Source organism: Micropterus salmoides, unplaced genomic scaffold (genome assembly GCF_014851395.1).
Source record: "Micropterus salmoides isolate LMB-PRFRI ecotype aquatic unplaced genomic scaffold, ASM1485139v1 Ms_hic_scaffold_1, whole genome shotgun sequence".
Taxonomy (NCBI): domain Eukaryota; kingdom Metazoa; phylum Chordata; class Actinopteri; order Centrarchiformes; family Centrarchidae; genus Micropterus; species Micropterus salmoides.
The window spans coordinates 42,177,850-42,232,034 of NW_024040040.1; the positions used below are offsets into that span (position 1 = coordinate 42,177,850).

At 41.4% G+C, this 54,185-nt stretch overlaps 3 protein-coding genes across 4 annotated transcripts; 2 read left to right on the forward strand and 1 right to left on the reverse strand.

Annotated features, from left to right (window-relative positions):
* Nucleotides 1-12,192: 12,192 nt before the first annotated feature.
* On the forward strand, nt 12,193-22,953 carry csrnp1b (cysteine-serine-rich nuclear protein 1b). The gene is made up of 5 exons (XM_038728904.1): nt 12,193-12,414; nt 19,081-19,273; nt 21,174-21,433; nt 21,544-21,840; nt 21,967-22,953. The coding sequence occupies exons 2-5, from the start codon at nt 19,099-19,101 to the stop codon at nt 22,951-22,953; spliced, it is 1,719 nt and encodes a 572-aa protein (XP_038584832.1). The 5' UTR covers nt 12,193-12,414; nt 19,081-19,098.
* Nucleotides 22,954-26,082: 3,129 nt separating this feature from the next.
* On the reverse strand, nt 26,083-28,653 carry LOC119910347 (chymotrypsin-like elastase family member 2A). Its single transcript, XM_038728918.1, has 8 exons — nt 28,572-28,653; nt 28,361-28,455; nt 28,002-28,108; nt 27,741-27,869; nt 27,164-27,300; nt 26,924-27,069; nt 26,263-26,412; nt 26,083-26,166 (listed from the first exon to the last, which is right to left on the reverse strand). The coding sequence occupies exons 1-8, from the start codon at nt 28,603-28,605 to the stop codon at nt 26,149-26,151; spliced, it is 816 nt and encodes a 271-aa protein (XP_038584846.1). The 5' UTR covers nt 28,606-28,653; the 3' UTR covers nt 26,083-26,148.
* Nucleotides 28,654-32,512: 3,859 nt separating this feature from the next.
* Nucleotides 32,513-37,623, forward strand: LOC119910353 (Golgi reassembly-stacking protein 1-like). Of its 2 annotated transcripts, none has more exons than XM_038728930.1 (9): nt 32,513-32,719; nt 33,229-33,309; nt 34,598-34,801; nt 35,147-35,233; nt 35,337-35,467; nt 35,586-35,724; nt 35,796-35,913; nt 36,029-36,154; nt 36,586-37,623. In XM_038728930.1, exons 1-9 carry the CDS (start codon nt 32,654-32,656, stop codon nt 36,852-36,854), a joined length of 1,221 nt encoding a protein of 406 aa, XP_038584858.1. In that variant the 5' UTR covers nt 32,513-32,653; the 3' UTR covers nt 36,855-37,623. The 2 variants fall into 2 exon arrangements, with proteins under 2 accessions (XP_038584858.1, XP_038584865.1); XM_038728937.1 differs by having other exon boundaries at nt 32,514-32,719; nt 36,032-36,154.
* The last annotated feature ends 16,562 nt before the right edge of the window (nt 37,624-54,185 follow it).

Sequence of the window (54,185 nt, forward strand, 5' to 3'; positions counted from 1 at the left end):
TAATCATTATGAAACACATGCTGTCACTCCATGTCCCTGAGCCCCATCAGTTAGAAAGGGGCTTACGCTGGGTCAATCCCAGCGGGGGCTTTTGCCACCAGGGATGAGTGTAGGGTGAAACAAGCCTGAGGGCTCTGGATACATCTTGTGCTGGCATAGTGTGAGATCACGTTGGGACTGAGATGATTAAAGTAGCCACAGTGCCCATCAAATCTCAAACACACGGGCTCTGCTGCCTTAATCTTTCCACAAAGGCCCAGCTTTTCCATGAAGTCAAAAAACAAGCACTCAGACTCCTCCTAAAAACATAAAATGTGTTTACACAAGCTGAGGTCAGCTGCTCAGCCCTGATTGATTCGCTCTGTTGTGTGTTTTAAAACTCGTAACATTAGAGCCAAGACAGGAGAATTTACAGCATTGATGGACATTCAGCTCCAACGTGTCGGCCTTCATTTGTATGCCTGCCTCAGCACATGCAGGATTTCAAACAAAAACTGTCACGATAAACACATTGATTATGCAATAACACATAATTAGGATAGTGATTCACTCTGATGCACATGACAGTTGATGCCTGCGTTCAAAGGAAACACATTTGTGTATGGCTTTTTGTTTCCAGTATCATCTTTGCATATCTAGATTAGTCTGATTGAGATCAGAAATCTCTTTTACAAGCAACACGGCAGCAGCACATTTGGCATCCGGCAGAAACAAATAAAAACAATAAATGATGCATCATAAAAAGTAAGACAAAAAGGGAAGAAAGCTTTTCCACGTCTCTTCAGTTTCAGTTCATTTGCTTGCACAATCATATACAAAAACGCATTATACATGTGCTCTTTAGCTTTAGACTAATGGAGTCCTGTGTATGCATGTGACATGCAACTCCCTCTCCGTTTCACCCTGACGACCTTCCTCCTGGTACACAAATATTGCTCATTACATGGGGGTTTATGTGCTCGATATAGCCATTGACCCTCAGCCTTCCTCTGGCTCCTGCCTTTTCCTCTCTCTCCCACATCTCCTCCCTGCCAATGGCTAGTTACCGATGGGGCAGTAAATTATAGTGGCTGGGCTGAGATTAGGTATGAGAGGGGGATGTCTGAGAGGCAGAGTGGAGGAGGACAAACACACACACACACACACACACATACCCACACACAAATAATTGTCTCTTCGTATGCCAGACAAGTCCACATTTTACTACTCCTCCCCCTCCTCCACCTGCAGATTGAACTATCAATCAGTCCAATTTGCCATTTGCTTTTGTTTTACATTTTTATGTTTGAAGATGCACAGGTTTGAATACACATGCAGCAGGCGACACTTTTGACAATTGAGAAGGACAACAAGCATGTTGCAATATTAAGAAATGAATGTGCACACTTGTTTATGAGAGATTTGTTTTGTCATAAAAAAACAGGTTCAAACTTTGGAAAGACGTACTATATAATCTGCAAGTAGGTGCAATATTTACATAAATTTACCCTGAAAATCTACATGATTAATGATTGTTTCCCCTTGGATTTAGTGTCATTTAAAAAAAAAAAAAAGTAAATAATTTGCATTTTTCCTCGCATGCAATTTTTTTTTTTAAGTGCAAAAACCTCACCTAATGACCCAATTTCCAAATATTTTAAAACTGTATGTGTGAGTCATAGACTGTATATAGTGACTTGTTAAGTCGGTATGATGTTTTTTTGCAGTGCATATTGGGGGTAAGAGGAGCTTGTAGTCTTAATATAGGGGATGACCTCAGCAGTGTCCTTTCCTTGGCTCCCACTATAGACGGACTGTGCACACATGGACTCACGCTCAAGGCAGACGATGGAAATAGAATTGCTGCAGGGATTTCTCTACCAAATGACCTGGAAAACATTGCCTGCTTGACTTGTGGGATAATGTGTGTATCTCCTGCACGTCTTTACACTGATATCTAATTTCTCAAGACACCAAAGTCATCTTTAGCTATTTGCCTGCTTGTTTAATTAAATCAGATACTGCTTTTGGCACCATAAGGGAGTTTATGAAAGAAGCGTTCTTGACATCACAAGATCGGGGCACTTTGATGCCTTAAATATCAGGACTGTGCTGTGTTGCAGGAACAAATTCACTCCATGACTAAATGCTAAACCAATTCAAGACTGCTTTCTTGGTGTGACTCCAAACTATTTGGCATTCCTTTCTGAGTTCTCTCTGCTGAGCGCTGCCAAAACATTTTAGAAATAATTACGTGTAGTTCTGTGAAAACGCTTAGGAATCTCCATACACTCTCCTGCTTTTTTTTCCTCTCTCCCTCACATGCTCATATGAGATGCAAGTATTCATTGTGTTTGTGTGTTTGCATGTGCAAGTGTATGCAGTGGAGTCGGTGTGTGGGGTCTTTGTGTCCAGGAGTGAGAGACCTGCTCCAGTGATTAATGGGGTTCCTGTGTGAGGCACCGCAAGGCGCCGTACACAATCGTTGGGCCAGACCGCAGCCCGCCAGGCTTGTCCTTCACATGAGGAGAAGAGAAAGGCGGGAAGGAGGGAGGGGAAAATATTCCCTCTCTGTCCTTTACTCTCTCTTTCCTCCCCTCTGCCCATCCATCCTGCTTTTCCCTCCTAAAACCATCTACTTTTACAACTACTCCCACCCATTTCTCCCTCCTCTCTCTTTCCGTTGGCCCCTGTCCTCTGTTCAACTTAAAGTGTGGCCCGTCCACATGTACTCTCACACGTGCACACTGAAAAACTGTAAAAAACAAAACAAAAAAAAAAACAAAAAAAAACGGAAAAAGCACAAAAGCAGAAGTGCAGTGAGAGAAAAAGATAAAGTGAATTGTCAGCACAACAGTGGCTCGGCTTTGAAGAAACAGCTAGGGTGGAGGGTGAGGAGCCTGCTGTGAATCCCTCTCCCTCCCCCCACCTCCCCTTCCCTGCGGTTCGGGTATGTGGCCCCTCTTCTCAGTGTTAAACAAGCCTTTTAAATAGGCTTTAACCTGGGCCCACCCTCAATGGGGCCATTGTGGGAACGGATGTGTGGACAGTAGTGCTCGGTAAACACTGCTACTTGTCCCTTTCTCACATTCTGAGGCCATTTTGCATCGGCTAGCCCGGAGGTTGAATTTGTAGAAGGCGTGTGTGTGTTCATGTGTATGTGCGTGCGTGTGTATTGGGTGAAGTGTGTGTGTATGTGTGTGTGTGTGTGTGTATCTGTGTGTGTGTGTGTCAAACTAAGTGAGGTACAGACAGAGAAAAGCTGAAATGGACTGATAGAGAAAGAGAAAGAAAGAGAGCGGTGATAAAATAACAGTTTGTTAGAGGAGGGGAAGTGTGGTGGCGCAAGCAAATCAAGGATGTGTACCTGATGAAATTAAATTTTAAACTCTTATATAACACTGCACCAAGGCCAATAGACTTCTCAGTCTGTCAGTCAATGAATCTGAACGACTGTCCAGGGGTCTGTGACCACTTTTCTTGCCCTGACATCCACCCGGTCATCTGTTTTGTTAACGCTAAACGACTGTGGACTTATTTAGTTAACCCACGTCAGTCCAGGGCTGGATTTCATTATCTTCCCTCTCCCGGGGTCTCTAATTGGGCCTCACTGTTGTCGGCCTGGCACCTGCAGTTGGCCCACATGTCACTGTAGCCGTGGTAACAGCAGCATGCTGTGATGCTGATTCTCCGAGCCTCAGTGACTGCACGTCCCCCGGCCACCCCCACCTGCTCATCCCCTGCCGTTTACCCCATTACCAGTACTGTAATGTCCTCCATCCCCCCAAAGTGAAAAATGCCAGTCATTAGACTTTACAGGGTGATTTTGTTCGATGACAAGCAAATACTGCCGAGCCAAAAACTGAGATTTAGTTAACTAACTCTAGTACAAAACTGTTTTAATGAAGTGGGTGCACACATGACTCAGGTCATATGTTTACAGTACCAGAATCCATCATAATTACCTGTCATTTTCAATTTTTAATAATAATGAGACATATAGGCTAGCCTATTTGATATCATTTCATTTTCAAAAACAACTCAATCACAATAACATTTATTATACAGAAATTACAGATAATGCATTAGAAAGGGGGGTGGCACGGTGGTGTGGAGTTTGAATGTTCTCCCCGTGTCCGCGTGGGTTCTCTCCGGGTGCTCCGGCTTCCTCCCACCATCCAAAGACATGCAGGCTAGGTTGATTGGTTACCCTAAATTGTCCTTAGGTGTGAGTGTGAGCGTGAGTGGTTGTTCGTCTATGTGTAGCCCTGCAATGGACCTGTCCAGGGTGTACCGCGCCTTGCGCCCAATGTCAGCTGGAACTGGCTCTGATATTGATATTATCTGATACTGACTAATAAACATATTGTTGTTTGATCTGAACAAAAACTGACATGTAAAAACAACAAGCTGTGGTTTAACTGGGGTAATGTGCGGACTACTTTTTTCCGGGGAGATATGACTTTCTTAAGTCTCGCTCTGAAGTCTCAGTCATCTGTTTTAATTAAACAAACAAGATTTAACATGTCTTAGTCTTTATGCTAAGCTAAGCTAACTGGCTGTAGCTTCACATTCATTGTACAGACGTGAGAGTAGTATCAATCTTCTCATCGAACTCTCGACAAGGATGTGAATAAACATATTACCCAAAATGTAGAACTATTCCATGAAAGTATGATGAAGTAAGATGAAGAACAACTTAATGTAACTTCAGCTAGCTGTAATATGAAAGTCTTATTTTCTATCACAAGTAATCACAAGTAATCTTTAAAAGCTACTTTGGCCCTAATTTGTTTATAACATCAATGGCGTATGCACAAAACCAAAAATACAAAAAGAAAATAACAATTATAAAACTGATGAGTAACTCAGTTTTGTTTGGTGAGTTACTACATTGTTATTTGGCTTTGTAAGTAAGACAATTACAAATATTTCTCTGAATCCTCATCACAACATGATCGGTTCTGCTGTGACTGGAAATTTCAGCGAGCTGGCTCTCTTTTTCCCAGGAGCACCTGGTTTGACATTGTGGCAGTGTGTACACTTTGAAATTGTCACACAGACATTGAGAACAAAAAAAGGAGGAAGTGCTGAGTTTGTGACGGGAAACATGGCGGTGTGTGGTTTCCTTCCACTTGTGTCAGTGAGAGTGTGACGTGACGAGGGACTTCCATCACATTCAGTCGAATTCTCACCTTCCCATTGAAGAGATTGGAAACAGCTTTGCAATTTTTGGTGAAAGGTTCCTGGAAAGCATGCCTTCAATAACACTGGAAACATAATAACATAGGTATTACCTTAATAACATTGAAGGTATGAGAGTACGCAGAAGGACGTTATTACTATACATGCTAATAACTTGTTTGCTTAACAATGCAGTGTCTATCAAGCTAGCAAAAACTTAAGTCAAGTTTTAGAGTTTTACAATTTTGTATAATTTTAGCATCCATCTTGGCTGCTATATGGGTACATGGTACATCATACTGTATGTGACTTCAGTGTTATCAGCTCTGGATCAGTTTCAGAGGAGTCACTTGCAGCAGAGCGCTTCCTGTGCTTCAGAAGCCGCTGTCTTTTCTTTGAAAGCACGTGTGCTGTATGTAAACATTTCAATGAGGAAGTGCTGCAGCAAAAGGAAAATAAGCAGATGAGGGGTTTTCGCTTTTGTTATCTGGCACTCAACCGAGCTAATATCTCAGAGGGCACTGCTACGCTACATCTTTTAAAACTGTTATGTGGCCATAAAGCACAGGTTGCCATGTATTGATTTCCGGGCAATGCAGGGAGCCATCAAGAGCTGTAAATTCTGCAAGACAACGTGTCCCAACAACACTGCTGCCTGAACACCGGCAGCACTTTCACAGCAATTGAGGAGAGTGTGATGGCAGCTTAGGAGCCTGCAATGACCACAGAGTCTTTGTGATGAAGTCGCAGAGATAAAGGCCAATTGTGAGGTCCGGTGTGGAAGTGAGGTTTAGCTCAGTCGTGTGAATAACTTGCCTGAGTATTGGTAAGTGATGTTATTGGACAGGCAGTATGCTCCAAGCAGACAACCCCTTCACTAATACCTGTGTCACCCATCGTTAACCCTTTCAGCACCAGATTTACACACTTCACTTTTTCAATAATAGATTCAGCCTATTAATATTCTAGGTGCCTGTGCCATCTCTCTCATGAAACTGGAGGATTACCTGGTATAACAAAATATACCCCGTGTCCAAAAATAGGTTTTAAAAGAAAAAGGTCAATGTTAATGTAAAGAGTCTGTAATAAATGGTTGATTAATCAGTCAATCAACCGAAAAAGAATCACACCTATGTTCATCATTAATCCTTAAAGTCATTTTTCAAGCTAAAAAGACAAACACTACCTAGTTCCAGCTTCTCAGTTATGAGCATTTGCTGCTTTTTTTAAAGGGCTGCAACTAATGATTCTTTTTTTATTATTGATTGATCTAACGATTTTGTTTAGGGTTTGGATTCTTGGTTAGACCAAACCATTTGTTAGTTTATTGAGAAAACAATGCAGATGAATCAAAAGTGAAACTGTTACTTGCTTACTCCTTTTTTAAAATTGGAAATATCTGTAAAAACAAAGGTACCCTAAACTCTTGATGCCATGAGCGAGGCCATTCTTTTGATAGTCTATTAGGCAATCAATAATATTATGTTGGGGAAGGCAGTCTATAGCACATCGCAGCAATGAATAAAACATAGAACAAACGTCCTGGGAGAGACGATCCGGAATGCATTAGTCAGACAGCGCTATGACGTTGCCAAGTAAACAAAACACAAACTGGCAGCTTTTCTTCCCCTAAAGCTAAAGACACATAGCACAGAGGACCAGTAGGAGCAAACACACATACTGTGTCCAGTGAGGGCAACCCAAACATAGTGCTTGTTTGTTTGAATGAATGGAAGCATTGAAAACTGAGCATTTCTTGTCTCAGTGTAGCGGCGACAAAGACAAGCAGCAGAGGCAAGTTGGTGATTTTATGAATCGTGCCTGTCTCAGGGCTGAACAACTGAAACTCATGAATATTACTCAAGCATCCAGTTCAGACAACCCTGGAAGGTAAAATGAAAATGGACTACCACAACAATCCTTTTATGTAAACAATCCATATTGGGGGAATAAACCCAGGAAAGGTAGAAAACTGGTCTTTGTTTCTCAGACGTTCTTGAAAAACTGCATCACATTTCCCCACTCATCCTCAAAGCTGGGGGCAAAGGGAAAAAGAAGTGACCTCTCCTTTAATGGGCAGCTGATGATGTCATATCACTACACACAGATTCTTTGGTCTCCAAGTAAACCAGCTCCTCTGCGTGCCGATTGGCTGGCCGGTTGCAAGAGGGGGAGGGTGTGTTTTTTTTTCTTTCCCTCTTGCTTCTGGATTAATCCCTGTGCCTGAGTGAGCTCATCTCTCTCTCTCTCTCTCTCTCTCTCTCTCTCTCTCTCTGTCATGTAACTTGTGTAGAAACAACTGTTATTCTCAATGTTCTCAGTGCCTCCCGGTAATCTCATACAAAAGTGGACGACTGCGTTCTCATTAGAAGACGGCTTCTGCTCAGGTTTTAAGTAATCTTATTAACAAAACACTTTCTGCTCAAAATCCAATAAATTATCCTTATGCTTGTTTTCCTTGGCTAAGTGTGTTTCCTCAAGTGTATTTCTAATCCTCAAGTCTCGTCCCTTGTTTTCATGGCTGTGATGAACAGTGGCCTGAACTCTGCGTTGCACTGGTTGCCCTCTGCAGTGAAACACAATGCCATGCGCACAGTCGTCACAGTCGTGTCTGGGGCTACAGGTGACCAGCTGTCTGCCTGTGTTCCTTTCCTCTGGGACAGCTGGAGCCATCAATCAGCTCCCCCTGAGCCCTGTTGTGTCAGCCTGCCCAGGCTGACCACCACCACCGCAGCCGCCGCAACAACATCAGACTGTCTCATCTGGTCTGTCACTCCTCCAGGGTACACTTCTGGACTTCTATTAACACAAATGTTGCTGTGAATTTACACTTTATTGCACTTATTTTCCAGGCTTTCTAGGCAAGCTTTCTAACTCTCAGCTGACAATCGCAGCCCGTAAATGTTTTTTTGAATCATGTGTGTTCGTTTGGCGGCTTTGGCATTTCACTCTGCAGCCCCGGTCATCACCCTAGGAGCGGCTTTATGATTCCTCTGATGGTCATAAATTGATACATTGTTGAGCCCACTCCACGCAGCACGTGCAGTCACAGGCCTTTCTCCCTCCGCAGATGGAAAGCATTGAAGCCCATTATTGTGCTCTTGGAGGGGCGTCTTCCACCGTGAACTCTCTGGCACACTTTTAAAGAGAGTGGCCTTAATGTATTCAGGCCTGATTCTGTGGCTTTGGCACCAGGGCTCCCATCCCCCCATCCTGCACACACACGCACACACACATGCAGCTCTTTTTCTTCGAAGAGAGGGTAAACATGTGTGAGTCGCACTGTTCCCTGGAACTTTTCCTTGTTTATCAAAAAGGGAATTGATGGGCCTGACAGGGGACTTCAAAGGGCAACATGAAAAGCATGAGTTCCACCGCCAAGACATTTCCTGTTTATCTCAAGAGAACTTCATGAAGGACACTTCATCAAAGAGCAAAAACCAACACATGAAAACTCACAAGTCTGTACGCTACTGAGATTTGCCCGTTACATAATGTTTGTCCGTCAAAACACCATTGTTGATCCTGTGTCAGTGATCAATGTTTGCCAACTCTGCTACTATAATTAGGCTTTACGCTGCACCAAACCACTGAAGAGTGAAGGCAGAGTGAGCAAGAATGTCTCCAGGCTCTCTGGGACTTGTCAGACAGAGGGCTAATTGTTAATGTTGGTGATTAGTTTTTATTTATTTTTTTGTGAAGAGAGCTGAATTCTTGACTGACTGCTGCTCATGTGACAGTCAGTTTCTCCCATCGGGGCTGTGGATGGCCCATTGTTGTGTTTTAAAGAGTTGCAGGACGACAAGGAAGCTAATTGGGTGGAGTCTTTCTGTCTGGACTCCCAGGCTCGGGCTGAAGCATTACCGAGACACACACCCTCACCTACGATATTACACACCGTGGATGCGTGACCAAACAATCCAGACAGTATTGTCATCACAACATGTGCTGTCTGATCAGAGATTACAAAGATTCCCATTGCAGATAGCACTGTTAAATGTGCATTTACTTTATTACTTATGTACTGTATTTGTGCTACATTATTTTACTGTGATAAGTTGTGAGTAGTTAAACCAGAGTGTTTATTCCTGCTCAGGTTGTTTTATTTTGAAGGATTTTAGATATCTTAAGTAGCAAATATGTCCATTATTTCAACAGGCAGCTAAAATTTTCTTTTTTCACCTTCCCCCTTTTCCCTTTAACCATCTTGTGACCCGCCCTCAGATGGATCCCCAAGTTGGGGACCACTCTCCACACCTTCTTCCACTTCTTCCACTTATCCTAGTTTCAATAACAACAATGCAAAGGCTGCACTAACACTTTAAATTGCCCTTTCCCTCCTCACCTTAATCCCAATGTAATTAGGCTGTGACAGTATGTCATGAAATATGATTTACCTTGACTTCACTATTTACTGAGGAAATGTTTTGAGTTTGAACCATGGAAAACCTCAAGAAAAACATAAATTTTAGTGATTTCTTTTACCCTACGTTTTACTAAATTAGCTCTCCTGATTTTTTCCTCTCAGAATCTGGCTTTTATGTTAACAACAACTTGTTAATGTCGAGACCTCTAAGATCTTAACTCGGCTGTTTTCATGTGGAACATGTATTTATTTTCCTGATCATAGCGTGTTTACGTTGTTCATCAGTAGCTTTTCTCACATTTCCGCTATAACTCCAAATAACTCCTTTGGGTTCACAAATAAGTTGCGTGGCCAGCCATGATCTCTGGTATCAACGTGTTCATTATCACAAAGCCGTTCACTCTTGTTTAAATGCTAATTATGACTCCAGTGAAAATACCACCTCCAAAGCAAATGACTCATATCAAGCAAATCCACATGCTTGTACACTGTATTTTATGTTAAAAACAGAAGTTAATTTCAGAAGAATTTTCAGTTTCCATTCAGCTTGATTAGCTTGTCTTGCCTGTTCGCCTAAATGGGGCCCTCAGGCTCAACAGGCAAGTGGGAAAGGGGCCCTCTATTAGCAGCAGACAATTAGCATAGCTCTATATGCACAGCTTTAAGAGACACCTCCCCAAATATCTCAGTAAAGCACCTGTGTTGACATTGGCAGAACATTTTGCCTCAGTGTTCAGGTCCAGCTGAGAATGAAAGCAAAGTATCTCGGTGTTCTCGCTGTGAGTGGCAAGACTTGTAAATACCTGAGAGGAGTTCAGCGGATCACAGGAAAGGGTGTGTGACACCGCTGCTTCTGGGGAAAAGCACTGCAGATTTAGTCGATCAGTGATTACAACACCGTGAAGTTTTAGATGTTGTGTTGGTGCGAAATCATTAAATCAGTGTGAAAACACATTCTTGATCTTGATCCAGCAGTTTTCAGGGCCTCAGCCAGTTTTTTAGAAAATGCTGAAGCAGAGTATTAGCCCCACCAATCCCGCCACACCAAAATAAAGTCTGTCCTTTTTATTTATTATTTGGATTTTTCTCCTTTATTTAGTTAGCTGTCAGGAATGATTTATTTACTTTTTTTGGTGGCCTAAAAGTAGTCAAATGTAAAGCAGTAGTTTGACATTTTGGACTTCCTGAAGTCTCCACTTGCTGCCTGGCAACTGCTGCCAGCAAACAAATAGTTTACCCTCCAGTAAAATGTCAGGCATACTTACACTTTGCTTTGGTATGGATTGAACAAACGAGATATAATGTATAAAGTAGTGAGCTTTAGAGGTGCTGGTAGGCAGATTTTGTTACCTAGCCAGGCTAGCTGTTTCCCTCTGTTTCCAGTCTTTGTGCAAAGCTAAGCTAGCTTGCTGCCAGTTGTAGCTTATATTTCACAGACAGATGTGAAATGATCAAGTGGTATTGATCTTTTCATCTAACTTTCAGGAAGAAAGAATAAGACATGTAGGGTATTTCCCCAAAAGGACGAACTTCTCCTTTAAGGAGTGTAAAAACACAAGAATAATCTTAAAAAATACCCATTGTGTGTATATTTGTAACTGTTGAATGTAAACTGCTAGAACTTCCCAATTCCCAGAAATACATACAGAGACCTCTGTGTCCTCTATGGCAGCCACAGAAAGACATCTTTACTCAGTATCCATTTACTATGATTTTATTGAGCTTTGTGTCATGGTCTTTCTGAGTGGTTGGAGTTTTTTTTCCAGATACTGAGCAAAACACCAGCAAAACTACCAAAGGTAACATGTTTCTTATCAGACGAGTCCGAATTCATGTGACTTGCCATGAATCATTTTAAGAATGTAGTTTTCACCGTTTGTTTTGCTAAGTTGTTTCCTTTGAAGCTATCGTTAACTGAACTTCCATGAAAAAGAAACTGAGTCATAATTTCATACAGCCTAGTCAGTATATTCCTTTAACTGGAAATAAGCCACACCATGAATCTTGACTGCGCCTCCCACATCACTATTAGACATGATGTTATCTGCCCCATGATGATACTACTGCAAATTGCACACCATGTTAGCTCATATAGAGAGGAATCTGGAGATCCTCTGAAATTGGCATAGATTCCCATCAATCGCTTTTTTTTTCTCCATGTGAAGATGTGTTGGGGGTGACTGATCAGAGACTCAGTTAGGAAAAACATTACAAAACAATAGGCTTTACAGTAGGCCAAGTTGTTGCTGCCCCATTAAAACCATGTCTCTCCAAAACCTCAGCCCTGATCTTAGCTTTGTTACATATGGGGTTTTTAATAGTTTACTTAGCTAAATAATTAGGAGAGTTTTCAACATATCATTTCAACATCTGTCTGTCTGACAACAAAACAGGCTGGCCTATTTTTACAAACTCACCACCAGAGGCTCTGGCTCAGGAGTGACGGTTTTCTCTAGTTTCTTATATTCTTTATGTTAAATTAATACAATAGGCTAGATGGCCTTATGTAGCCATTTATTTTTTTTTTTATCTCATGCAGGTAGTACGGGTACAGTCACACAGGAGGACAGGCAGGAAGCGGCGTGGGCAGCCTCCTTGTGTCACCGCCTGCGTCAGACCAGACGCCAGGAGGGAGTTTTCCACTGACGAAAAAGGCTGCGCTTCTCGGCAGTCTGCTACAGACAAGGGAAGCGCTTCAGCTGGTACGGAGCCCCGTGCGGCGGAGAGACACACACACACACACAGACAATAGCACCGAGAGCTGTCTATATGCGGGGATAAGCGCTGTATTTATTTTGTGCCATTTGGATTACTTACACCGGGATCCTGCCCTGTTTATCCAACGCGATTTTGTCACTAATGGTGATCGGATACTGGAATTGGTGGTGAGTATAGAAAACAGAGCGCCGGGGGTTATTGAACGCCGAATTTGAATGTGTTTCACCTCAGCGGAGGAGGAGAGCCAAATAGTTTGAATGTTCTTTCTGTTGTGTCCGAGCCATTTAAACACAATGTCTTGTGTGTAGCTGCGCGAGGCGATGGAGATGGGTCGTTTATGGTGTGCGGGTTGGATTTCTTATTTTTTTTTCTAAAACACACTTTGCACGTAGTCGTGTTCGTTTAACTTGACGCTTTATTATAAATATTGGCATGGACGGCTGCTTGCTGAAGTGAGTTTTAACTAGCCTAACTGGCTTCGTGGCTGATTTACGCACAGGTGATCGCACCCTGGTAATTGCAGAGGAATCAAATTAATTTGTTGTTGATTTAGGCGAGATCCAAACAATACGCTCCATTCACTTATTGATTTCATATAGATCCATCACTGGTTATTGAGGTTTGTTGAAACTTCACAGCTCGCGCCGGTAGTGTTGCAGCCTACTTTACATTACAGTGTATTTTCGGATGTGGATTCATTTATCTGAACTAGTTGATGAGGTCGGCTTTGGGTATTGAGCCCGTGCGGAGTTGCTCTTGTTCACTTTGGCGGTGCTGGTGCGCCTCTTGTAACTCGAGCGACTCCTGAAGGCACTACATGTGAGCACACACAGCTGACAGGGCTGCTGTCACTGGAATTAGCATTAATCATGAGGAATGATCGGGTCAGCGGGGCTGGGAGCGCAGCCCTGGCCTCACGACGCACACGTTCAGCCACATTTAATGATTAATTTCTGATTAATGGTTGATCCTCTCTTTAATTTTTTTAAGCTTTCACCTCTTGCAGATAGCAGTTAAGGCAGTCAGGTGTGGGGACGGGATGCTGAGCGCCTTCATTGTTTGAACAATTTTTTTCATAACAGCACATGGGGATATTTCCATGTCATTATCAATGATTATGACGCACAGCCTTCTACTTGTGTCTTGTATTTAATTTGTGGAAAAGCAACGCTTGCTGTTTGTTGTGATGATCCTCATCAGAAGCTGTTATTAATGCATTTTTATTCCTTCAGAAATAACACTACAGTCTGAGGCTCTCGTTTTATAGGGCGATTGTAAAGCGGCTGAATCAATTGAATCGTCTCTAGCGCGACCTCACCAGGATCATTTTTAGAATCATGTTTTCTGGAATTAGGCAACAGAGAGCTGAAAGATCCTTTGTTAATAGAGAATGGATATAGCACTTGATGCTGTGCCTTTCATGTGCCATGCATTTCCCAGGAATGTGCAGTGATGTTGAATAAGTATTTATGTGCATTTATGTTGCATAATTTTCGATTTTAGCTCACATTTTCCAACCTGGTGTCTCCAAAAATAATAATAACTTACCAGTGTGTTAAACTCTGTGCAATATTTGGAGGGATTTCACCCATGCTAAATACTACCCATACCTCCTGACTCCCTCATCTCCATCATATGATCCTGTGCTAACCTTGTGGTGCCTGCAGCTGTCAGATACAGCATAGATAATCTGGATGGCCACTTCCTGTGCACCATGTGTTTCACAAGCTCAGGAAGCTCACACACACTTTTTTAGTATCTGTCTCCAGCAGCAGTGCTGGGTTCAGACTAGGTTGTCTGTGCTTGCTTCATTTTGGTCACGCAGGATGGCCCCACGCTTTTGTGCCTGAAGAAGAAGAGGAGGAGGAGGAGGGGGGAAGGTGGGGGTTGCAGGGACTCTGCTGATGGTCTCCCACACGGCAGTGGAGAGCTCCCATCTGCTTTGTCCTCTCCCAGCATTCCATACAGCAAGTGTCCCAGACTGGAGCACGACCCCTGAACCCACAACCACCTCCTCCCTTCCTCCATACACACACACACACCAGAGCTGCATGTTTGCTGCTAGTAGACAGTTATGCAAAGGAATGCTTTTCTTGAGAGTTTCTCAACTCTGCCTTTTTTTCTTTTTTTTTTTACACACTGCACAGTTTCTGAAACATGCAAATCTGTCAGAAAAAAACAGACCACAGCTTCACATTTCTGCTTCTTTTCTCTACTCATTTGTCTCATTTGTCCATCAGGCTCCACAACATTGTATTGTGTTGATTGTATAGTGTAAATAGTGTGTTAATACTACTACAATACTGCATCTGTACTTTTATATTCCTTTGTGCTGCTATGTCAACCGAAATTTCCCCTACAGAGGATTAATAAGTTATATCTTATTTTATCCCACACTCTCTGCATAGTGAAACTTTCCCTAGGAATTAGCACTTAACTTAAAATCAGTTCTTTAACCCCCTTTTTGATTCAAAATGTTAATAAACTAACAAATCAGTAGAAGGAGTACACAGTCTGACTTCTGCAGGCATCACCTGGCTGTTCAAGTTTGTCCTGCATAACAGATTAATGACAGCTGAGGGCATGTGAGGTCCACGTGCAAGCTAATACCCTGTCAGGTGTGGCTAGGAAAGGTAGCTCGCTCTGCTAACTTATGTGAGTAGGACTTTCCAGTGGTTAGCAGTAGAAAACACATCTGGGTTACATAGAGCCTGTGTTCTTCTCCCACTATTACAGCAAGAGTGGTGCAGCCAGAATGGAATTCTTGTGGCTTGGAGACATGACATTATTTATTTGTTTTTTAAGATCCTCCCTCCTTCTTCCCACTACCTCTCCTTTTTGGAATCAGTGTGCGCACGGGTCGAGGCAGAGGAACAGAATGTTTCTGTGGCAGAGTCACGGCAAGCTTCGTGGCTTCGGCGAGAACAACAGGCTCATAGAGAGAGAGAGAGAGAGAGAGAGAGAGAGAGAGACAGAGCTAGAGCCAGAGCTCTCCCTGCATTGTTCCAGCAGGTGGAGCACTTCTGAGTAACAGCTGAGCCAGTGTTTCCCCAGCTGTGCAGGAGGAGCTGGAATGCAGCCCTATTGTCACCTTGATGGCTCCGATCAATTACCTCTGTCTTCTCAGTGACAGACCTGGAAGTGAGAGGTGCAATACCTTGAAGTCTGCCCAGACACGCTTCCAAACACGCAGGAAGACTCCCAAGCTCATCATTATCACATTTTATGAGCACTCAACTCAAGTCACTCATTCAGACACTGCACTTAGTTGTCAGCGTGCCATGTAAATGCTCTCGGATGGCTAAGTTTAGTGCTACTTGTCTGACCCACCCACACGTTATCAGCTGCAAAGGGGCTGAACAGCCTGTGCAAGGGGCAAAGTCAACTGTGACTTGTACTGCTGTGCTGCAGGGCAAACCGAGGCAGGTTAAACAGGCTGCTGGGTGATGTCTCTACATATGTAGGGATGTGTTTAAAAAAATCCCCTAGGCCTTTAAGATTTAAGATTTTAGATGTTCCTCGACACACAAATTCCACTCTGTCCTCATGGGTTACCTGTTCCTTTGGGCTTCTCCTGTTTAATAAATTCTTTTTTGTCAACTCTTCTGTCACGTTGGGAAAAGTAGAAATGACTGGAATGGATTGTTTCACACTAAATACCGTTTTTAAGCTATTAGCAAAAGTTAAGAGGTAGAGAAATTTGCTTATTTGCTGTTGAATGTTTTTAATGAGTGATTTATTAAGCCAAAATGGTTTCAGCATATTTCGTATTTCAGCATATACATTCTTCCCTGTTCGAATAATTTAAGATTCCCTAATAAGAACTTGAGTAGCTGTCTGCAGATAAAGTAGAACTGAATTGGGATTCTGAAGTCATATTAACAGCCTGTAGCTGCATGTATCAAGATAATCTTATTCGACTGACATAGTTTTGCATCTGACGTGAGCTGTGTAGTGTTTCTGGTGACAAATCTCCTCGCCAGAGATTTATCTTCCCAACTTCGTGACAACTGGCTGGGGAGCACCTCTGCGGATGCGTCCTTTATCTGCCTGCCTGTGTGCGGTTGATGGAATGACAGCGATGCATAATTTAGTGCGCGTTGAAAACATGCTGTGCTCCCTCCCTGGCTCGGCTGTCCGATCACATCCATTCTCCATTTAGAAGCAGACATTCACAGGCACTGCCTTCTTGAGAAGCTGGATCTCAATTCTCTGAACTCTTTTATCTTTGTTTCTTTTTTTTCCCTCCCTCCTACCTTTTGCAAATGAGTAAATGCACGATTGTTGTCTTTTTACCCCCAGTCCCTTGTCCCGTCCGCTCTGCCTGGCCTCTTTTGGCCTTGTTGTGTGGCTGCAGCGGCTGAGCAGGCTGAGAACCTCCAGATTGACTACAAGCCGTCCCCTTGCCAGGATTAACCTCTCACCATTGTTTCTGCCCGTTGAACAGGATTAACAAATCAATGTGTCAGGTAGACTGCAGTCAAGAGACAATGACCCAGTTCTGACACCACTGCCCCCCCACATCTCTCCCTCTCCTCCCCCTTCTGCCTCACTGCAGCTTTTAATTAAAAAGACTTTGCTTAGCTGGCGCTATGCACTCCCTTGACGATGCCTCACAGCTTTGTTTTCATTTTTTTAATGGGGAAAAGAGGGGTGGGAGTGATGGCAAAAATGTAAGGTGAACCCATGTGTTCTCCTTTCTCGAGATATGTATGCTGTGGCGTTTAGAGTACACTTTTCTGATCAGTGAATACATAAGCAACAGATGCTGCACCCAGGTGTTTCTAAATTGTTTCAAGGCAAATCCCATGATGTGATAATATTAGTGGCTGTGAAAGGCTTTTGGAGATTATTTCCTGCTCAAGTAAATTGATGGATGGCAAATCAGCGGCTGCTTTTCTCATTGGATCGGTAATGTAAAGCACGCTGAGGTGGAAACCTTTGTGTTTGTTGCAGAGGCAGTATGAGCCAGCTTGACCTATTGCAAGGTGATTCATTCATCATACGTGCACTGGGGACAACAACATCTTACTGCAGCAATAACCCCCTATCCAGCTGCACAGCTGCCCCCACTGCCTATACAAATGTGTCAGCCTCTTGCCCTTGACTGAACTGGTTTTGCATAATTGCTCCCTGTTCCATGCTGAAAATTCCCCCCGCTCTTGAAGTACTAACACTTACATAACAGCCTGATAAGACAAGCCAGACGTCCAGCAGATCACACACAAAGTTAAAGGTTTCTCTAAAGCCATTGGAGGATCTCTATGCGTGACGTACCCTGCCGTTGACACATTTAGCTGCCCTCTAAGGAGTAGTGCTCACAAATTAGCCCTTTGGCAGGACAGCTTCGTGTCTGAGCCGTGTTCGATCTAATAATTGACATGGTCGGGACATGCATTTAAGACCCCCCCCCCCCCCCCCCCCCCCCAACCCCTCCATTAAAAAAAGCCCCAAAAAAAAAAAGAGTGCTAAAATACACTTTGACAGTTCCTTATAAACATTTTTTCTAAATTATAGGTATTACCAAGCAAATATTTGAACAAACAAAGCAAAAAAAAAATTCCATCCATAACACGCTTGAGCAGCTGTAAGTGATTTGGCTGCGAGTTCGAAGACCATAAACAGTTTGATGGTGAAATGATCCCTTTATGGGTAAAGTACAAGCCTCATTTCTCATTCCACATCATCGTAGGGAGTGTCTGCGCTGGAGTTGAGCCCAGTCATGTCTTCCCTCTCCCCTCACTTCCTTCCTCCCTCTGTCTCTCTTTGTTTAAGTTAGCAGGAGTTTGGCCCCCGGACTGCGATGATGACCTGTCTTGTCTACCAGTCACCATGGCCTTGCGCTTCCCAGAAGTTCTGTAGAAGATTATCTGTTGTTTGTCAGAGCTACGTGACGCAGCTACATACCATAAAACAAAACCAGCAGTAAACCTTCCTTCTCATCCTGCATGTAAATTTTTCATGTCAGTGGTTTTTTTTTTCCCCTGGAACAAGCTGAGGAGACAGGAGGTTGACTTGGTTGAGCTATGGGAGTGTTATTCATTGACTTAAATAAGATTTAAAGATATCAGCTAAGCTTGTACATGGAAAAGGTTTCACAGATATTGGGCAATGTTTTAGAAAATTAGAGGGTAAAACTGGTGCTCATTTTTTTTCCCCTCCAGCCTCTGTCTGCCTGCCTGTCTGTGTCTCTCAAAGGAGTGATTGTTTTTATCGCTGAACCAGCAGCCCCTCTCCCAGGAGCGCAGGAAAAAAAACAAACTTGCAGGAGTTGCATAACAAAACATCTTGACTATGCGTAGCTGTACATATTTACTATGAGAGCCATTTGAACACATTAAAAAGGACAAGTGGCAAATTGCCCTGGCCTTGGCCCACGTATTTGATAGTGATGGCTGCCTAAAGGGAATGATTGAAATTAAATGTCTATTGCTAGATGATTTGTTCACCTCTGTGCTCTGTCCTTCTCTCTAATCAATGCATTTGCCGAGCTGATGGGATTTGGAAGAGGGCGAAGGGTCCAGTAATTGTTGACTTATGCGAATAGGCCTGATTGATTGCTTCCTGTGCCATGCCTTATTTCCACTCTCAGCTGAGTGCAGCACGAGGTTGGGATGCCAATGGTCTCACATGGCCGAGCACAAGACTCTCTTCTGCCAATATCACTGTTAAAAGCCTGTGCGTGTGTACAATAGCGTTCATGCAACATATATTGTATGGCATTTCTGGTTGTGTTCTATTTCCAGGTACTTTACATTCATAAGACGGAACAAAGCTATTCAAATAAGTGTGAATAATTGGTTAATAACCCCTCCTTCTGCTCTCTCATGCAGATTGTTCACACTAACGCCATGAGTGGGCTTCTCAAGAGGAAGTTTGAGGAGGTGGATGAGGACCCATGCTACTCCTCACCCTCCTCCCTCTCCTCTGCCTGCTCAGGCTGGGACTCGGAGGGAGAGAGCTGCTACTCGGACACCCTGGATTCCACTCCAAGCAACCCCAGCTCCCCAGCAAAACATTTCAACAGTGAGTGTCCTCTTCCAGCAATAATAAATCATACAAAGAGCTGATGGTACATGCTTTTAAATGCATTCTCTCGCCTTGTCTTTACTGCTCCGCGGAGGCTCTGATAACAAACCCATAAAAATGGGGAAGAGTTAAGGAATTTAGGCAGCTGGCAGCCCATGAAACACTTCACAGAAATGATTTCAGACTTCTGCAATGAATACCCCTTTTGATTTCATGCCCTAAAGCTGCAAAATGGCTAATCGCATTATGCAGTGGCTGCACACCTTGGCTCTGTCTCCACCTTCTTCCCAGAGCCTTGAGGACAGACATTGCCCCACCTTTCATTGAGAGATGTGGGTCGAGCGGCTTCGGGGTGTTTCTGTCTGGAATTGGGTGCGTCTGCTGGCCTTTGGGGGCCGGTCGGGTTGGAGAGGGATTGTAGGGGAGAAGGGCAAACAGTTGTGAGGTTTCCAGGATGGTGGGGCAGGGAGCCAGGAGGAGAAGCATGGCAAGTTGCCAAGGCTGGGAACACACAGAGCCTTGTCTGAAGCCTGGGCATGCACCCAGCACAGGTGCTAAAAGAGGCTGGGTGAAGGGATACAAAACAAGGGGGGATAGGCCTATCAAGAATAGAAGTCATGCATCTAGAAGAGCAGATTGTGCAGACCATTATAAATCCGGTGTTTGTATTGGACAGAAAGTTGCCTGCCATTGGGAAGTGAAGGGGGGAAAACGGCCTGCAAAGCTATCCCATTTTGAGGCAGCGGAGAAGGTGTCATTTGTCTCCTGCAGGTGTCATAAGCCTGACTGAATTTGATGGATGTGAAGCTGGAACTGGCAGTTTGTTTCATCTGTATTTCCCCTAGCGTCAGATAAGACATAGTATAGCTATTGTCTGTACCTGCATTGGGGTAAAAGGTTGCTTTCGACATCTGAGCTTCAATTATCACACCAAGTACACAGATTTTCCCATTTGACTCCTGTGAATTTTGCGGGCAGTTGTTCCAAGAAAGCTCAATTGCTGAGAAAATGGGAATATATAAGGAATACCCCACCACATAATAAAGGCAATGCTCGGCACGTGGAGTAAATTGGCATCCCTTTCTGTTCACACATACACACAAAAAAAACATTGGCTCTGGCGGCTTAAGCAGAGGAACATGTCTTTAAGCAAGGCTCTAAAGTCATGTTGAGTATTTCTGGGCAGAGGAAGTGGAATTTATAATAAAGCTTGAATAATTGTTGGGCTTGTTCCCACATATGGTTCCACTTCGATTCCCATATGGTTTTATTGTATTTGTGTCTGGGTATAGAAAGATGGCTGGTTGCTGTGGGTCCTGAATGTTTTAACAGAGAAAGGACCTTTGACTCCCCTCAGTTACTGGGCCATTTGTGGGGATTGTCAGCAAGCAGGGAGACCAGGGTGGGCAGTTTTTATTCCTGTCCTGAGAGCTACACTTCCACCCTCCACATCTTCTGGAAGCCCAGAGCATTTACCCACCAGTTTGTGATCCTGGCAGTCCAGCTTCCTCCACTGTGTTGGCCACCAAGGGGAAACTGGGCTTTATTTTATTTTATTTTTTTGCTGCATAGTAGGACATGAAACAAGGCTGAATGGATTCTTGGTCGTTTAAGTTTCACTTTACAGGATGTAAGTGACTGTTAGCAATGTCTTTTAATTGGGTACATGATAAGGTTTGGTTGAGGACGGAGGGGGCAATGAATCAGAGGGGTGTCCTTTTACAGTCTCTCCAGCAGGGTTTGTACAGGTCTCAAGACTTCAAGTGATGAAGCATTATGCCATCTAGTGGCACATTAAAGCAATTACAGCAGTTCAACAGAACACACCTCCTGTTGAAAACACTAATCTCCCTCTTGGACAATGTGCATCCTAAATCTATTCTTTCTCCATCCACAGCAACATCCATCCTTAAGAAATCCAAGCGAGCACGACGGGGCAACGTGACCTTTGACCAGGTGACGGTGTTCTTCTTCCCACGGTGCCAGGGCTTCACCAGTGTTCCTAGTCGAGGAGGATGCACTCTGGGCATGATGCAGCGCCACAGCGTGCTCCGCACGTATACGCTTGCTGAGTATGCTGTGGAGCAGCGGCTCCTACGCCGGGAAAAACTCCTCAACAGGCTCAGGGAGGAGAAGCTGGAGGCTCTCAAACTGAAGGTGAGCTAACTTGCCCTAAAAATGTACTGGATAATTAGCAAAAATACCCAAATTCTGAAACACACATTCAATACAACAATAAAACATTTCATGCCTTTTGTTCTCTCCAGCTGACTAACAATGGAACCCAAGAGAGTGAGGAGGCCGAGCGGCTAACAGTGGACGACATCCCCGAGCAGGACATCAACATCAGTGGAGCCAACTTGGATGAGGGCTCTTTCCTCCAGCCTTACCCGCCTAAACATCGCTACGCACTGCTCAAAGCAGCTGGTGTGAAAAAGATTGACAAGGAGGAGAAGAGGCACCTGCATGAGCTGAGGATCTCCAGGGAGAACTGCGGTTGCGACTGCCAGGGTTTCTGCGAACCTGAGACGTGTAGCTGCAGCTTGGCTGGCATCAAATGTCAGGTAAAGAGCTGAGAAAACCATAAAATTGAGAATAGGAAGTTCACCAATTAGGGCAATCACAGTACAATTGGGACTCTTCTTTTGAGTTTCACAAGTAATTTAACGACTTCTTTCTGCTTCTCACAGATGGATCATTCCTCTTTCCCATGTGGCTGTACGAAGGACGGCTGCGGAAACACAGAGGGTCGCATTGAGTTCAACTCTACCAGGGTACAGACGCATTACATCCACACTATCATGAAGCTGGAGCTGGAGAAGAGACTGGAGGAGCAGTCTAGCACAGAGGAGGAGGAGGAGGAGAACACAACAGCAGCCACCCCCTTACCAGCAGTACCCTCCTTTCCCTTTAACTCGGAACTGGCGGTAGCTGGAGAGAACAGTTGCAGCAGCGATATGACAGACTCAGACTCTTCAGGTCAGAGCGAGGACTCCGAGGTAGGCGAAAGCCGGTGTGTGCATAACACCCAGCTGGATGTCGATGAGAAAGGCCTGAGCCGCATTCTCAGTTTCAGCGACACCGGCTCAAGAAGTAGCAGGGAAGGCGGGGACTGTAAAAACTTTTGCTGCCCAGATCAACAGCAAGAAAAGCAGCCGCCATCTACGGAGACTTTTACTAGCTTTAGCATGGTGGACTTTGCTGACGAAAATGACAATATAGACGCTGCACTGTTGGACTCTGCAGATGATCACACAGACAATCGAGCAACAGCCATCTCAGAACTTTTGGATGAGAACGCCAACCAGGGAAACGCCCTATTCCATAGCAGTAGTGTGCCACGCACGCCCTCCCCCTCCGTTGATCGCTCTGCGAGCTATAACATGGACCTGAGCCTCTCCTCGGAGTCAGACCTGGAGTTCTTTGACGGCTTCCCCTGCTTGGGGCCCAGCTCGCTCTACAACTCCCTCAAGGAGTATGAACACATGGACAACTTTTTTCAGTTTCAGTTGCCTAGTTACCCCAGCCTCCCTCCGGCGAGTGACCCAGGGACCTGCCTCCTGGAGTCACTGATTGGCCTTTCAGAATCCGTCCCAGAACCCCCTGCCACATTTACAGACAATCAGCTGTTGGAGGAAGCCATGAAATTGTCTGTGATGGAGTCTGTGAAGGTTTGACACAACGTGAAAATGTGCGGATAGTGCAAGAAAAAAAAACAGGGGTTTGGGGAGGGGGCTGAACATGCACATAAGAAGTCAATGTCAACGTGATTTTCGGAGGAAGCTGTGATTTCCCTCTTGCCTAATAAATGTTCAAATTCCAGACTTGCCTTCAAAACGTTAGCAAAGCAGTTTGGGATTATTGCTGTGTGAGATGGCAGCTAGTGTTAAAAGTGAAAAGATACAAAAATGAAGATCAATTTGACCAGGCCCATAGAAACCAATGATGGCTCTCAATTCCTAAGAAAGCTCTTTTAACCAAACCAAGATCGCCAACCTTATGCTGAACAGGAATCAACTTTAACTGGGGGCCAGGTTGGGAATCTCAACACAGCTGAATGTGCACCTCAGGGATTTTTTCTAGCTTTCTAGCTTTTGGAGGCAATGTATGGTGACCATTGCTGTGATGGCCTTCATATGAAACCCGAGTCAAATCACAACATAGTCCTGTTCATGTTCTCCCTTTGGGCTTACACCCAGGTGACTTGAGTAGGTAGGGGTCCTCCCTGTGTTGAATCCTGAAGCTAGTGGACTCTTTCTCCTCAACGTCTCTCCCATGGGTCTTATATGGTACAAAAAAAAATTCCCTCTAAAAGCTCCTCGATCAGCACTTTATCTGTGAAAATAGCTATGTATGAATAGGCATCGTTTTGGTTGTATGGGGTCGATTCAGCAGTTCAACGCTAAATTAAAGAGTTTCCTATTTATGAGCTGGGTAACTACAAATTATGCTCATACCATTCAAAGCTGTAGCTGTATTGTCTTTTATTACTTTTGTTTTAAATTATTTCCTTCATGATTTTATTTTATTTATTTCAGATAAAGCCTACTTTCACTCAAGAAGCACTGTGGTTTGATATTTTCACCTGAAAGTGCAATCTTCCTTCCTTTTTTCCATATCACCTTTCGGCGTTTTTATGGGAAATGGGACCACATGTCCAACAAAGTATTTAATATCTATTCTCTTATACATTTAACATTTTCTTTGGTAACTTATTATGTCATCATTTCATTAGTTATTTAATTTAAGACATTTTGGCAATAAAATGGGGTGTTGTGAAGTTTACTGGATGTGCCTGCTTATCAGGGGAGCCATTGGTGTGTGCACAGCGCTTCCATTTAAGCTTTTGGACTGAAAACTGTGGAATCTCCCTAATCACTGAAACTAAATTATGGGTCTATTGTATCGCTGCCTATAATGTAACCATAGAAAATTACACTAATATTTTGTAACTAATTTATGTAGGTTGACAAAAGAATTCTAATCACTGAAAAATTTAATATTTTATTAAGAAAGCAAAATGAATAATTTTCAATCTGGGACAACCTTTGTAATATATGAATTATAGAGAAATGTATACTTATGAAGGTTATTGCTCTCTAGCGTTCTGAAGTATTTTTCATAGGCAGTCTTATGGTTTGATATCTTAGCGAAATGCCACTAAAAAAAAGGAAATTGCAAAGATCAATTTGATTGTATTCTGAATTTTTGGGAAGTCTGTGACTTGGGTTACATTACGTTATAAATTACACATGTAAAGGGTTTTTGTGGATAAAAACTGCATATATTATACATTTTTTATTGCACACACAAACCCTGAAAATTGAAGAGTTGCCTCATTAATTGTAGAACAAGACTTTTCAAAGTTGATTCTGCTGTCACCTGTGTGAACAGTTGAGGACACTAGAGAGTTGATGTACATATCTCACCCTTTCTACAGCTGTTTCAACAGCCTTTCTGGACCCTTTAGAAATTATGCATGCAGGTCCTGTTTGTTAAAACTTGTTCTGATTAATTGTATACTTTGAAAAGTGCTGAGTGCACATTCGAAATGTATTATTCGCTTTTTGCCTTTTTGATTACTTTGAAATCCATGTTCTTACGCCATGAAGAGGGCACTGATTTTTGCAAGCAAACATTTGTTTCTCTTGTACAAAACATCAATTCTCATGAAGAAATGGCAACCGTGAGTGTTTATCAATGTAATGTATTACAGTACAGCTTTTTTTTAATTTTATTTTCAAAGAACGTGTCTTACTTTTTGCCTTTTGTGTTGTACATATTTCTGCTTGAATGGTCCTGCAGAGCAAACAAAGCTGCTTTATTTTTTACATATTCACACTTTAACCTGCTGTTCAAAAACAGTTTCTTTCATCTAAGCCATTTTGACAGCCTGTCCCTCCTAATAACAATAAAAAAACATTTTCTAAATGCTTGACTCTGTTGTTCGTTGATTTGTTAAAGTGAACTTTTGTATATAATAAACCTTACTGAAGTTTAGATTCACAGGCGCATAAGCAAATATGCCCACACAGTCACGTTCTTTGATTTATCTTATGCATATTTTATGAAGTAGGAAAACAATTTCAGTAGTTTTGTGGTTTAATCTAGTAAAATCCTTGTATTCTCTATACTGTAGGATTATAGGCGGTAGACGGCTCACACTACATTAGATGCAGTGACATTCTTTTGGGGGGTTTTTGTGCGGACCACAGGAATTCATCTGTGGCTTCTGGTCTCCATGGTTAAAAGCAAAACACTTTGTGATGTCATGCTGTAGTCTTCTGACTACCACCGCAAACATATGGCCAGAAAACCCAGACGGCCTGGTGACTACATATAGATGGCTCACATTTGGCCACCATTAAGTAAATTGGGTTCTTAAGTCTTTAGGTAGATGTTACTTCTTTTTTGGTTTTCTTTGGTTCTGGCTACATAAAAGGGTTTTACCTCTGTGCCACATTGCCACTTAAGCCTTTAGCCTAAAAGAAGTCCATTCCCATCAAAAGATCCTGAGAGCTTAGGAGCTTGGGAGGTCAGGGGATCAGGATTGTAACCATTCCTACTTGTATTGGTATAATGACCCTTTAACAGTGGCCCCATTTGCAGACTGGTTGTAAACAAAGTAAATCAATACAAAATGCATCCAGTGAGCAATACATTTCTGAAACTGTGAGAAATTACATGAGTGCCAAGAAACACATCAAAGCTTGAGAGGAGTCAGCATGATAGTTACTCTGAACATGAGCCACTATTGCCACCGTTTGGCTAAATTAAGAACTACAAGAAAACAATTAACACAAACGTTTGAGATGCATGTTAATTTTATTTCATAGGTTCCATTTGACTGTATGGACAAAACACTGCACTGTCTATTGATGTTGTACAAACTGTGAGGGGAAAAAAACAAGAAATAAAAAGTCAGGCAGCTGAAATATGCAGACAGAATTTGGTGTCTTTTTCAGAATCACATCATAGAGGCTTACTGAAGAGATCCAGTCTTGGAAGAAAGAGACTCTGGTGAAGACAGTGGGCTTAGACACTTGGTTGCACTCGCCAGCTGGACCGTAACTGACAACACCGTGGACTCGCCAGGCTCCGTCGGTGAAACAGCTCAGGGGACCCCCAGAGTCGCCCTGGGACAGGTAGCAAAAGAACAGACACAAGACGAGAAGGTCCAGGTTGAAGACCGTGCAACGACTTTACCTCTTACTCAGCCTCTTTTATACAGCTTTTTCTTAGCCATAGATCTGCTTGCTGGCAGGGATAATTCCTGATATACAGTAGCTGCTACTGTTGTCAGAATTATCATATTTAAATAAGTCTAAGTTAAAATATGATAAGTTATAGCTATAAGTTTAAATATGATTTTAGATAACAGGAAAAATTTATTTGTCCTTGATTTTTGGAAATTTAAAAAGTATTTTTATAACTAGAAATGAGACCCAAAATATTGTTCGAGGAGGATATGTCATGTTGGAGAGCTGCTATCTTTACAAATGAATGCAGAAATATAATAATGTATACAAATAATATATGTTTATAATATATATAAACACCCTTGCTTGTTTGGGGTTGAGGCAAACTGGTTTCAGGACAAAACTAACTGCCCTGCACTGGACGGATGCACACATCTGTTTGCTGTACCTGGCAGCCTGATACGACTCCATCCCCTCCAGCACACACCATGGATCTCAGAGCAATGCTGCCCCACCATTCAGGCTGGGAGCAGACAGAATGCTCCACCACAGCGATGGGAGACACCTGTAGGACAGCAGGGATGCTCCCTATGTCTGTGAAAGAAGTGAGTGAAGAGGGAGTGTAGGAGGTTGTTTTTTTATTAGATGTACATAAATGCATCGGCTATATAGTATCTGTGGGTCTCACAGTCCATAAGTCCCCAGCCAGTGATGTAACAGGTGAAACCATGAGGCAGCATCTCGCCAGGACTGGGAAGGTTGGCAATAGCCACGTAGCCGTTGTTATACACAGGATTAGCGAGTCTCAAGAGAGCAATATCATTTCTAATAGACAAAAAAAAATGCAGTGGGGAGGAGATGCGATAGTTCTGTTCAAATCTGCTCATTTCAAAGTACTACAGCTCTGAATCAGAATCAGAAGAATCAGAAGGAGCTTTATTACCAAGTAGTAGACGATTTAACACATACGATGAATTTGCTTTGGTGATAAGGTGCTACACGTAGACAAACATACAGTTGACATAAATAAATGTAGAAATATATAAATATGGAATAGACAATGCAAGTTATATAAGAGTATTAAAAAGAATAGAGAAAAACACTGTGACCAAAATTGAGGGAAGTTGTAATTCAGGATTGCTCCCAGTTGTAAATGTGAATGCACATGACCAAAACATGCCCTTTGCTATCAGTAAAATTGTGCTTTTTTATAGCTTGCCTTAGGGTCAAATTAAGAGAAGTGTTCTGACTTGCGGTCACTTTACCCCTTGGCAAGGTCTTCAGTCCAGCCGGGATGGACGGCAATCGCTTCCACACGGATGAACTGCTCACTGCCGTCATACTCGTACAGATTATACTCACCCACCGCCACACGGTACATACTAGCATCCATGCTGACAGAAACAAAAGAAACATGTTGTGCATTACAGGCATTCATCCAGCAGATAGGGGATAAGCATGCAGCACCATGTTACATGTTCACAAGTGCAAATAGTAGGCGTATGTTGATTCCAATAAGACCCAACCTGAGGATACAGTGAGCCGCAGTCATAATGTAGAAACCATGAACGATAGTGCCTCCACAGATGTGGTAGAAATAACCATCATTGTATGAATCATACTGCAGAGAAGCCTGAGAGAAAACAGAGACCAAATACAAACAGGTAGAGGGTTTAACGTTATTCAGAAATCATTCAGTATGACGAGGAACAGTGGCTCAATAGTGAACCTATTTGTTCAATAAGAAATATGGAAATCCCACAGCACATAAAAAATGAATGGCCTGAACATTAAAATGAAAACACTGGCAGTAGTATCTAGGACAAAAATACATGAAATATTGAAATTAATTTTAGTCATATCATTACGTGCTTGTAGGTTTTACCTGCCATTTCCAGGTGTTGGGTTTAGCATCATGGCCTCCTATGACCCTCTGATTGTGTACATTATGGTTGAAGGGTGTTTCAGCACAAATCAGCCCTTTAGTGCACACATGAACATGAGCAGAGATTACTGTGATGTTGTTTCAATGTTCACAAACAGCATTGAAAAAAGTAGATTGTAAATTGTGCTGGTGTATTTCTTGAAAAACTTACCAATGCAGGACAGAAAAGCCACAAGCCAAATCATGTTGGAGCGCTGAGAGCAAGTGGCAGTTTGTTTTTAACTATTTATATCAGTTTGAGACTGGAAGACCTTCAGAAAGTATTAGGCAACCATTTAAGTTACACCTGCCAAAATCTCTAATCCATGTAGATTATTGAACGTACACCATGTCATGTTGTGGTGAAGAATGGGGAACACATGAAAAATGTGAGATTTCTTTACAGGTAGTCAGAAACTGTATAAAACTCTCAAAATCCATATATATAGTTATATATTCATTGTATTTGCATTTTTTTCCATTAAGGAAACTTTAAAAACAAGAGTTCATATTTGTTATCATGGTGGGAAAGTAGCAGGTGCATTCACATGCAGGCAGATTCAACTAGACCATCTGTAAAGAGCGTAAATCAAACACAAATGTTCCTCCAGATATGAGCTGTAACTGATCAACAGCTGGTGAAAAGAGGACATTTTCCACACCATAATGTGAAGAACAGTGGATGACTGTAGCCTAATAATGCAGTACAAACATAAACGAATACATGCATAGGCCTACAGAAAGTTAAACAAATCTATAAAAAATATCATCTCTTAAAATCTTAACATTGTTGTTCCAGTTATCTGCCTAATATTGTTTTTAATCCTATTTTCGTGAGACACTTTGGCTGAACCTCTACAAACATCTCTACCACTTCGTGGCTGAGTTTCTGTTGTTCCCAATCGCTTCCACTTTGTTATATTACTTTATTATATAACAGTTGATCGTGGAATATTTAGTTGTGAGGAAATTTCACGAATGGACTAATTGCACAGGTGGCCACCTATCACAGTACCACACTTGAATTCACTGAGCTACTGAGAGCGACCCATTCTTTCACAAATGTTTGTAAAAGTAGTCTTCATGTCTAGGGGCTTGATTTCATACACCTGTGGCCATGGAAGTGATTAGAACACCTGAATTCAATGATTCGGAGGGGTGTCCCAATACTTTGGGCAATATAGTTTAAGTCAATGGAGACTGAATACCATGAAATAACACGCCAAAAGCAATACAGGCGTGAAAACACCTTTTTATACGGTCCTTGGATAACACACGTATGACTTAAGACATTGATGTAATATTCTTCATAGCAGGGATCTGCACTCTGCTTAGTGCACTCATCTAGTTTACTTTAATTTAATTTTGTAATAAAAAAATTGGAATGTAATCTAATTTTAAAGATGTATAAAGTAATCTGATAATCTGATGACTGGATTTTCTATTTACAAAAGCAATAAAATTACTATCTGATAAAGACAGTAATCTGTTTAAGAAAGTAATCGTATTACAAAAGTAGTCTGACATTAACTAATGTAGCCTACTTATATTAAACCATGATCTTTTCATAATCCTAACTAAGTAGTTTTGTTACCTAAACCTAACCAAACTGCGCCCGTTTCATAATGTTAACACGTGTTTATTTTTGTTATCTTGACACCGAAGGTCGCCTGACTTCTTCCTTTCCTGAAAGTCCATAACTCGTAAAATGGGGCGTCTCTAACAGTGTTAAATGACATGCAAAAAGCTTAAAATGTTAGAAATGACACACAAAATGTCCTGAAAAGAGGCATGCCATTTATACGCCTATCCATGATATCATTTTGCCAGGCCTGGCGGAGATCTGCACTCTTCTAGTTGCTTTTGTATTGTTATATAAATTATCTTGATAAGGCTTTTACTTATGTAGGCCTGTATGTTTAAAATGTTTAAAAGCAGGTCAAATAATTCCTTTGTTTTTCCCTAAAGAAAGTGTTTATTTTAAATAAAGTGTTGGTTACATGTTCAAAAAAATGTAATATTTGTAACAAAAAATGTACTTTATATGCATGCAAGTTGTATTTTTCAAAAAAATGCACCACTTTTTTTTGTTTTAAAGGAGACTGAAACCTCAGGTTCATCAATGTTTTTATCATGTAATTTATTAAACAATTGGATAAATGACTTGCGCACCATAAAAGAAAAAATAGTGGTTTATCTATTTTTTTTATTTTTTAAACTAAGCAATTTAGTAACAGGAATGAGCGCTGGGTAACAGGAATGAGCGCTGGGTAACAATTTGCAGAAATATTCAAATACACTAGGGAAAAATAACCCAGTTATACCAAATGCAAAGAAATGCATTGTACCAATGGATGCATTAGGTCATCTAGTTTCATACCTCCAATCTGGATTTAGAATAAAGCCCATGAAAAATCTGAAAGTTCCCCTCTGGACACGGTCCTAAGAGGGTGAAGAGAGTGTATTTGAGTAACAGGACTGAAAGTAACAGGACTGAGCTTTTAGCATAGAGTTAGCAAATACATGAAATATAGTGACATGGTGTCAATGTTAGCATGAGGACACTGAGCACTTTCTAGTGATTCACCACAAATTTTATTTATTTATTTAAAGTTTATTTTTTAAAATAAACAATTAAGTCTAAGAAATAATTTAGGTAACAGGAATGAATATTGTAACTGACCTTCTCCGTCGTAGTTACAATATCATTAAATATAAGGAAAAGAAAATTAGAGAACTTACTTTTGGTCTTCCCATGACCTTCAGAAGATGCAGATGATGCAACTTTCTCTTAAACATGGGACTTGTGGAATGTTCCATTTTTTTTAGAGGGGGGAATGTATTAGGGTAACAGGACTGAGTGATAACCTGGGGACACCACTAAAATGTGCATTTTAACTCAAATATTACAAACATTTTATGAAGAAAAAATGTTTAAAGCATAGATGGGATATGGAGTCACTCATAAATGCAAAAAAACCCCCAAGATTTCTCAAGTTTTTTAATCATTATATTACATTGTAGAGTGTAGTTTTAGGGAGTAGGGACAGGTAGAAAATGCTATGTCTCAGTGTTCTAGATTATTTTTATTAATGTTTAAATTTATTTATCTTGCATTTGCAATTGTATTAATGTGCAGGGCATTTTGCTTAATAATAAAAAGTATTTTAAAGTAAATTTTTATGCATACATTTTATGTCCTGGGGACACAAATAGCACCCATATGGTGGAATGGCCCTTTTACAGAGTGGTATTGCTACTTTTGCTTGGGTAAGAGTTCTGCATACTTCATACTATGCATACTGGTATGTACCAAATTATTCACCAAATTTCAGAGGAAATACTAGGCCCTATGGAAATATAGAGAATGATGACATGGTTGGTGGGTGACTTTATCCAGGTAAGTTAGGTATTTAGTGTCTGCCTGAACACATAAGATCTCTGTCCATCATCTTTTCCAGATGAGGGGACAGTCAGTCTCCTAACAGTATAGGCCTACAAGCTCTTTCCAGATATTCTAACCAAATATATTTTTTTATCATGTTCAGTATTACAATCTGTAGTCTTAATGTAGCCTAATGTAAAATGCTCAATTTATGTTTTTATAAGACTAAGCAAGGTCATTACTCCTGTAAATCAATGAATTACAGGAGGTAATTTGCTTTCAAAATAAGTTTCAACAATAACTGTAATGTTTTAGTAAGTGTGTGAAACTCTGGTAACTATTTACAATTAAAGCAGCCTGTACACCGACTGCTGACTGCTGATTGTATTGTTTCTATGTATAGGCCTATATGCATATTACCCTCTATCAGCTATAAAAGAAATATAACACAGTAACCGTTGTAATTCTCCATTTCCCCCCAGACATGCTCAATCTAATGTTACAAACATAGCCTTTTGTATGCACAACATTTTGTATTAAATATTAAAATTTTTCTTGAATGAGATGAATCTTTTTCCACTCGCGTATTCTGTTGCCAAGCAACTGCGTAGAACATCCTGTCAAGGATGGCTAATCGAACGCAGCTACCTTGGTGTCACCACGGATCTAAAGCACAATACAGGCTCGAGTTTTCTGGCTTCTTTATTTATTAGCTTTGCCTAGCCATAAAACGCCTGCTGTGTGCACCTCCCTCTGCTGTTGGCGCTAGCTAGCTTGAATCAGCTCTATAGCTTTCAGTAATGCCTTCTAACATTACGCTACCTCAGTGACATTTAGTCAGTGCGAGTATTACGTGACTGTTGACGACAATGGGGCTACCGCAGAGCTCGTTTTTGTCGGACGGGGGAACTAATAGTGGATATCATGTCCACGGGGTACGTTGTTGTACTGCAAGGTTATAAACCTCGACTCGTCCCGACAGCTCACTTTTTGAATCTGGGTTAACTTACCAGTTTTTAGCTCACTGACTTGCTAAATATGTTAGTCCTGAAAAGATGTTGTTGCTGCATTTATCTGTGGATAAATACAGTTGTTGGTTTGTAAATGTCAGGTTATTCTATAAGTAAATGTTAGTAATTCTAGTCGTGGTCATTTTTAATGATGTCCGCCCATGATGAGGTGGCATTTGGCACACATCCAAGCTAGAGACTGTAGTTGTTTAGTACTCACTGCAGAAACTGATATCAGAAAGTATAAATTATAGAGTTAACGTTACATATCCTCCTATTCGCAATGTGAAGAACACCAGCTGTGCGATATCTTGTAAGGAAGATCCCAAAATTCTTGCCATTGCAATATATTTAGTTGACACACGGGGGCGACTATAACACAGGATCCTTCATGTCAACTCAACCAAACCACATTGTGTTTTTTCACATTTCAGGTTCAAGAGGACTCACCTGCTCTGAGGGCTGGTCTGGAGCCCTTCTTTGACTTTATTCTCTCTATTGGAAATACCCGACTGGTGAGTATATTGGATTAACAAATCTTATATTAATGGTTATGTGACACAATTATGAATGTAATTGTGAAACAAAAAACATTGTGAGGACTAAATGAGTTCAGAAGTAGTATGTTAATGACTGCGTTGAAATTAGAGAAAGTAATCGCTCTGTTAACAGAGACATTTTGGAAAGTATAGTTGAAACCAGGGAAAATAGGGAATTTTACATTAGTTTTGTTACGTTTTGATACAATTCGCCCACAGAAGGTATCCTTTTGAAACATGCCACCACGTAAGTTAACTATGAACCTCAAGGTGTTAAACATATTTGTAATTCTTCAATTAGCATGTAAATCCTCTGACCTATCCTTTGTTTGTCAACTGTTTTAAGTCTTATAAAAAGTTGCAGTTTTACACAATATCAACAATATCTCTATGAAGATTCTCAGTCATCCAGGTCATAGTTATCCAACGAAGGTTAAAATCAAGGGCAACTGGACTTGGTTGAAGATACTGGAAGACGTTTCGTCCCTCATCCAAAGGACTTCTTCAGTTCTGACTGACTGGCAGGGAAACTCAGCTATTTAACCTCAGTGGGGTCGTTGGCCAGGGTCATCGATACTGCTGGTTCGTTAGTGTTCCTTGTTGCTGTGACGACAGTCGTTACAGTCGTTAAGACTACCTGTGGCCAAGACTGAACGACCATCGTTGGTATCTTCACCTGAGGCCAATAGGTTACGTTTGTTGAGTTTCCTGGGAAGTGATGAAAGGACGACTGTAACGACTGTCGTCACAGCAACAAGGAACACTAACGAACCAGCGGTATCAATGACCCGGGATAACGACCCCACTGAGGTTAAATAGCTGAGTTTCCCTGCCAGTCAGTCAGAACTGAAGAAGTCCTTTGGATGAGGGACGAAACGTCTTCCAGTATCTTCAACCAAGTCCAGTTGCCCTTGATTTTAACCTTCGTTGGATCAACAATATCAATATTTTATTTTGGGACAACAAAGAGTAACTTCATCATCATATGATGTTAATTATGTCATATTAACAAATTTGTAACTGTTTAAGTGTATATTGTGGTGACTTGCAATGGAATTAGATGGGGTTTTTTTAAAACATTGTTTTATTGTGTGTGTTTCTGTGCCAATTTTTCCTTCCCCACAATGAAATTTAAACATCATCAGAAAAAAGTGGCCGTGTTATGCGTTATGATCAACCTCATTACATGTTCTGTAACATAAAACTGGTTCACCATCTCTGCACTGTCACAGCTGGGATAGTCCATATTTCTCTGTTTCTCCAGAGTAAAGAAAGTGACTTGTTGAAAGACCTTCTGAAAGCCAATGTGGAGAAAGCAGTCAAGCTTGAAGTGTACAACTCTAAAACCCAGCGGGTGAGGGAACTGGAGGTGATACCCAGTAACATGTGGGGTGGTCAGGGTCTCCTGGGTGCTAGCGTCCGTTTCTGCAGCTTTGAAGGAGCCAATGAGAATGTTTGGCATGTCTTGGTAAGTCAAGTCTAGCCTTAATCGGCGCTATTCTTTAAATGTATTGTGTAACCCACATATGGTAAACTCATGCTGGCCTGATACTAAACAGTTTGGCTGCTTTGAGGTGGTAGACAGTATTTTCTTGTATGTTAGAAGATAAAGGAGTAAATAAACCAAATGTTCTTGACTGTTGTTCCACTGGTTTACTAGGGGACCATAAAATTATCATTAAAGTTCTTGTGGAGTTGGTACAACCTAATTTGGTACCAACAAATAAATTCCCATATAACAGTACAATGTTAAGTTAAATTAAATTCAGACTATGGTTTTAAATAAAAATTTCTTCATTACCATCTTTTTTAGGATGTGGAAGCCAGTTCTCCTGCAGCGTTTGCTGGCCTTATTGCTCACAATGACTTCATCGTGGGAGCCGATCAGGTGTTGCAAGATGTAAGCCTTTCTGATTTTTGCATTTATTTATATATATATGGATTTTTTTTTTAATAAAGTTACTAGAACTCAAAACGTTTTTCTTTCTGTGTAACCTTTGCAGTCAGAGGATTTCTTTTCTTTAATTGAAGCCAATGAGGGGAAACCTCTGAAGCTGCTGGTGTACAACACACAGACGGACCAGTGCAGAGAAGTAGTGGTGACTCCAAATGGAGCATGGGGAGGAGAGGGAAGGTAGGTATTATGTCTTCAAATTGAAGTAGATGACCTTTACTTATGATGTCACCTGTATATGTACAGACACAGTAAACATTTATTGTAGTGACCTTGTCTTGTTTGTCATAAATTTTAGCTTAGGCTGTGGCATTGGCTATGGCTACTTACACAGAATCCCAACTCGTCCAGCTCAGCCTAACACCCAGGACAGAAATGTTCTGCAATCCACGTTGATCGGCAGCAGCGAAGAGCTGGTCGCAAGTGATAATACTGAGGTATAGGTTGTCACATCTTTCTTTTATTAAATGTTCTTTTTATACTTGAAACACAAGTTCTCTGTTCTCAGGTGCCTTCAGTGGCCGCGTGTAGCCCCTCTAGCGTCAGTCAGATAGATTTGAATCAAATCAAAGATGCTGTGCAGGACTTGTGTGTAACCTCACCCTCAGAGCCAACGGTGGACTTAGGTAACCAGATCTAATTTTAAGTAACATACAATTGTTTTTAGTGTCTCATTTAGTTGACATACTGTAAATGTTTTCACACAGAATAAAATTGGTCATTTGTCCGTTTTGTGAATAGCAGATATTTCCAACATATCCGAAGCGTTGACTCCAGACTTGTCAGACATGGTTTCCACCAATGACATGGGCCAGAGCTCCATGTTTGCTAATTATGGAGATGACTCTGGTGATCAGCATTGCTTCGGTAAGTACCACTACACTCTCTGCAAGTGATTGAATTGTGCAGCTGAATAGAGCAATTACAGGCTTTCAATGCCACTCTGCTTGAAAAGAAAAATGAAAACCATTTAAAGCAGCTATTGTTTGCATTCCTCGCATGTCTGGGCTCAGTTAATCGCTTTGTCTGTGAATTATTATCCATTCTTGCTGCATAAAAGTAGTGATATGAGTATATGAGCAACAGAGCTAAAATAGCAATAGAAGAGCTCACTTGTGATCCAGTGTTGTCATGAAAAATATTGAGGCAAGTTGGAACAAATTTGTCATGACAGAAACGCTAATCAGAGCCCCTATTATAAAATAGCTCCTAACTAAACATTAGAGACTGTACCCTGGGGTGGAGCTTTCCTTTAATTACACTTGTTAATTTAATAATTTAATAATCATTTTTTACAGATACCTCATCTGTTGACCAAAGACCTTCCTCTCTGGAGAGGGAAGAAGGATCAGACGCCCAGGAGACCGAGCAGGGGCGTGTCGTTGACCTGATCACTACCGCTTCTCCGAGCAGAGAGGCTGCGGATGGCCTTGTAGGCGTTGAAGTCACCACAGAGAACCTGAGTGACATGACTCTCCCAGAGGTGAAAGGTACTAGTTCAGACCCCTCAAGTCCAGCCAATATCATGGAGGATGAGACGTCTAAGACTGCTCCATCAGACAGTTAAGAAGACTGCTGTACCACCGTATAAGTAACTTGTTTAACAAGTTGCATTACAGTCGATTTAAAGTACACTATGATACAGAAAGCTTCCTTTATGATTATATGTTTCATCACTGGAGTTATTTTTCACTGGAGTTATAGTTTATTCTAAAACTTAAGTTGATATACAGGTGCCATCGCTGCATGTTGAATTGCACATTTAAGAAGGATAGTGTGTTGACTGGATGGTCAATACAGTCTGAATGTACTCTAATTTAGGTATACTGTATGTGTGAACATCAAGCAGGATGCGGCCTTAGTTGAGTCTTATTTGCTGCTAAAAGTCATCCTGAAGGTGAATAATATTCTGTCTTGTTGCTCTGATCACCTGCTGAATAGAAGGAAATGCTGTTAGAAAAAAGTTTGAGCTGGAGTTACACAGATCCATCATGTGGTTTTATTTGTTTTTCTGTTTTAGAATTTGGGGTCGATGTTTTTATTTTCCCTCTGGGTTCAGTTTGATATGTGTACACGTGTTAAAAAATATACATTTAATCTCAGGCAGTTACCATTTAAGCCTCTTTGCCTTATGACTAATTTTAAATCCCCTCTTTTCTTATGTGTAGGTTTGACTTTTGATTGGTGTAAATGGGTGAGCCATGTTTGTTGATGCAGCTCTCTGATTGTTTTCTGTTTCTTCCCTTTATGTAGATTTTAATTAATTTATGTGTCAGATTTTTATGGATGGACAAAAATATTGAAATATTTATAAAAAAGAAGATGCTCACAAGAAACCTGCAGTCTAATTAATGTGTTTTTTATTCTATTAGTTGTGTACATAATTAGAATGCAAAGTCTCATGATGTGTAGTGTAATGATTTTACCGGCTTATACGTGTGCCTATGTAGTATGTAACATAGTAGAAGTGGAGCTTCATGCACTGAGACAGCAGGTGTCAGCAAACACCTCATTTTAGATCCCAACCACAAAAGCTTCAGCCATTGCAGCATCAAGATTGCTGTCAACTTGGGTCTGTTGTATCATATTATCAATTATAAAAGGAGACAGGAAGGGTCTCTGTGCAATTTTTTGCTAAATCACATCTCCATGAGCTCTTCAGCACAATTAGGGGATTTGATTTAACAGAACAGGAGCATCTTGCATTAGTGAGGGAAACTTGACAGCACTTTATGCCTCTCAGACCGAGTGACATGATGCATCATTTGTATCATTCATACCATGCCATGCTGCATATATTCAGCTTTGGCCACATGGCACCTGAAGGCTTGGCCAACTCACTTGACTGGAAAAGCCCTCTTCAAAATGAAATCAGAAGCAATAAGGGGACATAAGATATTGCATTTCAGGGGTGTTCTGATGTCAAAATGATGATTCTCTAGCTCATAATGTAGAGATGATGTTTGCATTTCTGTTTGCTATTTAAACTCATCCCCTGAGAGTCCTTGTGCTCTGACACACAGGCATGCAAACATTAATCACAACTCGCATTACAATGCACTCTATATCTTCAGTTGTATCACTTTGTATATTTAGATCAGAATAACCAAATAATGGTGAGACCTAGAAGATGCAAAAAAAAAAAAAAAGGCAGGGAAGCTACAGTAGCAGAGGGGGAATATGCCTCAATTATTTACCAGGGCTCTCCTCAGTAGAAGGGGGGGATGGGCATTCGGGGAAAGAAAATACTGTGTGGGGGAAGAAAGACGAGAGGGAGATGGATTTGTCTTTATCCACCAGAGAGTGAGTGGTGCTCTTAAGGAAGCCTGTGTGTGTGTGTGTGTGTGTGTGTGTGTGTGTGTGTGTGTTAAATGAGGGATAATATTTCTAAGATGAATGTGTAGCAGCTTAGGCTCATCTGCCTACACTGTGGCATTTAATAGTATGTTGAAATTGTGCAGAAAAATTAAAATCATCAAGCTTGTCAAATGAACACAGTACAGAGTTGGGTGACGTTGAGGATTTATTTCTATTTTTTTAACATGTGACCTTAGGGTGAATATGCTGTTTCATATCCTCCATGTTAGGTTTGCAACATGGATGATAACATTATTTGAAGAAGCAGCCTGAGGCAAAAGCCAGCAGCTGTGTGCCGGGAGGAGCCAAGAGGTGAAGTGTAAAGGGGGCCACCTCTGGAGGAACATGCCTTGCATTCATTTTCTCCCTTTTCTGTGACCGTTTCAAAGGACACTGTGACGCAGCTGAACCCACTTGTCAGCTTAGCTTTATCTCAACCCGGGCTCAGCTCACAGGCACCGGCATAGTGCCCGTTGCCTCAGCCTGTCGTTGCAGCATGACAAATTGTGAAATAGAATAACTACGGAGAAAGAGAGAGGGGGCGTGGATGGAGGGAAACGGTGAAAAGGTACAGAGAGAAGGGTGTAAGAGGGCTTTTAAAAATGAGCGAGTAATTGCTGTAACCACAGTGGTCACACGTCTCCACATAAAACTGCGTCTTGCTTTTTATCTTCTAGCCAACGTGAAGGTGCATATATATGTGTGGGCACAAATCCCTACCACACTCACAGACTATACTGTTTTCTGTTTTTGTCACCTTCCCATCCTAATCACAGATATCTTGGTACAATGTAGGCTATATTTGGAGCTGTATTTTCATGCAAGTGTCACGCAGTGTTCTTCACAGTGTGCACACCAGAGCCTGGGAATAATCTCAATAAGTGCCTGCCTGTGTTAGACCACCAATGTACGGGCTGTAATTACATTCATTCATGCAAGAGGACTATCACTGTGGGGCCTGAATTCATTAGGAAGTTGTTTGCATCTCCTGTAGTCATTATCAGCTGGCTATATGTTTGCTTTTATTTGTACGGAAGACGGCCATTTCCTTCCAAAACACTGCATTCATCGATTTGCTCTTAAATTATTGTTCAACACATTCTGTAGCCTACAGGAATGCTGGACACGAACCAGGACACTGATGGTCAATGCCTATGCAACCTGGGCTCTCGTCAGAGCATATTCTGACCTGCAATTTTGATGGTTATGGCAGCCAAAACTACTTGGTTAAAGTTACAGAAAGATTGTGGTTGTGTTTAAGAAACTAATATTGACTGTTGTTGGAGATGGGATGTGGACGACCTCTTCCCTTGGTGGCTTTGTGGCTGTGTAACACCACCACGCTACTAGAGAGGATAGTCCATCCATCCATCGTCACCCCCGCTTATCCTGCGTACAGGGTCGCGGGGGGGGCTGGAGCCAAACCCAGCTGACATCGGGAGAGAGGATAGTGTCCCAGAAAAAATGATGGCTGTACTTCTGCACAATGGTACTTTGAGCTAAATGCTAATATCAGCATGTTAACATACTCACAAAGACAACGCTAAGACATTCATGTTAACATGCTAATTTTTAGCAGGTACAAAGCCATCTACACCATCTTAGTTTGGCACAATTCCTGATAAGCATAAACTACAGCTAAGGCTGTTGAGAATTATTAGTTTTGAAGCCATTAGGTCATGAAACAAAGCATTGTACACATTTTTGACCTACCTACACTGAATTTTGACCCAGTGCCAAATGTAAAGTTAAGGGATTCCCACCTGCTTCAAGGGATCCATTATTGTCGCTTTGTCTTTAAAATACTTCTCCAGCATTCATGAATGACTACCAACCAGTGGTCCTCACCTCAGTGGTCAAGAAATGCTTCCAGAGGCTGATCAAGGACTACATCTGCACCTTCCTCCCTCACACCATGGGCCCACTGCAGTTTACAAATTTCGGCTAAACAGATCCAAGGATGATGCGGTCTCCCAGGCCTGAAGGGAAGGGGGGACAGTTGTTCATCCTTTACAGTTCAGCTTTTAACACCATAGTCTCCACCAGACCTGCTGCTTGCAACTGGATCTTCCTGACCAACATGCCCCATGTGTTCAGGGTGGTAAATACAACCCTCCTCAGTCCCCTACTCCCTGTACGTGCATGACTGTGCAACAAGGTTCAATTCCATTCCATCATTAAGTTTGTTGAGGACACAGAGGTGGTGGGCCTGATCTCCGTCAGTGATGAAAAGGCCTAGCTGAAGGAAGTGACTAACCTGTCACTCTTGTGCCAGGATAACAGCCTACTCAAGAATGTTGCCAAAACCAAGGAGCTGATTGTGGAGAGCACAACAACTCCTGTGGAGAGGGTGAGCACGACAGAGGATCTGGTATGGACAGCACAAACAGACTCTCACTGTCTGGTTATTGCACTTAATCTTTAGAGGATCATGAATGTCTGTACCAAATTTCATGACAATCATTTTCAATAGTTGTGAAGATGTTTCACTCAAAACCACAAATGTCAACCTCCTGGTGGCGCTAGGTGAAAAGTCAGTGGATCACCAATGTAAATAGGATACATCATCTGGGAAACTGAGATTTTTCAGTCTGGAAAGTGGTAGACAAACCAACCAACACAGCCGTGCTAGAGCCATGTTGCGATCATAGCTGAATAGATCATCCAGTATGATTATTTTATCTAAAAGGCAGGTGTCCCAGAATTCTTAGCTACATCCCTGTCTGGGATCTTTGCCACCTCTCTTACTTTTTCCCTTGCTACTATCAAAGGTAGCACAATTGCTAAAAGTAAATCTTGTACTATTTGTGCTGGTTTCCTGGTGACTACAGAGCAAGAGATAAGGCAAATAAGATAAAGCAGCCAATTAGGAGTTTAAGATAAGGTGCTTGCTTTATTTCCAATATAAATTGCCATTCAGCAGGGGTGAGGAGCTGGCCACACAAGACAGCAAATCTTCTGCTCTCAGGATGACCCTGCTGATGTCAAGACCGCATCCATCTGCTACTGTGGCTCCCAATCTCTCAACTTGAAATGACTTCACTTTTATGTTTGCCTCCTTTTTTCGACTGCTTTATAAACATCCAATGTGTGCAATTTGTCAAAGCCAGATTGCTCCTTTTAATTATCATCCAGTATCTTTCAGTCCCTCAGGTGCTTCATTAATTTTTTTCTTAACATAGGAGACCAATGGGTTTGATAGCCATGAGCTAAATGATATGTGTTTTCGGATAGATGCTCATTACATTTCTTTTCCAAATAGTTTTAAAGCACATTTTATTCTGCCCATTCTGTCCCGGAGGCATCCCTTTGAGATTATATAGCAATATTAAAATGAAATGTCATTGGGCGGTTGCTGCTTTCATCATGGCAGAATGAAAACAAGAACAACAGATTTGGTATGGCAGCGTTTTTAGATATATACAAAGTGCTCAAAAAAATACCTAGCTGCTGCAACTTCATAGAGCCTGCAGCGTTATTTACCCCCAATTTTCTCACTTTTATGTCTGACTGATCAGGAACCCCCTTCGTTCTGGTGAAAATCAGCAGATGAGACATAGGGATAAAGGTTTGGTTAAGCCTCTCACACTAAATATGAATGGATGGAGAACTCAAGCATGTTCCCTGCTGTTTTCCTGTGTCAGTAATATATTTGCTGTGATTTTGTCACTACCATCCAGGCTTGATTTTGACCCAATAGGGAGCTGTCTCTTAGTGTTAACCTCAATTTACTGTTGCCCCACAATGCATGCCTAGCTTTGCACCCTGCTCAGTCAACATATATAAACATGCACACGATATAGCATGCTGTTCACTAAAGAGCCCATAAAGCATGAAAAACAGAATTTTGCAGGAGCCTTAATGTCAGAAACACTGGGGCAATGTTTTTGTCATGTCAAAAATGTCTGCATCGTTGCTAGGCTGTGAAATTGTAGTACAACACTGCGTTCATGTAGGTGGTCTGCAGTTTCAAAACAATGCAGCTGCAGTTCTACAGACATATTATTATGCTCTCTTATTTGCATAAATACTAGTCAGTTTTCCACGTCACATCTAAACAAAAAAAAATTGACAATATTGACCATTTCATGTTCACAGTGCATTCTGGTGCAGAGAAAAGCCTGAAGACGAGTGTACCAGTTTTCCCTTTAACAGCCATGCACTTAAACAGCTCCAGCACTTATTTCCAGCTGTAGCGCCTTCAGTCAGCTTTGCTTCTGCTCTGCATGTGTGTGTGTCATAAACAGATTTTGACACACAGCATGTGCACGTCACTCAGCTTGTCAAGCCAGAAAAAGGGCACAGGTGTGTTTCTGCTTGGTGGCACTGCCAGTATGGTGGAGGGGAATGAACTGTGTCAGCTGTTGCAGCAAAATGCAGGCACAATCTCATTTAGCCAGGGAGAGAGGGATTAGAGGGAATGGTGGCGCAGACAGATAAAAAATGTAGAAAAACTAACCAGTCTATCATAGAGCTGTGCAGGAGGTGTGTAGATGGGTGGTGGGAGAGGGAATGCTGTTGTGTGAATCTAAACTTTTTCAATATGTTTTACTAATTCACTTCACGCTCAAAAAATACGTAACATTCCTTGGTATTTATTGTATTAAAGATGGATAACAGGCTACTCTTAATCTTGCCCACACATATGTTGAATCTAAACAGAGGCACCATCACTGCAGATATACTGATTTTGCCTGACAATCTGATAACAAGACAGTGAGTTTTCTGCTCTGGTCAGCTTTCAGTCTGCTACACAGGATCAGAATATATCAAAAACCTAATATTGGAGTATCTGTAGGCAAGTGATGCTTATGTAAACATCTAAAGGCTGATAGAGCTAGTTTTCGCTACTGAGCCTCGGCATTGTGCCTCTGTGTACACATTATTTTGACAAAACCTGAGCCGCCAGACATGGAGAGTGTTATAATTTTCAAACAGAGTGTGTGTGTGTGTGTGTGTGTGGGGGGGGGGGGGCAACTAAAGGGGGACACAGAAGCCAATAAAAACAATGGCCAAAATGAGAGATACCCAGTGGATATTTTTATGTGTGTGGGTGGAATATTTTACTGCATGTGTACTAAAGTGAAAATGTGCCGTTATCAGGTCAGGCCATAGCCACATTCTCCAACAACAGCTGAGCTGCACACACACACACCCGGCCTCCCCTTGAGATTCGCTTTTTTTGTAATTACTTTGCAGAGCGCGGAAGCAGGGGGGGGGCGGTGCTTTTCTGCTGTGTGAAAGCCTCTTCCTCCTGCTCTTAAATGATTTGGCTTCTGTCAAGAGCTTTCCGATTCAGCCTGCATCCACATTACTAATGTGCACTTAAATGTGGCATGAAATCAGGGGCCATTTGTTATACAAGTCATCAAATTGCTATTAGAGTTTACGTGGATGGCTATCAGTTGATGGCATTAACAATCTATCATAGTGATTGTATGAATGGGCAAGCTTGGCGGATAGTGTAATTCAGCTTTCTGAGTCCGTGGGGACAAGCGGACGCAGAGATGTCGGCGTTTTAGTACACAGTCAACACATGAAATGATGACTTTATTTACCTAGCCAGAAGCAAACAGAGAATGGCAGGTGGGTCCAGGTCGCTGCCGCCACCTGTGACTGCAATTACTGGGAAAAATGGAGATCAGAGCACTCAGGTGACTCAGACAGGGCCAACTGATTACTTATCTAGTGGTGAGTCATTAGCAGCTCCTACTGTCAACACCGGTCCATCTGATGAAAGAGTCAGAGGGAGAATTGCGTACATGCATGTATCTGGATGTGTGTGTGTATCTGTGTGAGTGTGTGGGAGGCTCTCAAAGCGCTGATGGCAAGTTTCCATTGTGGTCATCAAGTGCCCTCTGACAATGTGGCTGTGGTCTCTTCAGTTTTCCAGCTCCGCCTGCAGACACATGTGTCACACAGACATACAGTAGATGGAGGCGCAAGGCACGTGAAGGGGCGCTTCAATGATTTAGATGGTAATTTGTCCTCAGCGCACTGTGTTCCCTGCATGCACTTCACCTCTGCAGCCAAGGCTTCAATATTGAAAGAGTTGTGGTTGTAATACTGGTGAAGAGGTTAATTAATCTCTTCGCATTAACCATGTCATCTAAATTGGTCTGTCACACCAGGCAGGAAAGTTGTATAAGCGCATCTTGATTATGTAAAACTTAAAAAAGAGAAAGAGAAATAAAAGAAAACATTGATTGATTCCAGTATTTTAAATGAATTGCAGCTTTGCAGTGCAGAAACACTATAATAATCTTTTCTCTCTCATATAAACAATTCTTCTGCCTTTAATCTGTTAAACATTTTGTTTCACTTAATTGCATTGTTTCTGTCCCTATGGCAACTGGAAATTACTATGACGGACATAATTACAGGGTGCTACAAGATGTCTGAAAATTCAGGAAATTGTCTTTTTTTTTAACCTTCTATATTTTATTGCGCGCCATTTATTTTTATTAATGCAATGCTCAGAATGATTTTGCAAGCTATACTGCGCTATAGCTGCAAAGTGCTCAGTGTTTTTGATCAAAGCTTCTTTTGTTTTCAGTGACACTATAATGTAGCTCATCATGTAGGCGTGACTAGAGCAGTGTTCCCTGAAGTTAGCAAGCTGGCAGTTGCTGATTCTTCACTTCCTTCACATTGCTATTTCCCTGCCATAGATTCCCATCATGACATTTCAGTATAAGAGATCTGAAAATGAAAATTTGCACTTATGTGTACATCTTTTAATATAACCTTCTGTAGCAGTTACATCCTTATGATATGATCATACTTCTGTTAAACACCATCTGTTAAATTTGAAGTTGCAAGAGTGAATTCAGACAGTGCGGCACATTCACACAATGCCGTGGAACAAATTTCACCAACAAAAGAGAGGATTAACAAGATGAGCTTTCCTCTGCCTGTGAGCTGGCAGAATTACTGAAGATCCATTTCCTCTCCCCTCAAAAATAACACCTCTGTTCCACCATCCCCATGAGTAAATTCAGGCATCAAAGTTAATACAAGATATCTCATTTTATCACTTTAAAATGCTGTATGTTCTAAAACTTGATCCCACAAAAACAGGGAATAATGGATAAGTGTAGTGTATAACCTGCAATACAGTACCAAACTATGTGCCGCTTTGCTGAAAATACATAACATAACCTTCCTACTCTCACCCATGACCACGTTTGCCACTGAGGTTACTTTTCCTTCCCCTCTCTGCTGACCCCTCGAAGACTGCATGTGCTCCAGTCAGAAGCGATAAATTGATCGAAAAAGGCTAAGGGGGATCCATTTGCATCCAACTAATTGCTTCTGGCAGATTGCAGTGGTCTTACTTCCGCATGTTCCGTTTGTGGTTAAAAATGGAGCATGAGCAGCTGTAGCCTTAGAGGGCTCAACAGTTAACAAAATGCTGTGCTAGGAATTCTTTGTGTATGATTGCTACAGGCTTGTGTACATTCACTGTCAGTTTTATTTTTCTACAATACGAAACTATTTGTTTACTTTCCAAGAGTTAGAATACCAATATGTCAATAAGCTATATATGATACTACAGATAGCAGCCGGTTAGCTTAGCACGGAAAATAGGGAGAAACCGCTACAGTAGCCTGGCTCTATCTGAAGATAACTAAATATGCCTACCAGCTCCTCTAAAGTTCACAAATTAACTTGTTATATCTTGTCTCTTTTTTAATCCTTAAAACTGCAACAAGGGTTTTTTTTACACTTTGACGTTTGTACGAATTAAACAAGATTTAACTGTTACTTTGTGAGTTTGCATAATCTTTCTTAAAATACTTTTTACTGCTTTTAAATATAGAAACAGTGCAAAACACAATAGCAGAAGCCACACAGTACAAATACAATATTAGACAGTAAAGTAGATAGAAAGTGAAAATAATAGTCGTAATATTAATAGTAATAAAAAATACTGATGAAATAATGATTAATAATTTAAAACACAGACTTATATCAACCATAAAAGGTTTTGTTAAATAATCATGTGAAAACAGATAACAGTCCGAAGTAAGTTAAGCCTGAGTTAAGGGTAACCCGTCACCAGCAGCCCTTCAAAACAGATTGTAACCTTTCGTGGGGGAGAATATTAAAAATCTCCCTATACCAGAGGGAAACACTAGGTGGAGAAGTTTTGACCCAGTTTTGCAGAATACACTTCCAAGCGACTACAAGGATTTTTTCAAGAAGTCTATAATATGATGCAGATGTAATTCCCTAGAGGGAAGGCCTAGGAGGAAAACCACAGGGTCTTTCTTAATTTTTATTTTAAATACTGGCTACTTTTGGAATAAATTTCCAAAATCTGGAGATCAGTTTACATTCCCAAAAATAATGGACATTTGTCCCTCTTTTTACGACCCCCCTGTTGGTCTAGGGGTGTTGGGGCCATAAACATATAGGCACAACCGGTAGATCTTAACAAGTAACGTTTATTGGTAACAGAAAAGATGTAGACAGGTAACAAAAAAACAAAAGGAGGGTGGACGAGGGTGCTGCCAAAATAACAAACCAAGTTAAAACAAAAAAGGTCCTCAAAAGGAGGCCTGTACCTATCTATCGTGTTAAACAAGGTTGATTCTTACTACAAAAGAACACAAAGAGCACAGCACCCACTCCACCTGGTGAAAACTAATACAATAGTAAACAGAACAATAATTGAATTTCTCCACTGCACCCAAATGTGGACCGAACCTACAAAGGTATGCAAATGTTTACCTAAACACAATGTACAGCTAATAGGCAAGGAAGGTGGATAGTTCCACTACACACAAAGTACAACAGACAGGCTATGCAGTCAATACCAGCAGCACACAAGTCAACAGGCGGTGACAAGCTGCCTGGAACAACAGGTGGACTCTCCTTATGAGCCGGAGGTAATTAACGTGGTGATGAGCCATTGGTTGAGTGGAAAACAGAGGGAACCAATGGGCGGTACAGATGTCAGCACCCCAGAAACCAGGAAGTAGGCGGGTCTTCATTCCCCAGGGACACAGCCTACTTGGTAGAGGTGAGACAGGGAAAAGGGGAAACACAAGGGTGACAGCGACAGCCGTGACACTCTTTCTAAATTGCACGTAGCACACAAGGGGAAAGGGAACAAGTGATTTTGTTGAATGTAACAGGAGTAAGGTCTCCAGGTCTTCCACACCAAGGGCATACGTCTTATCCACTACGCCATTGTCACCTATGTAGATGTGGGTCTCATCTGATATACACATTTTCAAGTGGCCTTTTATTGTGGCCAGCCTAAGGCACACCTGTGCAATAACCATGCTGTCTGAGCAGCATCTTGATATGCCACACCTGTGAAGTGGATGGATTATCTCGGCAAAGGAGAAGTGCTCACTAACACAGATTTTGACAGATTTGTGAACAATATTTGAGAAATAGGCCTTTTGTGTACTTAGAGAAAGTCTTATTCTTTAAATTCAGCTCATGATGAATGGGGGCAAAAACAAAAGTGTTATGTTTATAATTTTGTTCAGTGTATATTTGTCTTTCAATTATCCTCAATGTATACATTGTTCAAGTCCCTTTCCCACCTGAGATATTTGGTAAATGGAGTGTGACAGAAGAAGTGAGTAAAATTATGCTATAAAATGTTTTCTGTTTCGGCACTCTACTGAAAGGGATGTTCGTAGAGAAAGAGGTAATCTGTGAAGACCCAAAGTCAGTCCGCTAAGGGAAACACAGTAGCCTGGCTCTGTCTAAAAACAGTCTACCAGCACCAAAAGCTCTTTAATAAACATGTCATATGCTGGTTTATAAAAACACAACCAATGGGATTTACACCTAATTATTTTACTGATTAAACAAATGAGATACTAACTTTCATTTAATAAGTGTGGGTAGATGGAATCTGTTACCTTTTGACATGACATGACTAACTGTTTCACACTGTATCCAGTCTTTAAGCTAAGCTAAGCTAAGCAAATCAAAGCGAACTGAGTCATATCAATCTCATCATACTTGTGGCCAACATGTTAAACTATTCCTTTAAAAAAATATACTTGCAAACTAGCATTCCAGTAAAAAGAGTTGTTGTTGAAACATTACACCACACGCAAAGAGACACATAATCACTTTCCTTTATAAGATGGAAAAATAATTTTCTGAGATATAGTCAAAACAATTTGCTTTGATTTCCCTGAAGACACAAATATGACATTATCTTTGTTTATGCAAGTAATTTGATACAGTTGAAAATATTAAAGTCATTTGTAATACAACTGAACTATTTAGTCTGCTTTCGATATTTCATCTTTATACACAGCAACCAAATAGAGATATTACATTCATATTGCAATGTCTATAAAATCGGTTCATCATGTTAATTGGCCCTGTGATTGGATTTGTCTTCTCTGATAATGTTGCTCTCAGACGGCTGTCAGAGGCTTTTTATCTCCATCTGCTATACAATGTGGGCAAAGGAGCCTTTTATCTTGCCCATTAATTTAATAATAAAACAACTGTAATGTCCGCACTGCCACAGCACACATGTAAACATGGACAGCAGATAATCCATATCTGTGTCTCAAGCAAAGAAGACATGTACGAAATACAAAAGGTAAACATGTGGTATGATAGCTAAACCAAATCAAAGAGATAAAAGTCTGATATTTTATTGACACTTTTTAGTATTTATTCTCATTTAATGACATTTTATTTCTAGCAATACATTACCATGTTGTCCAGTCTCAGTTATCAGTTGCTCCATTTGTCATCTGTAAATTATCAACAGCAAAATTATTATAAAATGGATACTGTTTTGGCTCATGGGAACATTGTAGGATAAGTAACACTTCCTGTGCTCAGTCTGTTTACATTTTCATTTTCATACCCAGGTCACTGCCAAAGAAAATCCAAACAAAAGTGTTAATGAAAGTATATGTGGGTTTGAAGACTGATGCATTACTGTTTGATCTATAAGAGAATATCCTGCTGAGAATTTAAACACACCGATAACTGGCACTCAGCACTTATAAGCTGCTTAGTTTTTGGCCTGTGATTCAGTACATTAAACATTGCATGAGTCAGCTGCATTTAAAATCGAATTTTTTTTCCCCCTCATTCACTTTTTTCTCTTCAATCCCAGAAGATATGAGACGAGGGTAAAACAAAATTGCAATTGCAAAAAACATGATCATGACTGCGGTGGTGGCGATACAGAACACTAGTTTTTCTTTAAAAGGAAGAGTTTTTGATTTGGAATCTCTTTTAGATTTCATTGGCTTCTCTCAGAGTGTTCATGAACCGACTCACTGTTTTAACCACACCCTCAACCTTGTTTTGGTATACGGTATTGAAATTGAACATTTAATAGTGTTCCCACAGAATCCCTCTTTATCTGACCACTGTTTGATAACTTTTGAGTTTGTATTGCTGAACTACACGCCATTGTGCAAATATTTCTATACAAGATGTCTGTCTGATAGTGCTATAGCTAAATTTAAGGATGCGATTCCATCAGCTCTAAATTCATTATCAAGTCACAAAGTAACAGAGGACTTCTACGCTAATTTCAGTCCCTCCCAAATCGATCATCTTATTGGCTCGCTGCGAATGACACTCGACTCTGTAGCCCCTCTAAAAAAGAAAATACTAAAACAAAGATGGTTAGCTCCATGGTATAATACTGAAACTCGCAAATTAAAGCAAATATCACGGAAACTTGAGAAGAATTGGGGTTCCACCAAACTGGAAAATTCTCGTTTAATTTGGCAAGATAGTCTTAAAACTCATAGGAAGGCCCTCCATAATGCCAGAGCAGCGTACTACTCGTCATTAATAAGAGGAAAATAGGAACAACCCCAGATTTCTTTTCAGCACTGTAGCCAGGCTGACAGAGAGTCACAGCTCTATTGAGCCAAGTATTCCCATAGCTCTCAGTAGTTACGACTTCATGAGCTTCTTTAATGATAAAATTATAACTGTTAGAAACAAAATTCACTATGACCTGCCCTCAACTGGCACCGACTTATCTCTAAACTCAGGAACCTTAGAAACAGCTGTAAAACCAGATATATGTTTAGACTGCTTTGCTTCCCTCAATTTTTACCAACTAACTTCAATAATTTCTTCATCTAAACCATCAACCTGCCTCTTAGACCCCATCCCGACTAGGCTGCTAGATATGATCAATGTATCTTTATCAACAGGCTATGTACCACAGTACTTTAAAGTAGCTGTAACTGAACCTCTTCTGAAAAAACCCAAACTTGATCCAGATGTTTTAGCCAACTATAGACCTATATCTAACCTTCCATTTCTCTCTAAGATCCTGGAGAAAGCAGTTGTTAAACAGCTGTGACTTTCTACAGAGCAATAGTTAATTTGAGGATTTTTAGTCAGGATTTAGAGCTCATCATAGCACAGAGACAGCACTGGTGAAAATTACTAACGGCCTCCTTATTGAATCAGACAAAGGACTTGTCTCTGTACTGGTTTTATTAGATCTTAGTGCTGCATTCGATACCATTGACCATCAGATCCTATTGCAGAGACTGGACCACTTCATTGGCATTAAAGCCACCGCTCTAAGCTGGTTTGTCCTATTTATCAGACCGATTTCAGTTTGTACATGTTAACGATGAGTCCTCCATGCACGCCAAAGTTAGTCATGGAGTTCCTCAAGGATCTGTCCTCGGACTAATCCTGTTCACTTTATATATGCTTCCTTTAGGCAATATTATCAGGAAATATTCTATAAACTTTCATTGTTATGCAGATGATACTCAGTTATATCTATCGATCAAGTCAGATGAAACTAATCAGTTAGCTAAACTTCAAATGTGCCTTCAGGATGTTAAAACCTGGATGACCTGTAATTTTCTAATGTTAAACTCAGAAAAAACTGAAGTTATTGTTCTGGGGCCCAAGCACCTCCGAGACGCATTATCTAAAGATATAGTTTCCCTTGATGGCATCGCCCTGGCCTCCAGCACCACTGTGAGGAATCTTTGATCAGGACATGTCATTTAAGTCTCACATTAACCAAATTTCAAGGACCGCCTTTTTTCACCTACGTAATATTGCGAAAATCAGGAACATCCTGTCTAAAAACGATGCAGAAAAACTAGTCCATGCATTTGTTACTTCTAGGCTGGATACTGCAATTCCCTATTATCAGGCTGCACGAAAATGTCCATTAAGACTCTTCAGCTGATCCAGAATGCTGCAGCTCGTGTTCTGACAGGAACCAGGAAAAGAGATCATATTTCTCCTGTCTTAGCTTCTCTGCATTGACTTCCTGTAACATACAGAATAGAATTTAAAATCATTCTTCTTACCTACAAAGCTCTTAATGGTCAGGCACCATCTTATCTTAAAGAGCTCATAGTACCTTACTACCCCACCAGAGCACTGCACTCCCAGAATGCAGGGTTACTTGTGGTTACTGAATCTCCAAAAGTAGACTAGGAGCCAGAGCGTTCAGCTGTCAAGCTCCTCTCCTGTGGAACCAGGTTCCAGTTTGGGTTCAGGAGGCAGACACCATGTCCACATTTAAGAGTAGGCTTAAGACTTTCCTCTTTGATAAAGCTTATAGTTAGTATAGTTAGTATAGACTATATGTCCAAAAGTATGTGGACACCCATTCAAACTCCATTATCTGGACACCTAAAATACACTACGTGTGTTTACATGTAATTCCACAAACCGCTGGGTTTAATGTGCTGCTATAACAGCCTTCATTCTTCATCAGGAACCTGGCAACAGGCATTTGCTCCCATTCAGCTACTTCAGCATTAGTCAGGTTGCTCACCGATGTTTGGGCAGTAAGGCCTCCCAAAGATGTTGGATTGGGTTGAGGTTGGGCTTCTGCGCAGGCCAGTCAAACTCTTCCACACCAAATTGAGACAACAATTTATTGTATGTAATCATTTGATCCATTGTTCATATGAAAATATTCATTATAGCAGCTTTAAGATTTCCCATAATTGGAATAAAGAGGCCTAGCCAGTGTCCACGTACTTTTGTCCACTGTCCTTTTTAAGTGTAACACGATAACGCTTGCATAAAGTAAGACTTCATCCAGCAAGCAATTTAAGAGATTTCAAATAAATTCAGTTTAGGGGGAATGACGCCACATCAAACACCCAGCAAAACATGCAATAAAAATTACAAAACAATGAGAGTTACGACAGTTATCGATCCAGGATTCTTGCCTCTTTTTATTGCTCAGATAATGTTGCACAATCTCCTCCTGCCCGCAGCCTCTGGGTCGGTGGTTACATGACATTACCTGACCCATCCATCGACGTCACCATTCAACATGACTCATGCCTCATTTTGTCGTGACTATCTATCAGTGCTCCCTCTCTTGCTCCCTTTCTCGCTCTCTACCCCTCCCTTTCAGTTTGCTTGCTGTGTCCCAGGCTATCTCACAAGCACATTTGTAAACACGTTGCTGCACGCATCCACACACACACACACACACACACACACACACACTCTCTCTCTCTCCTCCCATTGCTTTTTACATGATATATTGTTCAATATAGGCTAAACAGAAAGCTACCACAAAACAAGAAACTGTCAAAAAAAAATAGATGTACTGAGATAAAGATGTGACAACTGACATTGTCAGAGGGATAAAGTGGCTCTTTGGTGAGAGCAAATAAAGCAGCATGACCTGATTACACATCCTAGCGCGTCTCCGCTGTTCATTATGTGGCATGACTCCTGAGCTTCATTTTTGTATTCTGTGGAGTCCCAGAAATAGCATATTTCACATTTCTCCTCCTCAGTCTGCCAGGCTGTCCTGTTGACAGCTGCCTGGTCACATAAACAGGATCCCTCAGGCCAGATCCACAGAGACGAAGGAGAGTGAGAGAATAAGAGACAGTGAAACAGGATGATAACAGTTGGTGGGGCGTAGATCTGTCTCAATCTAACATGTGCTCAGGTCGCTTCATGACACCAAGGAGTAGGTGTGCCAGAAATGAGGGCAGGCAGTACTTAAAAAAACACTTTAGTAAAGCCCAACACTTCTTTGTGTTGTGAGCCGGCATGAGAGGAAATGTCTCTGCCAAGGAAGAATCCTCTCTAATGAGGCCTTTTTGGGATGAAGTGGAGGATAAATCAACAAATCCTCCCACATACAGCAGATACAGGCACGCTGGCACCAACAATAACTTCAGTAACAGTGTGTCTCCCACAGTCTGATTCTTCTGTCAGTGAACACCTCTTTCTACACATCTATGCATATTTAAAAATCACCTTCCCAGTGATCACACTGTCAGGGAGCTTTTACTCCTGCCATGATTCCCTGTGAGTGGTGTTTCCGATCAGTAGCATACCTCATGCGAGTGAGTGGGAGTAACTAATCCACACTTTCAGAACCACAGACTATCCTGTGGCAAGCTGGCCAAAGCCTGCGAGCGAGTGTTACAATAGAAAAACCTTGAGGAAGCAGAAAACTAACAGCAAATAACAACTACTAGGGAGTTCTTTGAAAAGGATATTTCATTACAGGTGGTCAAAGATGCAATAAAAGTTCTTGGGTCAGGTTGGGCTCCTG

Bases quoted from the DNA above. Each gene is read 5' to 3' on its own strand.
- csrnp1b (XM_038728904.1), top strand. From the start codon at position 19,099: ATGAGTGGGCTTCTCAAGAGGAAGTTTGAGGAGGTGGATGAGGACCCA. The intron at 21,434-21,543 runs GTGAGCTAACTT...TGTTCTCTCCAG, and splicing joins TGGAGGCTCTCAAACTGAAG to CTGACTAACAATGGAACCCA. The intron at 21,841-21,966 runs GTAAAGAGCTGA...TGCTTCTCACAG, and splicing joins TGGCTGGCATCAAATGTCAG to ATGGATCATTCCTCTTTCCC.
- LOC119910347 (XM_038728918.1), bottom strand. From the start codon at position 28,605: ATGATTTGGCTTGTGGCTTTTCTGTCCTGCATTG. The intron at 27,870-28,001 runs GTTGGGTCTTAT...TGTTTCTGTCAG, and splicing joins GCGGCTCACTGTATCCTCAG to CATGGATGCTAGTATGTACC. The intron at 27,070-27,163 runs GTGAGACCCACA...CTTCTTTCACAG, and splicing joins TGGCTGGGGACTTATGGACT to ACATAGGGAGCATCCCTGCT.
- LOC119910353 (XM_038728930.1), top strand. From the start codon at position 32,654: ATGGGGCTACCGCAGAGCTCGTTTTTGTCGGACGGGGGAACTAATAGT. The intron at 33,310-34,597 runs GTGAGTATATTG...CTGTTTCTCCAG, and splicing joins CTATTGGAAATACCCGACTG to AGTAAAGAAAGTGACTTGTT. The intron at 36,155-36,585 runs GTAAGTACCACT...CATTTTTTACAG, and splicing joins TGGTGATCAGCATTGCTTCG to ATACCTCATCTGTTGACCAA.